At 39.0% G+C, this 63,665-nt stretch overlaps 1 pseudogene; it reads left to right on the forward strand.

The window, feature by feature from the left end:
* Positions 1–32,010: 32,010 nt before the first annotated feature.
* On the forward strand, positions 32,011–52,220 carry LOC141575973 (actin-related protein 3B-like; annotated as a pseudogene).
* The last annotated feature ends 11,445 nt before the right edge of the window (positions 52,221–63,665 follow it).

The following is a 63,665-nucleotide window of genomic DNA, read 5'->3' on the forward strand; positions in this document are numbered from 1 at the left end:
AGAGAGGAAGGAAATTCATCCCATAAGATATATAACAGAAAAGTCAAAGATAAAGGTTAGCTTCATACTAAAAATAGCAAATAAACAAACTCATATTCCTCACATTTTCTTTTGAAACACAAAACGATAGAAGAAAAAATAAACTCACAGCATCATCCATAGTTTAATATTGAAAATAAAACCTCATGATCAGATATTCCTTTTCAAGATAAAATCCACTTAAAGTAAACAGGACTCAAGAAGAATTTAAACCTGTTTACTTTGCCTAAAAAAAAAAAAAAACCATAAAGATCTATTTTAACCAATTGATAGAAAAAGGAAAATTAATACTCTTAAATAGAAAGATTGATTAAAATGTCTAACAATGAACAAGGCTTAGTGATAATTCAGAGATGATATAAATAATTGTTAACTTTATTACAACTGTAATACCAAATTATAATTAATAAGATAATATCTATAGCATATTGGACCATTAAAACTAAAATTGATTGTGATTATTATGTATTTATTTCTTACATAGTTGTAACAAACACATACACCCCCTTTTTTTGGTTATCTATTCTTCTACTCTGTGGAAATTTCTACAAAAATGTGTCATTTACCATTCCCAAAATTAGGCACATTGAGGTTGTTTCAAACATGTTCTCAAATTCTCACAAGATATATGAGTCTTTGGAATATGGACTGGTTTATTGACTCATTTCTAATGAATATAATGTGTCAGAAGTTACATTGTATAACTTGTGACTGTAAGAAAAAGGAAATGCAACTTCCTTCCACCTGGATCTCTTGTTCTGGAACTTTTGAGCTGACACATTAAAAGCTTGATTACCCTAAGCTTCATACTGAGGTCAGGTGATGAGACAACATGGAGTAAGGAAGAGATGCCATAGGATTCCTGTCTATTCTGCCCCTAAGCTGTCCAACTCCCTCTAACTTCAACCTGCAGACATATGAGTGAGAGAGACTTCAGATTACTTCAGACCCCTGCCTCTGAGATGCCCTGGCAGATGTCAAGTGAAGCAGAAAAGGCTTCCCCACCATTCCCTGTCTGAAACACTGACCCACAGAACCAACAAGCAAAATGAATTTTCACAACAAAAGTTTTGATAATTTGTCAAGAAACAGTCACTGCAAAACACAGAGACCAACATTTCAGTTAGAATGTATCTTCCACAGATTGCAATTGGTTTAAGGATGATTATGTGGTTTAAGCTAAGCAAGACAGAATTGGGATTGCTTGCTTGCCTGATTGCTTGATTAATATGATTTATCTTGATTGATTCTTTTTTCTGGGTGGTAGAAGTAGACATATGTGGAGTTTTCAACGTGGAATTTGGAAAGGAGGATATCTCTGCATGTGAGGTCCTGAAAAATAAGTTCTTTGTTAAACTGGAACTCTGAGCAGCATTCATAATGATGAAGAGCGGGTGTCTCAGAAAGAAGTCAGAAATGAGATGCAGAAAATGATACAGGTTGCTAGTTACATATTTGAAGCCTGGAATCCATTCTCACCTGAAATGAGCATTTTTCCCCTCGGTTGGCCTGCTCCCGATTCTCAGGAGTGTACTCTCTTTTAGTACCTTTTTACTTTATTAATAAAAACCTTGCTTATATCACACTTTCTGTCTCTCATTAATTTTTTTTTTCAGTTCACTAAGAACCATGATAATTCTTATTTCCCTTATCACAGTATCTATCCTTCTCAATGTATGGACTGATAAGTAATTTTTTATGGCTTAAACTAGTTTGAATCAATGTCACTTTTAACCAAACGGTTACTGAATAATGCAGTAGTAAAACATGTTTTATTGTCCTCTTACAAATCTGATTCTCACAGATTTCTTCCAAACAGTATTCAATTTCTATCAGTATTGTTCCTCAGTAATTCTCCAAAGGGGCATAATACCCTCTGAGAGCTGCCCTACATCAAAGAAAATAAAAAAGTCAGTTTAATTTATTTGCTTATAATACAAATTTGGGAAAACTTTTTTCTAAGGAAGTTGCTTTTTAAAAAATTTGGCTCTGTTACAATTGTGATTTATTACAAGTCAAAAAAACCCCAGAAAATGTCAAAACTTTGAGCAATTGACAATGGATATTTGAAAATAGATAATTGAAAAGAGATATTTGACAGTATCTCATTTCCATACTCATAAAGGAAGACAAGAAGGGTTGCAGATGATCTTTCTCATCTATTGATATTATGCTGTCTATCAGATCCTAATAACATATCTGATGTATATAGTTTCAGATGCATTTAAAGCTATTTTTAGGACATTCAAAAATTAATTGTTGTAAGATTATTAAAGGAATAAACTCAAAATGTTTTCTTCTTTAAAATATTAAAATACTGTTTGAGAATTAATATTTTAAGAGACTAGTTATATTCTCCATTTCAAACTTGGGGATTGTAAATAAATAGAAACAACTATGAAACTCAGTTTTAGAAAAAAAATATGGATAACCATACATTTTGTTCTACTATTTTCTTTTCTTTCTTGTTTTAAACCTGAAGCTGCCAATCATGTTTTTCCATGGGACATATATTCTTCTGATTTTATTCCTTTCAAAATCTAGCTTTTCCCTTAGGGAAAAATTTTTATATTTTAAAAAAGGATCTGGAATTTCTCAACAGAGTCAAGGAACCATGCTGTATGAGTCAAGGGTACAAATGGTGTCTTTTTCCCTGCACCACTCCCACCCAATCAATCTGCATGAAACACTGATGCATGGCAAATTCCAGAATAAAAAAATATAGTGTCAAGAGGAATAAAGCATGACAACAAGAGTGACACAAGATTCACTTTTCTGATTGTGTGCACATTCTCCATTTCCCCATTGTATTGTCATTAAGTTCTCACACTATGTAACAGTGCAGAGTGGCCAGAAGTTGGTGAACTATCCTTTCCATCAGAAAGCATACATGCATAAACAAACAAACAAATAAACAAACAATTAAGTACAATTACAAAACACAAACCCCAAAAAATAAGGAAAGAGAAAAGGAGTAGAGGGGAGGGGAAGATCATAAGAGAGAATGCTGTCAAAAACCCACTAGCATAAATATTTAACACACAGGAAACAGAAGCAATGTAGCAGGTGTTACCCAGAAAGAGAACAATTGACTTAAGATACAGGAGAAATTAAGCCTTGGAAGGATAACACAGAAAGATATTCCTGTCAAAGATTTGACAGGATTGTTTAATACATGTTAATTCCTGTTTTATTCTTACAACTGTATCCTACACAGCAAAGAGTGAGAGACCATGGTAACCCTCCTCTTCAAAGTCAGAGAAGCATTGTGTCCTGGGAATTGTGGCTATTCTGGACTTAAACGGACAATGGTGGGAAACTAATTTGAATATTCAAATTTTAGAATTAGAGTATTCCAAAATGTGTAAAAGCAAAAAGAGTATAACTGAAAGACAGCTGCATGGCCCCAAATGATGATTTTCATAGAGTATTTTCCTAAGCTCTGGCTCTATTACTACATGCTTCATTTGTTGCTGTACATCATTTGTTGCTGTGCACCGTCTCAGGGTCTTGCCCAGAGCCTTCTGAGCTAAAGAGAGATAAGCTGTCAGATGTTGAAGTAGTTGATCAAGACAAAAGGCCAGATGAATGTAACAGTCAAGCCTTCTATCACTTGTTGAGATGACACAGTTAGAGGTTAAACAGGAGAAAGTGCCAGCTCCCATGGTGGTTCACTTTCCCCCAGGACATTGCCCAAGACAATGGTCAGGTGGATCAATGAAAATATTTGTCTTACTTTCCAGGGAGCCCCCAAACCAAATGCTCCTGTCACGTTGGATCTGAGGTCTGTGGGGGAGCCAAAGGGTAAGGGCTAGGATAGCACAGAGAAAAATATTTTCAAGGGTCCCTGATAAGGTTATTTGGGCAGAGGTGCCTGAGAGCCTCCTCTGCAGTGAGACACTGATGATGAAGCCTCCAAGAGGAGGGCCTGGGCCAGGAAACGAGGTAAGTGTAAAGACATGCATGACTAGGGGCCCTGGGTTCTGAGACTGCAATTCATTGGCTGGGCACTGAGTCTGGGTGGGCTGAGCAGCTTTCCCCTGTGAATTTCCTCAAGTGAATCCTTTGCAATTGCCTATAGTTGGACTTAAATTAGACATAGGCTTTCGGCCTGGAGCCTGACAAACTCAATTCTGTCTATGTGAATGATAGTAGTGATAGGACATTAGCCAACTAGTTTGGATGCTTTCAAAAAGAGCAGAGACCTAAGATTGATGTGCTGAATAGATCATGTCAGGGAGGGAGTCTGTGTGTAGGGGAGAGCATTGTCTAACATACCAGCCAGTAAAAGTCCCCAAGGGTCAAATGTAAAAATGCCAGTGAGGAGGAAACAGTTCCCTATTGAGTAACTTGGCTGAATAGAATAAATATTTCTCACCACATAAGGAAGAGGTGTTAATATACAAGTGATTTGATTTAAGGAAATTAAAGCAACATAATATTTCTTAACCTGAAAGATATTCAGCAAAAATATACCCATTATACAACTATAAAAATATACCAGTGAGGATTGTATTCAGCAGAATGTTACAACCTCATGTTCACCACAAACACAGGACTTTTTTTTTTTTAATTATTTAACAACATGCCAAGTGATAGATTTTACAAAGGGGACCTAATTTATGTTATCCCAGAAGAGACTTAATGTCTCAAGGATATGTAGGAGATATTCTGAAAAGTGTATCCCAGGTGACAAATACGTGGACCACAAGATACCAAGGACCCTGGGCTGCTGGAGGGTCTGGATGAGGCCTCCCTGGGCCAAGTCTGATGGCAGGAGATAAAATTGGAGAGGCAATAAGATGTTCTTTTCTGATATAAAATTTAAAACTCTCAAAAAAAAAAACACTCATGACATTTTCTTTTATTGTACCATATGTCTCCCCCCTTATAACTGTTAACCTAAGATATGAAATATTTTTTAGTGATATGTACTAATGATTTCCTAGAAAGGCATTATAATATATTCAGTCTAGAAACCCATTAGAATTGCTCTTTTAAGATTTATAGTCATGACTTTTTACTGTATGATTTTTCATGATTTTAGAAATGTGTATAAATTTTCCAAATTGTGAAAATAGCTTGATTTCCAGTTATTCTTTTCCTTCCTATTTTTCTCTGAATGTGAAGCTATCATCTGAACAATGAAGCTGTCTGATCCCTCACAGCCAAAATGAAAGAGACCCTTAGAAAAGTACTCCTTCCCTGAGAAAGCAAGAATATGCAGCTTCACTTATAAGGGAACCCAGAACATCTTAAATTTACCAACCTCACAAAGAATACAGGGATGTGATATTGGAATGAATGGCTAGAAGTAATTATAAAACTTTCATCCTTACAACCCTAACAGGTTTACTCCCATTTAGAAATCTCCAGTGCATGAGAAATCAAATTTGTCAATTTATGAACTTTTAATTCCTTATCATTAAGAGAATATGCTTCACGTTTCATTGTAATTTACTAAGTTCTTTCTGAAACTGCATTTCATGTTCTCCTTACACCTATCTGTGAGATAAAGTGAGCAAATGTTTTAATTCCAATTTTGTACATATGGAAATCAAAACAGAGAGAAAGGAAATAATTTTCTCCAATTTCTTGAAACCAGTCAGTGACCAAATTGGGTTTCAAATCTAAGTCTTCATTTTTCAAACACTTAATGGCCTAAATAAATAATTGGATCTGAAGGGCTGTAAAGTTAACCCAAGCAACAATAGATTTTCTCTAAGAAGCTTAATTTTCATGGGAAAATTATTGCACACATGTGGGTAGATAATATCATCCAATGTAGCTCAAAGAAGCAGAAAGGATAGGTCAAAAGAAAAAACATTTAGAGATGATAAATAATCATCATCCAAGAATACTGTATCTTCTTAGCTATATAAGCAAACATAAAATTGGAGAGTTGAAATTATTTAAGATTAGAAGTAGAATAAGAATCAGATGGCTTTTTTCAGGTCCTCAACATCAATTATATCTTTTTCTTTGTGATTAGTTAAAAGGAAATTATTTCTTCCCATTCAACTTCTGAAAGGAGAGTTAGGCAGTCTTTGCCTGTGACTCATAGTAGCTGGTAAAGATGAGGTGCTCAATAAGCATTTCTCAAAAATATAGTCTTACAGAATGTTTTTAGTGCTCTTCATTTTTAAAATTCTTGTTTATTCTTGTCTCCAAAACAGACAGACAGCATAAAAGTAATAAAAAAAAATGAGTCATTGTTTTGGAATATAATGTATGTTTTAGCTGTGGTGTGTGCAATTAGCAGAACAACGCTCCCCATTCTCTCTTGACTCATGAATCACAGCTGAGCCCAACACATGGTATCACCAAGTGACACACATACAAATCTTCATAAAATATAGTAATACATTTCTCACATAAATTATATTTATTGGATATTCATCAAGTCACAGGTTCTTTCCCTGAGTTTTCACAATGATTCAGGACTTGGGACAGTTTGGTTTTGGCAGCTGTTCTCATAATTGCCTGATTGTCAGTCATTAAATTTGCCCTGTTTTTTTAATAACCTATGGGTTCACGCACACTTGGTGTAACAATGATTAAGCCTACACTTATTCAATTATCACTTTTTTATTGTAAAATATTTCTAAATAATTTTGAAAAGAAATTCACTTAACTCCTGCAACATCTCTTAATGAGGGAATCAGATCACCAGTATTGTCTTTTTTGTTTTATTTTTGTTTGTTTTTGTTTTGCCAATGACCAGCACCAAGAGGTTGCTGGCTTTATTTTATTTTTTAAAATTAAAGTATAGTTGATTTACAATGTTGTGTTAATTTCAGCTGTACAGCATAGTGATTTAGTATATATATATTACTTTTCAGACTCCTCCCATTATTGGTTATTACAAGAGATTGAATATAGTTCCCTGTGCTATACCTTCTGCGTCTGTTGATCCCTGACTCCTAATTTATCCCTCCACTGCCTTTTCCCCTTTTGTAACCATAGTTTGTTTTCTATGTCTGTAAGTCTGGTTTAGTTTTGTAAATATGTCCATTTGTATCATTTTTAGATTCAGCATGTAAGTAATATGATATTTGATTTTCTCTGACTTCAGATAATATGATAATCTCTAGATCCAAAAATAATTAATAAAAACCATTCTTAGTTTCTAATCAATTCTCTCATTTGGTGGACTCAACACTTGTAGATTTTAACTTTAAACTTTTAACTCTTCCCAAGGAACCCTACAAGTTCATAGTATGTAATATTTTGTATCTTAGTTATAGTGAAATTTAGATTCACAATTTCTCTTGCTGGGATGAAGAAAAATGTTTTTGAACTATAATAAATTCACATGACCATCTCATATAAGAATATCAGTGCATTTTCTGGTTCTTAATTCCTTGTCAATGCATAAAACTCGAGAGGAGTGCTATGAATAATATTTCCTAAGGAACAAAAAACATTGTTTTTAAATTTTAAAACATTGAGTGAGAGAGAAAACTTCTGCCAGAAGTGAAAAGTTATGCTATGTACATATTTTCCCATGACATATCAAATTATAGTGACTTAAAATCACATCTACCTGTTATTTTTTTGCAAGGTTTTGACTCAGTTTGGAGGTCTTGCTAATCTGAATTGAGTTGGTCTGACATTGCTGAAGGTTCTTTCTCCTGTATAATAAACTTATGAGTCAGTAGTGAACTGACCAGACTTGGCTGGCTTCAGCTGGGGTGACTTAACCCAGCTTGATGGGGTCTCTTAGCTGCCAGGAAGCTAGTCTCAGCTCATTCTCAGGTTGATGGTGAGGATTCAAGAGAGAGTAGGTCATGTCATGAACAGGACAATCAAAAGTGCACTCTTCTATCTTCAATTAATTTTCAGCTTATATCACAATTGTTAACATTGCTTTGACCAGAGCTTGCAACGTAGAAAAGTCCATTGTCAAAGGGAAGAGCAGAAAATTACAAAGTAAATGACAGGATTTAGAAAAGAATTAATGAGACCATGAATGAAATTAGCCTACCACAAAAGGTGATTCACTTGTTAATAACACTGTTGAAGACCTGTCTTCTAAGACAGGGACTGATTCTCCATTGAAGGGTGAAGACAGTAATAATAATAATAATAATAATAATAATAATAATAATAATAATAATAATAATAATAATAATAATAATAATAATTAGAACAGATATAACAAAGCAGAAACAGACTCACAGATACAGAGAATGGACTGTTGGTTGTCAGGAGAGAGGGGTGTGGGGTGGGGTAAAGCTATTATAGAGGATTATGGAATACAAGCTACTATGCATAAAACAAGATAAAAAAAGACCTAATGGATAGCACAAGGAAAATAGTCACTATTTTATAATAGCTTTGTATGCAGTATAATCTATAAAAATATAAAATTTCCATGCTGTACACCAGAACTAATATATTGTAAGTCAAAAATACTTCAGTTTAAAATAAAAGAACTTAGTGAATGAAATGAGGGTCATTTGGTTTTCTACTATAAAATAATTACCATACAATAATTACTAGCTTCCTGATGGCATTTATAATGACTATAACTTTCAGTTAGAGGCAAACTAGGAACCTCTAAGAAGTCAAAGAAAACACATATTTTGCATGATTGACAAGTCTTTCCTTCCAAAATACACTCATACTTCAATTTAAAAAAAAAAATCTTTATTGAGAGCCTGGAAATACAGTTATGTTCAATTCAGAGTCGTTGCAGTTGAATTGGCAATTGAAATATAAAGAAATCCATGTGCCAATAGAGCTAAATACATGAATTCTATGGAGTGCTACATAATCAAAAACTAAACTTTGCCACATATATGCTTTACTCTAAAAGTCTTTATTGAAATATATAAATGATAAGACAAGTGCATAAAACTTAACTTTTCAGCTTGATGAGATTTCACAAATTGAAAACACTGACATAACCAGCTCTGGGATGCTTTTGAATGTTTTCTCTGTGTTGTCTCTTTCTTTCCCCTTATTATTGGCAAATACTTAGAATAGCAAGTGCATGTAGTGAAAAATTTGTGGCTCAAACTAGACCAGATAGCTGACCATGTTTTTTTTTCCAGATGCATTTTTCTTGAGAGACATTCAAATGTAATATACTTGTTATCAGTGCATTGCCTCTCTGCTGCAAACCACCCTTAAATGACTGCTCTGAAATAATATATTTGGACCCTGTAGATGTTTCTCCTGTGGCAGATGGCATGCTTTGTTAGTAGAGAGTACCAGAGAGACACTAGAGTAAGAAAGGTGTTTCTCTTCCAAGTCTGCTGTGTTTTCCTAGGCAGGCTCCTGCACCATGTCAACTTCCAAGCTCAGCAGAGGGCATAGCTCCTCCAGTCCCTTGACTCCAGAAGTACCTGACTTATAAGCAGCTCAGGATATTCCTGGGGGGTAGATTTCTCCACCAACTCCACAGTGGCTTCTTAGTGGGGATTTTCCAGCAGGGTACCTCCTATTAAAAATTTCTTCCTGTACTCCCTGGGAGGCTTGTGGCCTCGGTGAACTTCTCCACTCTCTCATGAGCCTTAGATATACCCACCCTCTAAAAAGAGGTCTGGGTGTTCTCCACACTTCAGGAAATGAGTCTCTCCCTGTGGTTCATGATCTCATCTCTAGGAGATCTGGTTGTTATTTTATCTGTTATTTCTAGATTTTCTATAGGACCCTTTACATTTTAGTAGATGTTTCCCTGTTATAGTTAATACTTTTAATTAAAATGTCCACATTCAAGGTACCACATGGTTCCTGTCTCTGGATTAGTGCTTGACTGATGTGCTTGCTTTCTTCAGGGTCCCAGAGCTCTTCTGATTCAAGACATGATTCACAGTAGTAAAGTTGGGTGCATTTTGCATAGTATTATTTGTCAGTTTAATCTATGAAATTTAAAGTATCTGTCAATGAATATTAAGCTCAACTTAGTAGAATATTAAAATCAACCTGAGATATTGGAAAGGTAATTATTGAAATTACATTGAAAGAAAGAAGCAAATGTTATTGAAAAGCAAATCAAAAGGGAGTGGGAAGGAATAAACTGGGAGTTTAAGATTTGCTGACACTACTATGTATAAGGTAGATAAACAACAAGCTTATACTGTTTAGCACAGGGAACTATGTTCAATATTTTTCAGTGACCTATAATAAAAAGAATATGAAAAGGGATATATGTATGTATATGTCTAATTGAAATATTATGCTGTACACCAGAAATTGATACATTGTAAACTGACTATACTTACATTAAAAAAACATCAGAAATGTATATTATTTGAGTACAAATACCGAGACATATTTTGTTTTATCATTTGAATATATAATAGCATCAGAATATAATTTTAAATTGTCTTTATTAGTTATTTATATATGTTCATACAGTTAATTAATTGATCCATTGATTTGTACACTATATATGACTGGGTGATCCAACTTCTAGCCAGGAAAAGCATACTTTACATGGGATAACTGACCTTGTTACCTCCCTTCTCTGATTTCTCTTAACGCCTTTGGCGGATCATTCACTCATCTAAATTATACATCATTTTTTTAGGCACGTTGATAACTTTATTCTGGTTCCACCTGGTCTCAAACACCTGGGAGACACCCCATTTCCTAAAGATGATCATGTACTTTTCTCTGACAGAATTTAATGCTTCCCTTCATCTTTGGCCTTTAGCAGTATGAATTTATTTCTAGGTTGTTTTTTAATTCATTATTTGTTGAAAATTCTTGACCATTCATTTTGCAATTTTTTTTTCCTCATTTTTTACTTTCTTTTTCCTTCTGGAACTTCAATTAAATATATTTCAGACTGATTGGCCTACATCTCTTGGATACTCTGTTCTTTTAAATTTAAATTATTAAAATTTTCCAAGAATTTCCTCTTTTGTTTTCATTTGAGTAATGTCTGTTGACCTATATTCAAGTCCACCAAGGCTTTCCTTGAATGTGTCAGGCCTACTGATGAGCCTGTCAAAGACATTCTTCATCCCCTTTGCTGGGCATGTGTTTAAATTTATTCCTAGCCTGCTCTTTGACATTTTCTTATTGTTTCCATTTCTCTGCTGAAATGACCCATCTATTCATGAATGTCTTCAAGTCTTTTCACTGGAGCGTGTGATGTATTAATCATAGTGATTTTATATTCCCTGTCTGATTTTCACTTCTATTATTTGTTTTATCTTTCAACAGTGGATTCTTTTTTCTTTCCATTTCATAGGTCTCATAACTTTTAGTTGAAATCTACATATTCCATGTAGGGGGTCAGAAGCCTAAGTAAATAATGTTTAAGGCTGGAAATAGGCACACCTCCTTTCCTGCTAGGCTTTCATTGAGGAGCTGAGCTGTGTTTCTGTTTTGCTGGTAGTTTCAATTACCTGCCATGCATGGCCAACCTCAGGTTCCTTCAGTGTCACCTTGTGGTTAGGGCGGGAGCTAGACTGATAGACTATCTGAGTTTTATTCTGGAATGTGCTTGGTCCACCTTCAGTTGTAGATGTTCCCTGTGACCCTGCATCTTGGTCCCTGTGTGCTCTTATCCCTCTGCTGGGGGTTGGTCTGCTGTTGCTTGTTTCTTGGTCCTGGTTACTCCAGGTGGTGAGGAACAAAGAGGCTTTCCACATTTTCCTCATTTAGCATCAGTCTTAGGTAGCTCACGTGTCTCTGAGCCAAGTTTCCTTGGTGATCCTGCCCTGCCCTCCATGGTAAAAAGAAATCTTTAATTTTCTGAAACTAGGAGGATGTCTGCCTGTCTCCATTAACCAAACTCTGAGTTTTCAACCGCTTAAAGTGACAGGATTTCCTGCCCTTTATTTTCAGCATCTTAAGACATTATTCCACTGGGGAAAGCATCCAGGTAAGAATTGTTTTCTCCCTCAGCAGTGCCATCCCAGGGCAACAGGAACACACCAACTGAGGGAGGCTTTCTCCACTCTTTCCTGCCCCCAGGCTTTTTCACAAGCAAACAGTGAGGTCCATGGAGAAGGGGCTGCGACCATCTGTGATCCCAGGACTCCATACTCTCCCAACTGGGAGTGCTCAGCTTTGAGCAGTTCATTAAGGAGTTAGTTGATTCTTTTGTATCTGTTTGCATCCCCACCTTGTCTCCTTCTGTTACCCTAAAAGGGGGAAGGAAAAGGCCCCAGTTCTTGACTTACTCAAAAGATAAGAATTCACATGGGATATGAAAGCATTGTGCAGTGAAAGATTTTATTAGGAAAGGTGAAGTACCCCTCCAAGAACAGGAGGCAGGCTGATCCAAGTGCAGACAGCAATGGTCTTTGCTCCTTCCTCTTGTACCCTCACTTAGAGGTGGTCTTTTGATTGATTGATGGCTCTTGCCCCTGGAGTGCTCAGTCATGTTTGTCCCCTTTTGTGAATGCCCTTATCCATGATGAACACAGAAAAACCCATGGAGGGGCCAGAACCTCAATGCTAATTATATTACAATGAGCACTGGGTCATGTCCGGTTAGGTCCTTGTCACTACCATGAAGTTCCATCCCTTTAGTTCTAACTGGTTTCTTGCTGGCACTCACTTAAAAGAAGTAAAGCCCCTTTATGCTGGAGGCAGGCATGAGACCATCATCCAGACCATCCTCTCTCTCCTCCATCTGTCTGCCTGGTGCCCCCACTTATCTAACTACCTAACACTTCCAGTGCTCTGGGACAGGTGAGGGATTGCCAGTGTCTTGTCTGTCTGGAGGCTTATGCCAGCGTTCCTCAAATTTTACCCTGATGGTAGCCGTTCAAAGTCAGCACTCTGATGGGTTCAGCAGCAGTGTGATTTTGCAGATTTCCCAGCTTCTTCTTATGGTTTGATAAGTATGACACTCTTTCCATGTGTCTATCCTTAGATGGAACCAGGTCTCTGTAATACATGTGATTAAATCACTAATTTTTCATGGTTACCAAGATTCCAGGTATTTTTGGTTATTATGTTATTAATATTTCATGATGAAACCAAAATAAAGATGTGTTCTCCTTTGAAATATGCCAAAATATAGCTTAAAATCTAAATGTTTTATTTTTATTCCATTAAATTAAAAAATACAGTTCCTGTCTATTTAAAGCAATAAGAAAGAGATTTGGGATTTTCTACGTATACTTAGGGGAACCTATGTACTTTGAAATATGTGACAATTTTTATTGAATTTTTTATACGTATTGCACACATGAGGGTATCTATAAGCTACATACGACTTAAAGTAAAATAATACTCTGATAACTGTAGAATTAATAATCATTTAAAAATATACGATGGCAAAGACACTTGAAGCCCTTGGAGGTTCCTCCCCACTAAATTCTCCTTTTTCTCTAGAGGTAACTCCTACCATGAGTCCTATGTTAACCAGTTCTTTGCTAGTCTTTGTATTTTTACTGTAAATGTATGTATCTGTAAAACATGCCATTTATTTTTGCCTGTTTGGAATTTTACATAAATTGAGCCATACTGCATACATGTATGACAGAGTCTGGAGTTCCATCTGTGTTAATATCTATGTCTATAAGTGTGGACTTTCAGAACAGGGACTCGAGCCAGACAGCCTTGTTTTGAATATTATATCATTAACTTAACAGCCTTCATAGAGAAGTTCCTTAACTTTCCTGTCCTGTTTCTTTGTGTGTAAAGCATATTGTCATATTAATTAAACAAATTAATGCAGTCGATTCATATAGCTAACTAATACAGCTCAAGGCTATATGACCCTTTAACTTTTAAAGCCCCTCCATTTTGAAGCAGCTCTATTTAAGAAATAGAAGACAAATTATAAATAACTATCAGTTACAAAATAAAATATTAATTACAATAAGAAAAAAATCACAATTATAAATATATTTCTAAATGTAACAAAAATAACTGACCATATAAACACATTCTAGGACTGTTTTCAGGTCCCTGGAAAGGCTTGTACAAATGAGGTGCTCGGAAACAAATTCCATCAGCTTCATGGCAAGTCTGACTCCGCATATGTAAAACACTTTGAATAATAGTTCTGTAAAAGTGACTGATATTTTTATGTATTTTTATTATGCATGTTAATAGAAATTTTTTACAGTATTGTTTCCTTAAGTGAAATAAAATTAATCTAACTAATTACATGTACCATCAAATAATATTGTCACATAGAATTTTCATAGTTTTGGTTTTAGTTTTCTTTTGTTGTTGTTCTCAAAGTTTATTGTTGCAGGGATTAAAAAGAAATTGAAACTAATGCTGTTATTCACTCGTGCAGTTAAATACCTTCAGGCACATATGAGACACGGAGTAAAAATTTGAAGCTTATCTTTCTGCAGTCAGGGGTGGGGGACGAGGGAGGGAAGCAGGCTCCAGCTCCGGGGGAGGGGGCTGTTTGCGAGTGTATGCGGTGCGCGGTCCAGATCCGGGGATGCCCGCGGGCAGCGGGGTTCCCGAGGGGCGATCACGTCTCCCAGGTGCCCCCCTGGGGCTCTAGATCCCGCGCGCTTGGCACGACCAGCAGCGCGCCAGCCCCTCCCGCTCCAATTCGGACTCGCGGGTGGGCGGCAGAGGACGCACATCTGTCCCGCTGGAGACCTTTTCTCTCTCTGACTTGGACACCAAGCTGGGCCCAGTCAGCCCAAAGCCCCAGCTCCGGGAGCCCGGCTCTGACCGCGGATACTCGCTGGCCCTGCACTGAGGCCCGCGTGCCAGGACCTGAGCCCCTAACCTGCCTGGAGAGGTTCTACCCGGGGCCAGGGCCGGCCACGTGGGCAGTCCCCTCTTCCACACCAGACCTTGACGCTGGATGTCCCCGCTCCGCGTGTCCCGCCGCCCCTGCCCAGGTCCGAATCCCGGCTGGGCGACTTTCTGGGCGTCGCAGCCACGTTAGGGACAGGGGTGCGCATCGATGAACGGTGGCGCCCGCGCCGGGCTTACGTTGGAGCGGGAGCGGCGGAGCGGTCTCGGGCGCAGCCACGCCGCCTGTGCCCGCGGCGCGGGGCGCTCCGGTCTCGTCCTGGAGTTACTTTCTCTCTCGGTCCCAACCCTCCCCGCACCCCTCCCGGCCTGGCCCCAGCTTCGCGCGGCCCCTCCCCTCCCCTTACCGCCTCCTCGCCCTGCTCTCCGGCTGCCCTCCCGCCGCTCCCACCCCCTGTCTTCCCTCCCCTCTCTCCAGCGGCCTTCCCCGATGGCCTGCGAGAAAACCAGCCCCCACCCCAGCCGGTAGCTGGCGCCCCACGGCGGCCAGCCCAGGCGCGAAGGGCAGCGGTCCGGCTCCCAGTCACCCAGCGCGGCGCGCGCGAGCGGGAGCGCGCGGCCACTCCTGGCTGGGGGCTCAGCTGCGCCGCCTGGTGATAGCTTTTCTACCAGATAACGCATTTGCTTCACTTTTTGTTTGCTACCAATTTGAAATAAGAATTTTAATTCCTGTACATTTCGTTTTCTGCTGTGTTTCTTTGAATTGATACATGAAATTTTTTTACTTTAGGAAAGAAAGTTGTTAAGAGTAATGTATCTATCAAATTCAATTTATATATTTAATTTATATTTCACTGTGCTATTTATTGATGAAAGATTAAATATCTAAGTAAATAGGCCAGTAAGAAATTGCCATAATTTTTAGAAAATCACATAAATTTTTAGATAGTAGTATTTCTGTGACCTTCAATAATTAGAAGCTTGCCTAAATTACTTTTATTGCTATCTTATAAACATATATTGTGTGCACATAAAAAGCTAGGAAAATAGTTTTCATAATATTACAAAGTAAAAAGCATACTGACATAATCAAACTTAGAAAGGAAATGACTTTAATGTCACTGTATATCAAAGCAATGTATGTTACATAGAAAACCGCATTTAAAGTGCACTAATATGTGGAGACCATGTAATTTAGAACCGTGAGTACAAACCTAATATGAAATGGGAAAATAAACTTAAATTTACAATTGACCACATTGTAACAGACAGAATTTATCTTTTAGATCGTGACAAACGCCTATGGTTAAATACAGGTCTGAAATTCAGCTGCTGGAGTCCGGTGTAATCACACCTGATGTTCACTGCCTTGTACATTCTGACTGAAAAGTGCTCATCACCTACAGGTTGTCAAACCTTGTGATTATTATTCTCACACAATATATTACAGTCAATTAGCACTAGCCATACAATTTTCAAAATTTTAGAAATGTACTACAAATTTTCTTTCCCCCCCACCAGTTCCCTTCTGTGCTGTCTTGAAAATAAAGTTAGCAATCAACTCAGTATAATACATTATTTTAGGTATTTCCTATTGACTTTCCAGATATTAGCATCCTGAGGCAACTGTTTAATAGTGTTGAGGCCTATAAAGATTTAATTACTAAGAAAATATTTATGGAGTGTCTATTAGCAGCAAGACTATAGAGACGTAACAAGGGTTCTGAATAAGTCAAGATTTTGTCCCTGAATATGTGTCCATTCTAAGGCTGTAGCTCTCCTTGGTGACTGAGAATCACAATCACACATTTGATTTCATCTGTTTAAGATTGGGAGAATGCTGAGAAAATCAAAGAGTAAAAGATCAGAAATGCTGAATCAGGATGGAGGTAAAGAGTAGAACTGATGTATCTGTGTTAAAGAAAAACTCAACAGGTGATTTTGATGTTTGGCTAAAGTAGTGGAGAATTGGGAAAGAGGAAGATGGGTTAGTAATTGTAAAATCACAAGAGCAGGTCAGTTCTGGAGTCTGACTGGTTGGATGCCAATCTTAGACAATTGCTTTGACGGATGTCTTATTCTGCTGGGCTGCTGTGACAAAATCCTACAACATTAGTGACATAAACAACAAAAATGTCTTTCTTACAGTTCTGAGGCTAAGTCCAAGATCAAGGTATGAGCACATTAATGTCGCGGGTGAGGGCCTCACCTTATGGCTCATAGCCAGTCTTCTCCTGTGTTCTCAAATGATGGAATGGGTGAGAGATCTCTGTGGGGTCTCTTTTCTAAGGGCACAGACCCATTCTTGGGGGCTTCACCCACACAACCTAATCACCTCCCACAGGCACCAGGATTTCAACAGATGAACTGTGGGGTGGGGCACCCAAATATTCAGCCCATAGCGGTCGATGACCCCCAAACTTAATTTAACATCAGTATATAACATTTTTCTTGTATATAACATGGGGCTAATAGTAGTACATTTTAAAAAGATAGTTTAAAGGATGAAATTTAATTATTTATTTAAATTCTTAATCACAGTGCCTGACATATTGAAGTGATCAATAAATATTTATCGAGTTTTACTTTAAGTGTAGTGAAAAGATCCATGCTTTATTCAAAGTGGGGAGGCAATATTAAAATATGACTTATTCAGAAATGCTGTCTGGAATGGTGATTGTAAAGTTGAGTCTGGAAGATTCTGCTTCCACTTAGAAGAAAGAGGAAAAACATGGAAAGATATGTAAGTTAGAAGTGATCACACAATATTCTGATTGAGACAATATCTAAATTAAAGGGATTTCCTGTTGCAGAATGACACAGATAGCAAATTAAGATACTTTAAAAAACATTCTCAAGGTTATATTCTTGGATAATTTTCATTTCACTGGGTGAAGGGATCTTGATTATAGCAGATATTGAAGGGCTGTGCTTTCTAGGTAGCCATATAGGAAAACGGTGGAAAACTTGTTTATTTCAGGTCTTAAGGGTTATTTTTAAAAGATTATTTGAAAATAGACTTTAAAAACACATTATTCAGTTTGGCATAAAAGAATATATAAATGTAGTTACAAATATCAGGTATACTTTGTATTTGAATGATCGTTTCCAGTTATTCTCATCCAGCGAAGGGGTTCATCTTTGTTCTGATGTGGTCCCCCTGAGCTGTTCTGCTTGTGACAAAGCTTTCTCATGCTTGCATCCCTGTGTGCTTGTCTATCTTACACACACTGGATATCTTACTGTTACACTTCAGGTCATCGAGAATTCTTTTTGGCTCATGAGACTTTTCAAAATATTTTTAACTTGAATCATCCTGAATTGATATCTGCAGAAGTTTGACCTCTTCCCTATGATACCCGGCCATGTGTGCACTAGCTGCCTTGGTGTTAACTAGAGGGATGGCTCTGGCCTTTCTGTTTGGAATCTCTGTTCTACTGCCTAAGTGCTCGCCCAGGAACCCTGTTTTTCATGATAGCCTGCGGTGGTGTTGGGGGTGTTATCACACATTAGTGCTACATGGCGATGTCTTTGTTAGGGTCAAAGCCCCAGATCCTCTCCCATTGTCCAGGTCATGAGGCTTTTCCTGTAAGTCCACAAAAGCTCCCCCTGGGAGCTGCAGAAACATGATATGCATAATCTTCTATAATATGACATTGAGGAATTTTATTTTGTTTGATAGTTATTAAGAATATATTCTTCTTGATCTAAATAATACGGCAGCCAGAACACACAGGATGTTTCCCTTTCTATTCAGCCCCTCCTCCTCTTCACCCTCTCCTTGACTTTCTTGATGGAGAGAATATTTTCATCATTTCAGACCTAGATTCAACAGCCCCATAATAATTTTTTTTCTTGATTGCCATCAATCTGTGTCTATCAGTTGGAGGGAAGCCATTTTTAACAGAAATGCACATGTTGTGAATACAGGTAAATTCAGAAACACTATAGAGTAGATTTTTGGAGCCATGCTTTGTGGATATTGCTAAGTCCCTGGATGCTACCATATTTTAAAGATACAGGGATAAAAAATAACAGATGAGGGAAAGTTTTGTTAAACAAATGATGCTGACACAATTAGTTACAGTTTAGAAAAAGAAGTAAAGATGGATACTTACTTCCTTAAAACAAATTTTGAAAGGAAATTTTAAAGGGTTTGATGGAATTGTTACAACAATAAGGGAATGAGGGAAATGTATTTGGAAATGTATTAAATTAGAATTAAAAAGGGTTTTCTAATCATAAAGTTGACATAAAGAATGAAAAAAAAAATCCCAATCAAAAATGTTCTACACAAAAATTAAAAGATGAGGAATACATTAAAAGTAAAATTGAAGAACCAACATGAAAAATAGTGAACTCAAAACTTAAAAACTGGAAAAGATAATAAACAATTCTTAGAGGGTACATCCTAATCATTACCGCATATATGAACAAAAACCTTTAAATAACACCTATAGTAAGAGATACTGAAAATGTGCAAATCACAGCTTAAGAAGACAGGTGCACCATCCTCTCCTGGTCATCCTCATTCTCTGCTGCTGAGACAGTGAAGACACCACCTTTGACTCTAGTTTACAGGCTGTTGTTTCCTGACCTCAGGAGATCTGTCAACTTTTCTCCCCTTTACCCATTCATTTCCACTGTATTTCTAGCCTCTCATCTTCAGACCTATCAGGATATTTGACCTCCTTTGATTTGGGCATTTTTCTCTCTGCTTGCTTCTTTGTTCTCCTTTCCTGTCTTTATTCCTATTTCAGTTCATGATTGACAAGGTCAGCAGTGTGTGTAGGGGCTTAAAAGCCCGGCCTCTGGAGGAAACTTACTGGTGTCTGAGCCTAGCTCTGCTAACTAGGGGCCAAGTGAAACTAAGAAGATGACTTGACCTCTCAGTATCCCCCGCTCTAAAATGGGAGGATTGTAGTAGTCTCTTGTCATTGGTTTGTTATAAGATCAAATATGTCAATATGTATGGATTACTTAGATTAAGTATCTGGCATATAATAGCTGCTATGTAAGTAGGATTCAAATGCACTGATGATCTGTTTTTTCATTTTGCATACATAGTTTGGGTTATATTTCAAGCTTACAGTGTTTTGTAATTCAGTGTTTCTTCTTTAGAGAAACATATTGATCATTCTTTCTAGATTTCTAATTTTTTAAAATTCATAAAGATTCCATTAGCCAAAGTGATATATGGCTTTATTTTAATAAACTTAATTTTTCATTTTTATGTACTCCATACATAATTTATTTTTAATAACAACTTTATTGAAATATAATTCTCATATGATAAAATTAACCCCCATAAATGTGCAATTTAGTGGTTCCTAGTATATTCCCAACATTATTCAGTCATGAAAGCTATTAAACTTTAGAATAATAGGATTCCATAGCTATTAGTGGTTATTTCTAGCACCCCACCCCCTCAGCTCCTGGTAAGACTAACATATTTTCTGTCTCAATAGATTAGGCCATTCTGGACATTTTCATATAAACTGACCCCTACAATTGGAGGCTGTTTTCATTATCATAATGTTTTCAAGATTCATTTATATTGTAGTATATATCAGTACTCTATTCCTTTTAATTGGTAAAAAAAATTCTATTGTATATAGGTATTCAATTTTGCTTTTGCCCATTCATCAACTGATAGCTTTTTGAGTTGTTTTCACTTTTGGTTACTATAAACATTCGTGTATAGTGTGTGTGTAGACATATGTTTTTATTCTTTTGGATATATGCCTAGGAATGCAATTGTTACACACAGAATAACTCTTTGTTTAAATTTTGAGGAACTGTCAAACTGTTATTTAGAGTGGGTACACCATTTAATATTCACACCAGCAAAGCTGAAGGTTCCAACTTTTCCACATCCTTCCAAAAGTTGTTATTGTCCTTTTTTTTTTCATTTTAGCCATCCTAGCAGGTGTGAAGTTGTATCTCATAGTGATTTTTATTTTCATTTCCCTAATGACTAATGAGGCTGGACATTTTTTACTGTACTTATTTTTTATGTGCTCTCTGTAAATTTTTTTTGAACAATATCTATTAAAATCATCCAAGATGTACTGCAGATAATGGTTATCGTGTCTCTTTTCATGCCAATACTTTTTTTTTTTTTTTTTTTTTTGCCTGGCGGCACTTGCTAGAACTTGGGAGTAGCAGGCCCTTTTGTATTTCTGACTTAAAAAATAATGATTTTAGTGTTTCACTGGTGATTACTATAGGTTTTTGTAGAAATGCTTTTTCAGGTTAATACAGTGCCTTTGCATTCCTAGTTTACCAAGAGGTTTTTTTCAAAAAAAATTTATTATGAATAGATGTTGACAATTAAGGCTTTTTGTATATCGGCAAAGATGATTATATGGCTTTTATAATTAAGCTCCTAACATGGTGAATTACATTGACACATTTTCAAACATTGAACAGTCTTTTATTTCATTCTTGAGGTAAACCCTAATTGGTTATGAAATATCAAGTACATGCTAAATTGTATTTGCATATATTTGGGATTTTAATATCAATATTCAGAAGTGAGATAATTTTCCTTTCTTGTACTAGTTTAATCCAGTTTGTATATCAGAATTTTACTGGCCTTGTAAAATGAATTTGTTAGCTTTCTTTTTCTATTCTTTGAAACAGTTTATATAAGTTAGGAATTATTTATTCTGTAAAAGTTTAGTAAAATATATGACATTCTTTTGGGAAACATATTGGATATTTTTATTTTAAAAATTACTATTGTCAACTGCTGTAGCAGGTGTTCTTAAGATCCAGAATTTATATCTAAATCTTTAGATGAAACCTTCCTTAGATATATGGTCCCTAATAATCTTCCTTAGATTGCCCTCAGATGACTTTTTAGCACTTGGAGAATAGAATGTCTTTTCTGGTTACACACATTCTATTTTTTATAAAAAAATCTTCAAAAATTTTACATTGTTCTTTATTGAGTTTAATCTCATTAGTTTTGATTCATCATTACAGCTAACTGAGGTGTTTTAATTTTTAATTTGTTTAAATCATTTAAAAACTATTTTTTTGTCTTTAAAATATTTTATTTTGAAACAACTTTAGAGCCACAGGGAGTTGTAAAGAGAGCTTAGAAAGTTCTATTTACCCTTCTTTCTGTTTCCTCCAAAGGTTACATCTTACACAATTATAGTACAACATCATAACCAGAGGTTTGACATTGGTACAATGTAAGTGCAGTTCTGCGTTATTTCATCCCGTGTGTGGATTCCTGTAATCACCACTACAGTCAAGATACAGAACTGTCTCATAATCGCAAAGATCTTTCCTATGCTATTTCTTTATAATTACACACTCCCCCTCCCCTCCACTATTCCTGACCTCTGACAACCACTCATCTGTTTCCATCTCTATAATTTTGTTATTTTGAGGATTCTTGGTATATACTAGATATGAGTCCTTTGTCAGATGTGTGTAATTTCTCCCATCACATAGCTTGCCTTTTCGTCTTCTTCCCAGGGTCATTTGCTGAGCAACAGTTTTAACTTTTGATGAATTTTCTTCTTGATTCATTGATTTTTATCTATTTTTTGTTTTACATTTCATTAATTTCCTCTCTTTATGTCTTTTCATTTGCTTGCTTTGGGTTTATTTTTATCTTCTTCTAGGTTATTAAGGTGAGAACTTTGATTATTGATTTGAGATTTTTTCTCTTTTCTAAAATTTTTCCTTTTGGCACTGCTTTAGTTATGTTCCACACATTTTAATATTTTGTATTTTCCACTTTCATCCTGTTCATATAGTTTTTAGTTTCCCTGAGCCTTCCTCTTTGATCCATAGATTATATAGAACCATGTTGTTTAGTTTCCAAGTGTTTGGGGGAATTTTCTCGTTACCCATCTGTTGCTGATTTCTGGGTTAATTGCATTGTAGTCAGAAAGCATTGTCTGTATGGTTTCAGTTCTTTTAAAGTTATTGACGTTTGTATTACGATCAGTATTAAGTTTACTTTGGTCCCCTGTGCACTTGAAAACAATGTGCGTTCTGCTCCTGCTGGGCGGAGTACTCTCTTTGTGTTGGTTAGACCCTGCAGGTTGATAGTATTGTTGAGTCCTGTATCCTTACTGAGTTCCCCTCTACTTGTACCATCAGTTGCTGAGAGAGGGATTGAAGTCTGCAGCTGTAACTGTGCACTCTTCTACTTCTCCTTTTGGTTTTTGCTTCATGTATTGTGCAGCACTCTTCTTTGGTACATACACATTTAGAATTGCTATGTCTTCTTGATGGATTGACTTTTGATCATTATTTAATATCCCTCTCTGTTAGTGGTAATTTTCTTTGCCATAAATTTTACTTTTTCTGATAGCAATGTGTCCACTCATACTTTCTTTGATTAATGTTTATGTGGAATATCTTTTTTCATCTTCCTAATTTTAACCTACATATAGGCATACCTTGGAGATGTGGTGGTTTTGGTTCCAGACCACTGTAATAAAGCAAATATCACAAGAAAGCCAGTCACATGAAATTTTGGTTTCCCAGCCCATTTAAAAGTTATGTTTATACTGTGCTGTAGTCTGTTAAGTGCAATAGCATTATGTCTAAAACAGCAATATATGTACCTTAATTTAAAAATATTTTATTGCTAAAAAATGCTAACCATCACCTGAGCCTTCAGTGAGTCGTGGTAGTTACATCAAAGACCTCTGATCACAGATCTCCATAAAAAAAAATAATAATAATGAAACAGTTTGAAGTGGTGTGAGAATTACCAAAGGGTGACACAGAGACACGAAGTGAGCAAATGCTGTTGGAAAAGTGGTGCTGATAGACTTGCTTGATTCTGAATTGCCACAAACCTTCAATTTGTAAAACTCAATAAACTGAAGTGTAGTAAAACAAGTATGTTTGTATACTGTTAAACTGAAGAGTTTCTTATAGACAACATAGAGCTCAGTCATTTTTTTTAATTGAGTACTCTTTAACTGGTGTGTTTAGACCACTTAGATTTATTGTGGTTATTGATTAGTCCTTTTTCTGTTTGTTCTGCTTTTCACTTCTCTGTTTTGCTTTACCTGACTTCTTGTGGATTACCTGAAAATGTTTTAGAACTTAATTTTGACTTATCTGTAGTGTTTTTGAGTGCTTCTCTTTGTGTATCTTTTTTTTATATTGAAGTTGAGTCAGTTTACAATGTTGTGTCAGTTTCTGGTGTACAGCATAGTAGTTCAGTCATACAGATATATTCATTTTCATATTCTTTTTCATTATAGGTTACTACAAGATATTGAATATAGTTCCCTGTGCTACAGCTCTTTGTGTATCTTTTTAAGTGGTTACTGTAACTATTACATTATATACACATAACTTTTCTTAGTCTGTTGGTGTCAACACTTACCAGTTTGTTATGATAGTCTTGTATGTTTCCTCTTCACACACTGAGAAGCGCATCAGCATTTTAATTTTTGCTTCAACTACCAAACAAAATTTAGCAAGCACAGGAGGAGAAATAAACTGTAATTGTCCATATTTGTACTCTTTTTATTGTTCTTCCTTCCTTCCTGATGTTCCAGAATTCCTTCTTCAATCATTTTCTCTTTGTTTTATCCATTCTTTTAGAGTATATATGTTGGTTGACAAATTGTATTAGTTTTGTTCATCTGAGAATGTCTTATTTTGCTATTTAAAAACATTTTATTATTGACACAACATTGTAAGCTGACTATACTTCAGTTAAAAATACATACTTAATGTAAAAACATTTCCTTTTATTGAAGTACAGTCCATATATAATGTTGTTACTTTCTGGTGTACCACAGAGTGTTTCAACTTTATATATATAGGTCATTATGAGATACTGAATTCCCATTCTGTACTGGAGGACCTTGTTCTTTATCTATTTTATAGATAATAGTTAGTTGATTTGCTCTTCATTTTTGAAGGATATTTTTGCTGAATACAGAATTCTGAGTGGGCAGTTCTCTCAACACTTGAAAAATATGTAACTTCCTTTTGGGCTCCCTGATTTCTGATGAGAAATTTGCTGGAGGCATTCAGAATTTTTTCTTTGGTCTTTAGTTTTTAGGTGTTTAACTATAATATGTCAGAGTGGATTTCCTTGGGTTAAGAACTGTTTGGAGTTTGTTCAGTCTTAAATATTTAGGTTTGTTTATATTTATTTATTTATTTATTTATTTATGACAAATTTGGCAAAATTTTAGCCATTGTTTCTTTGAATACTTTTCTAGCCCTACTGCTTTATCCTCTCTGGGACTCAGAATGCATAAATGTCATATTCATTGATATTGCGCCCATCTGTCCCTGACACCCTGTTCATTTTTCAGTCTATTTTCTCTTTGTTTTTCAGATTGGGTAAATTCTATTGTCCTGTCTTCAAGTTCAGTGATTCCTCTGTTCTTTTCTGATGTTGAGTCCATGTATTGAGATTTTTATTTCAGGTATTATGTTATTTGGCTCTAAAATTTCCATGTAGCCTTTTACCTTTGCTGTGATTTTGTGTTTCTTTGCTGACTTTTTTGTTTGTTTTTCATTTGTTTCAGGTGTGTTTGTAGTTGCTCACTGAAGCATTCTGTGATGGCTTTTAAAGTCTTGTTTGGTAATTGTTACCTGTGTCATGCCAGTGTTCTTATCTGTCTATCATCTTTTCTCATTTCAGTTGAGATGTTCCTGGTTCTTGCTATGTTGAGAGAATTTTTGTTATTCAATGCTGGACATTTTGGGTATTATATTATGATGTTCCAGATCTTATTTAAATATTATGTTTTAGTAAGTCATTTCTGTTATTGCTCCAGCAGGGAGAAGGGGATAATGCCAGTTAGGAATTGAAGCTCAGATTTTAATCTTGGCCTTTGCTGACACTCATTTGGGGAGGGGCTCCATTTTACTGCTAATTGTGGACCAGAGTTCGGGCTTCTCCCCAAGGCCTCTGCACATACCATCTGGCTGGGATGGCAAGGGGTGCCCTGGTGTCATTGGTGGAATTCCTGATGTTCCACTGGGCCTCCTGTCATAACCCCAACATGGAGGCAGTGGAGGGGGATGGAGGTGCTGGTTCCGCATGTGGTGTCTACACTGCAGGTGGGGGCTTGTTTTCCTGTAATGTTTGGCTGGAGTCAGGCAGTTACTGTGTAAGTTTTCTGTGTTTCCACTGTCCCTTCTTCTCCTTTGGCTGGAGAGAGCAGGCTTTCTGGGGACCTTTTTCACTTGCTCCCATTGGTGTTTCTGGGTTGTTGGCTTCCCTGGCACCTAGTATGGGATGCATGAGACAAAAAGAAAACTCAGGAAGTCACCACTGTGTAGTTCCTCAGGTCCAGATCCCTGGCCAGTCTGCCACATTCTCTTCACCTCTCAGCATGTTTTTGTTTCTTTCAAATATAAAGCCTAGGGAGTCTAGCCATGCTTAGTGGGAAGAGCAGGGAAAAGTATGTTTATCCATCTTTCCAGAAGCAGAAGTCCAAATTTAATTAACTTTGAATGGGTAATACATTCATGTGACATACAAGTTGAGTGATATAAAAAGAAGTTACAGTGAAATTAACTTTCCCCCATCCAATTCCCCTGATGGCAACAGTGCTTATGGTTACTTGTGCTTCCGGTTACTTGTGCTTCCTTCTGAGGTAACTTTACAGATACCAGCAGACGTACACAGATGCATTGTTACCCAGGTGGTGGCATACTGCATACACCGTATCACATCCTGTTTTTTTCTTATAACACTCCATTTTAGTGAACCTTCTGGATTCATACAAGAAGAACTTCTTTACCATTTTTCATGGCCTCATGCTGTTCCAGTGCATGGAGATGCCATGTGTATGTAACCACTTGCACTGTTTAGGTGTTGGTCCTGTTACCTGATATATTTATTTTCCCTTCCATCTTAGTGTCTTCTGCACATTTCTTGTGTTTTCTGTGTACGCCTGAGTCAGGGTCCTGTGTAAGCTGAAGTGTGTTGGAGACAGCTGCTGGTGACTGAAGTCTTCATTCTATGATAAGTCATATGTATCCTCCATAAGTATTTGGAGATACTCATTACAGCTGCTTTCCTAGACTTGGTTCCCCATCATGTTCACAAGGGCTCTTTGGTCCACAGCTTGCTTTTCATAGGTGTCAACAAAAGATTTTGAGTATAAGCTCTATACACCCTTATTCACTTTCATGGGTTTAGGTGCTGCCACATAATAGTTAACAGAATGTATGTGCTTTGTTGTTGTTATTTCTAAGGGGCACGAAAACACAGGCCTACTATGATTTGGGGTCAGAGTACTTGTATCTACCTTTTGGGAAAGATAAGATTTACTTTGTTATCATTTAAATTTTTGAGCGTGGTAGTTTCATTCTCACTAAATTAGCACTTTTTCTTTAGGGTGGTGATTTTTTCTTTTGAGTAGAAATATTGCCCTCAAATTCTTGGTGAACTTGAGTAAAGTCATGAACTGAAGAACCTTTTTGCCTTTGTCTCTTGATAGTCTTTCATGTTCTCTTGGCAGTTTAATTCTAAATCCATGCATAATTAAGTTTGATCTTGCACAGAGGATGGAGTCTGGAACTTGCACTGATAGACTGGAACTTGCACTGATAGACTGTGTGAGGATTTTTTTTTAATTTCAAATTTTTAATTTGATATTTCCAAATATATAAAACATCAAGATTCTTACACCAGTTATCTCAAATGAAACCATGCAAAGCAATTTTAAAGTGTATACAACAATCATTCCCCTCTTCAGTTTTGCTACTTTATACAATTATGTGATAGACAGAAAATTGAATGGTATGTGCCTAGTTAGAAAATTTCACCTGTTTACAAAAAAAAAAAAGGAAGAAATTAAGAAAGCTCAAAATTGAACATGTAGGATACTTGCTACTTTGTGTCTGCAAGTCAATTTACAAACTTTTTTTTTTAATTTAATAGGCACATGGGACTGAAAATTTTAGCTGCCCAGTTTTATCCAACTACCTGACAGAAAGCAGCACAAATGAAAGTTCCAACACTGTAAACTTTGAAGGACTGAGAGAGTAGACACTATTTATTATCTGAAGTAGATTCAATTGTTAAGCCTGCAAATGTAAGCTTTTTTCTCTTAACAGAAATAAATATCCTCAGGGCCTTTCCTCTAGCTTCGGTGGGCTGAATTCAAGAATAGTGAAGAACCCCTCATGTGAAATTTAAAGTTTGACAACTCTGAAGTATTCTGATGCAAATTATACAAAATTTTGCTAGTTGCATAGACCAAAGACAGGTGGTTTGCTAAATGGCACTGAAGAAAATCCTGACCCAAGTGGCACTACTTGGTCCAAATGTTACTGACCAAAGAAAATGATACAACAATATTTATAGGCTCACCTTTAAGAAATGGTTGACATTAATACTATACATATTTTACACATCAAATACATAGTCCAAGAGTTTATAAAAGAAATTGATGCATTATTACCTTTAAGAATATCAATGTACAACATGCCCAGGCCCCCCAGTACTTGTGGCATTTCAGGTGGACAGTGTTATGTACAAAAACAATTCAATTTCTCTGCTGTGTTAAGTATATAATTTAAAGAAACTTCAGAGATTACTGAGGAAAAAACAGTCCACTGAAGATTGATAACAAGTGTCAATCTGTGGGATTTTTAAGTATTTCCTTTAAAAAAAAAAAAAAAACCCAGAAAACATAACCTCTGTACAAAGAAAAATATAAAAATTCTGGAAGATCATGTCTGATCACACTACATAATTTAGAATGAAATGTCAGTGGTTTAAAGTTTTTCTGTCTTATTCCTTTGGCAGCCTTAATTTGTGAACTAATACTCGTATTTAGCTCAGCTGCTTTTATGGCACAAGAGCCCAGTTTCAAAATGGTGGCACTGATTTTCCTTATAACAGCACTATTTTCAGCAGCAATTATATTTTTAAAGGTTAACAATTTGTACAACAAATGTCTAACTATGCTTCTTCCTACTTTATACTCAACAGTTATGATCTTTACAAAAAGCTAATATCTACATAGAGAACCACCTTTTACTTGCCCCATCTCATCTCTGACTTGGTTGAGGAAGTACAGGCATTTCAGATTAGGTATTTATGTGTTTTGGATGGGACTCTTGGATTTATGTGAATATAAAAATAAGACAAAATAATTCTTAGTCAGGTACATTCCAGTGTCCCAGTAATTAGTTACATGATAAATAGTACCTACCTGCTGACCACCTATAAAAGATGAGACATTCCGAGGCACCCTAAAAACCTAGGTCTGTAACAGGTGAACAAGAAGGCCATTTTACTCAATTCTGATGCAGTCACCACTGACTGCTATTTAAGGTGTTTACTGGTAACCAGCAAGTTTAACTGAAGAGATGTCACTAAATTCAAACTGAAAATATATATTTAAAAGCAGCAATTTACATTGAGGGAAATATGGTTCTTGTGTGTTCTGTGTAAAGAGAGATTATGAATAAAGGGAATTGGCAACTGAGCACCCTAATTCAATTCCATGAATACAGGTTCCATGATAAGATATCTACTACATGCATTTTGCTTACAGTAACTGCCTAAAACTCACCAGCTACATAGAGTTAAACTCTGTATTAAAGGACTATTGAGTTACAGGGGAATTGGCCATATCAGGTAGCTAGTGACATAGTACCAGTTGTGAAAATTGAGATAAATGAGTTGACAAATGGATTCATTGAATATGTTAATATTGTGAATGAGAAGACAATTCACCAGGATAACATACCCACATGTATGTTGATCTGACAAAAACCACAGACTGACATCAAATGGATAAAAAAATACTGGGGAAAAAGTGAAAATGCCAACCAAAATAACAAGGTGGGTGGGCTGGGTGGGAGAGCACATTTAAGGCATCTAAAAAAAAAAATTCCACATGGCTTTGGCTTATTAAAATATTTTACACTATCTTTCTTTTTTTTTTTTAAGAAGATTTGAAAATGCCTAAAAGACATGCAGATTGTTAAAAAAGAAAAAAAATCCCGCATGGCAAATTCAGTTTGTAAGCGTCATTCAGATATTTGCCAAGGAAAATAAAGAAGCCTCTGCCCATGAGATTGCACATGGTGGAAGAGGTCCTTCCAACCCTGTCTATCTTATGCTGGATGGCAGCCCAGAGGTTCTCTGTGCAGCAGCTACAAACAAGGTGTTACTCTCTGGAAGGGAAGGGACTGTGGCATTTCCACTGGTTGGCGAGCAACCCAGCTTTAATTTTTCCAGATACTCTGCATGTACAGGCTTATGACACTGGAGAAATTGATGGCATCCTTTGCTTTGAACCACTCTGTCTTCCTTCCTGTATTAACAGAATCTTCCCAGTCTTCTAATATTTCAGTGACAATAAGGACATAGACATATGCCCTGTGCTTTCTGTCTTGGTTCTCAAATATGCCCAGGAGTCAGCCTGACTTTCCTTTGACTCCAGCCTCTTGGTAAGCCTCCCTCACGGCAGCACCAGCAGGCTCCTCCTGGGGCTCCAGTCCTCCTCCTGGGCCAGTCCACTGGTCCGGGACCGACGCCTGCCCACCTGCAGCACCTCGTCCTCCTGCTCGCTCCGGAAGCACAGGGACGCCGCCCGCTTCTTGAAGCCCTCGCGGTCCTAGGTCCGCGGCCTAGGGGGGCTTGGACCTCATCGCAGAGGCGGGCTCTCGCTGCCGCGGCCCCTGCGGAGGCCGCCACCCCGCCGGGGCGCGGGGGCGAGGGCGAGTCGGGGCCCAGGGCGACGCGGCCGATCAGTCCCGGAGCCGGGGGCCGCTCCGACGCGGGGCGGGGCGCGAGCGCCGGTCCCTGCAGCCTGGGCGCCGTGGAGGGAGCGCGGCCTCCGCCCGGGCGTCTGTGGCTTTCCCCGGAGCCCGCCGCCCGCTCGCCCCGGTTCCCGCCGCTGCCGCCGCCGCCCAGGGCGGAGCGGGGCGCGAGGTGCGGGGAGACGGCTGCAGGGGCTCCCGCCGGCCCGGCAGCAGCGCCGCGGCCGCGCGAGGCGTTTGGTGTCGGCTGCGGGCCGTCCCGTCAGGGCCCTCTGACGTGCTGCGTGTGCACAGGTGGCTGCGCGGTGCCCGTCAGTGCTCCGCCCGTGGCGGGGTCTGTGTTCGGGGACGGGTGTGTTTGTGGCTGCAGTTGCCGCAGTTCGTCCCGGCCCTCCAGACCTCCCCAGCCCCACTCTCGGCCTCGTGGTCCTGGCATGCCCGCTGCTTCTGCCCCGGATGCTTCCTCTGGGCTCCGCCCCCAGCACGTCCACGTCACGCCTGCTGCCTTAGTCCTGCAGAAATCCTGCGCTTTGGGTTTGTGCCACCTTCTGTAAGTTGAAAGCTTCTGGACCAAGTGCGGCAGTGAGATGGAGTCAGAAGAGGAGGTGAGCAAAGTGATTTCTGTCCTGTACCTCTTTTTTTTTTTCCTACCTTTTCAAGCTATTATTTCAAGATGCCTTTCTGAGGGCAAGGATTAAAATTCACTCCCTTAGCTTTGTTGTTATTCTTCATTCCTAATAAGTTGGGAACTACAAATAATCTACATTTAAAAATAGTTGTATATGTTTACTCATTTGTTTTGGAATAAATTTGGTGAAGATGAGTTTATGGGAAAGCAAAGTGTGACCAGGGGTTAGGAATTTAAATGGAAAATTGAATCTTCATGAAGCTTTCCACATTTCATTAGATGTTAAATTCTACAGTGAAGTTTCATATGATTATTAACTATAAGTATATTCTTAAATATCGTGGTTAAACTGTTATTAAAATAATATATCATAAAGCCATTAATATTTTTACATAATACAGTTGTTTGATTATTGAATTTTTCTTGTCAGATATTAGTCAGCAACCTCAGTTTTTTCTTTTAGTGATTTTGTAACAAGAATAAAAATATATTTTAAATCTGTGTGACACAGTTTTATTAAAATGACTTGAGAGTGTATGAGCATTTTTCAGTTTACTTTCTTCTTTCACATTATATTTTTAATTTTGTGTCCTTCTACGTTGTATTCTAAAATTTGGAACCGATTGATATGTGCTTTTCACTTCACTATCATAAGGGATGTTTTTTCAGATGAAACTGAAAAATTTAGTAATTCATCTTTTGTCAGTATTAAAAGCAGACCAGCTAGGCTCCTTTGTGCCGCACTAAAAATAATACCAGAACATAAGAAAGGTTTCTGTATTACTTTATGTGCTCTGTGATAGCGTCTTTTCTGTGAACACACTCAACTCCAAATAAGACCCTGACATTGAAAATTTACTTGTACATACACAGGGGTTATATTATGCTTCCTTGACCCTTGAAATGAGTATGGATGCAGACGGAAATCTTTGTGTTGTTCTCCCTAAGGTATTGCCATCAGAGAGTCAGCAAAGGTGGTTGACCAAGCCCAAAGGAGGGTGCTGAGGGGAGTTGATGACCTGGACTTTTTCATAGGGGATGAAGCCATAGATAAACCCACATATGCCACAAAGGTAAACTCCCCACCAGGATTTGCTTCTGTAAGTGTATCACCAAGAACAGAGAGTAGGATGAATCATGCAAAATGGTAGATTTCATAGCAATTGTAATTGTGAGCTGTGTATTTGATTCTTGTGTTGGAAAAGAGGTTTTGTTGTTGTTGGTTTTGAATGGGGTATTTTTCAAAATTGAAGTATAGTTGATTTACAGTGTTGTGTTAGTTGAACAAGGTATTTTTCATGTGGGGAATCAGGTGAATTTACAAAACCCCAGAATGCAGGATTGACTCTGGGAATGCTGGGCTTCGTGTGAGAGCAAGACCTGCTTCTGTGGAAAATTGCAGGTTGACTCACTGACCTGTCAGATGTAGAAGAGCTGTAGATTGATTAATTAAAAAGAAGCACTAAAATTGTTTAACTAGGTATTTGTTCTAAAAACCTCCAAACTCCAAATGGAATGGTATGGCGGATTAGCTGTACTTTTGCATCTGTTACTCCACTGTTATGATGATACTTTGTACTTAGAGATGTGAAGTAGAATATAAATGATAATATAACTTAATATTTCTGGTAAAGTGCCTGTTATTTCTTTACATAAATTAACATTCACCCAGTGCAAAGGACCTGTTTTCTCTAATAACTCAGTCTCTTCTGGGCCAGTGTTTTTAAAACTGTTGCTCTTACTGACATGGACTGAAACTTGACATAGTTTGATTTCTCTTGCTTTAGTGGCCAAAAAGACATGGAATAATTGAAGACTGGGATCTAATGGAGAGGTTCATGGAATAAGTTATTTTTAACTTTCCCTGAGCTGAACCTGAGGGCCATCACTTTTTGATGGTGAGTAACTGGGACTGAGAGAAGAGCCCTGTGGATTCTGGGTTGCTTAGATTTTAAACCCAGGATCTTCTTCCCTGGGGAGTTTTTAATTCCCACTAAAGCTCTTTGTATGAGTTGGAGTGCTTTTTGGGCAAATAACAGAAGGCTCAACCAAAATGTCCAAAATCAAAGAGGGCTTATTATCCCACAAAACAGGATGCCAGTGTCAGGCCACTCAGGGCTGGTTACTTGAGCAGCTCAGAGATGGAGGTGAGAACCCAGCCTAATTTACCTGTTTGGCCTCTTGTGCTGGTTCCCCTCAGGCCCCAGGGTGGCTGCCCGAGTTCCTGTACTGACTCTTGGTGTATTTACTTTCAGAGTTTTAGAATTAAGACTCCCTTCCTCAGAAACCTTCCTTGCAGATTTGCCCTGTCTGTCCATGCCCAGTGTGGGCCCTAGAGGGGAACAAAATTACTTTGGTACATTTTGATGAGTCAAGATTCTCTCCTGTTGCTGGTGAGGGGATCACATCTCATCACCTGGCCCCAAGAGGTAAGTACCTAAACCGGCCTCCAGCAGCAAGGAATGAGGAGGAAGGAATGGGTTTGGGTAGGAAACCACCTGTGTAGTTAGGTATCCTCCTGAAATAACTGGATGGCTCTGACCTTTGCTTCTTACAGCAGAGGGAGCTGAGTCAAGGTGCTGTTTTGCCAAGGTTAAATCTCACTCTAACACTGAGCTGAGTTATGGGCCCTGATATTGTGGATGTAATTGATCTTGTTCAGATGAAATAAAACAATACAGAGAAATGAAGAGAAGTGTCTCTTGGTTGTGGATCCTGTTTTCATTGTTTTATGTTCTTTTTAAGTTAAAATTAATTACATGTATAAAACACTTACTTTAAGGAGAGCAATTGCATGTAACATAAGCTGCACATTAAAACCTACATAATTTAGCTTTGCATTTTTTCCATGCTAGTACATTGTCAAATGGTCCCTGATCCAATCATATAATTCTTTCTAATGTTAAATATGAAATATTCTTTAGAATTATCTGGCTTAAAATATGTTAAGTACAAGGCTGTTATGGTAGTTAGCGGAATCTATATATTTCGTGTCTATTAAATCAAGTCCTTGAAAGTGCTCTAAGCTTTTTCCTGCCTGTATCTTCACAACTAGGAATTGCCACGTCCAAGTACTGTGTTTTACAGGCCACTGTGTATTTTCTCTCCTGTGTATCTACGATGGTTTATGTAAAATACATGGAGCCAGGAAACTGACAGTATGTCTGAGTGGCTTTGTCTTTACAGCCAAAACATATTACAGACTCCCACCTGCCATGCTTGGCATGTTCCCTTCTCTTGTACATCACATAACTACCTGTTGACAGGACTCCAGGCATGGGCCTGGGGCCCAGCTTTCTCTCCCTGCCTGCCCCATCCCTCTCTGCTCAGAGGGAGTCTGAGTCTTAGGCCTGTGGAGCAAATGCAATCACCAGGACACAGCCCACAGGAAATTTTTCCTACCAGGAATTTTCTGCTCTAGCTGGCATATACACCGCAGTACAATAAAACCAATTGCTGGGAACGAACTGGAGGTGTTTGGTATGAATATGGAAAAGCTTAAGTCCTTTGCCAAAAATGAGTATCTGAAGTGAATGTTCAAAAAAATCAAGTTTATTACATTAAACATAAGAAAATATTGTGTTACATGTATTGTACTTTGAAGTTAGCAGGTGGGTTTGCTGCATGATGTGACAGAGGAAGTTATGAGAAGGGTGGTTTTATCTCAGGCTTATGTCCTTCCTCATCAGTTAATGGGATAATTGAAGGGGAGTGAAGCAGGTACAGGGATTTGTGGCCATGTCCAGAAATTCATTGAAGACATTTACTGAACCACTACATCAGCTAATGGCTTCTTGGTGTAAAAGAGTCTAAAAGTTTTAAATTAAAGTTCCCTCAGTAGCCTATGAAATTGTCCCTTCTGACTGCCATGACAGACATCTGCACATCCATGGTGGGAATGAGCTCAGTACGGCTCATGCTTTTCAAGAAGTTTCAGAGACTCAACTCATGTTGGTCACGTGGACTAAACAGATAGCAAATGGGAACCACACTCTTTTCTCTAATACTGAATTGCCCAGAGTTCAAGACAGAATCATATATTCTAAAGAACTGCAGTGCTCTTGAAGGGAAATTGAATTGTAACTGTAGAGGAGATTTGCAAACCTTTTTGAATATGAATCAGGGGAGGAAGAGCAAGCAGCAGTGCTGCCCAAGGATGCTGGGAACCAGGAGCTCTGCCATCCACCTGACAGCAGGAAAGATGTGTGTCCCAGCTCAGGGATGGAGGATCACCCTTCCTTCATCCTTTTGTTCCAGTCAAGTCCTCAGTAGCCTGTGTGCTGCCCACCCACATTGGCAAGGGCAGGTCTCCTTACTCAGTCTGCTGCATGCTAAGCTCTTCCAGAGACACCCTCTCAGACACACCCCAGAAAGAATGGTTTACCAGCTCTCGGGGTACCCCTTAGCCCAGTCAAGCTGACACATAATATTCACCATGACATGTGGCTTGTCCTGGCTTACAGCAGTAACTCCCTTCCTGGTTCATGAGGGTGGCTCAGACCTGCTCTGTCCTGTACACTAGCACTGGCCGGTGTGGAGCTGGACATCCTTGGCGCTGCTGAGTCTGTTACTGCTGGCCCATGTTCTTCCCATTTTCAGTATATTGTCATCTCCACTCCTACTTGCCCTTCCTTGAGGATTTATGTTTTTAAAAATGTTTCTTTACTGAAGTTATGGAGAGCTTTGGGACTGGAGCAATATTAGTTGCATGTGTTCAGCTTGCTTTCTTTATCCAGAAATATGGATTGATTTTTATAGTACCGACTAATTATTCATTTTTGAATTAATACTTGATGATATTTTACCATTATTATGAATAAAAATGCTTATGTAACTTGCATTCATGTGAAGTTTTAATCATATGCTTCAGTATTTAAAAAATAAGAAAAATTTGATATCTCCAATTTAGATCTCGTTATATATAAATAATGGTTTTTGGAAGGTTTTATTTAAATTAGTCCTCTAAAGGAACAATTACTGGTGGTAAACATAGGAGAAAAGGAGGATTGAGGAAAACATAGTTTTATGATTATGGTTCTGAGAACCCAGAGAATGTGTCTTTAATAACGCTGAATTTGATCCAGGAACCAGGAGAACCTAATTTTATTGTAAACATTCTCTTAATGGAAGTGTATAGATTTTAATGTTAGTTCTTCACAGATGGTGAATTGTTTGGCAGCAAGTACTAAAGTGCAAAAATCAGTGATTTAAGCAAGTTAAAGGTTTTATTTTTCTTAAAGTCACTTGTAGTAGGGAGGGCAGTGCTGGTATGTCAGCTTCCTGGTGTCATTAGGGATCTGTGTGCTCTAGTATATTTAGCATACGGCTTCCATTCTAAGATTGCCTTAGATCACAAGTTAGCTGCTGCAGGTCTAGTCATCACCTCCATATTCCAGGAAAGAAGGGGTTAAGAGCAGAAGTGGGCCTACTACATGAGTCTACCTTCAACCTTGTAAGGAGCTTTCCCAGAAGACACATCCAAAAACTTTTGCTTCTTATTGGCCAGAACTTACTTAGCCATCCCTGTACACCAGGAAGTCTAGGAAATGCTGTTTTCTGGGCCTGTGATTGATCAGTGGTCTGTCATTAAGGCAGAAGGCAGAATAGATTCTGGGTAGGGAAATTGCAGTGCCTGCCATAATGATGTGACTACAGGTATGAAGACAGTGACAGATCAATAATTCAGCTGTCTTCACAACTGTGGTTGGATATGGAAAGTGTTTTCCATGTTACAGAGCCAACAGGCTAGGGAAAAGCCACACCAGGATGTGCTGTGGCTTCTGCCCTGGGGTGAAGTCTTTCTTCTGTTAGCTTCTCCGCCTGTGGAGAAATAAACCAGGAAGTTGTATTGGGAGTTTCTGTGGCCTTCGCACACAGGCTGTAACTCAGGGTTTCACAACTCTTGTAATGAATTTTTTTTTCTTATTATAGAACTATAAGTGCGATTTAGAAAATTTGGAAGATGCTTGTGGGGCTTTTCACACTCCTATCCCATTATCATAAATATTAACATTTAGTATAGCTATACTTAATCTTTTCACTCATGTTTTTATATGATTTTGCATTCAATATTGTGTCCTCCATCCCTCTCCCCCATTTTCTTGCACGGTTTTCATAATCCTCGCTTTAATGGTCATGCAATCATGTATCCAGTGGTTGTTTCCTGTCTGTTTAGCAGCCCCACTATTTTTAGATGTTTACTTTTGTTTCCAGTTTCTTGGTTTTGTAAGACATAACATAAAGTAATCTTTGCACATTTTTTCTATATTTAGAGCATTTTTATATTAAGAATATAAAAATTTTATATATATGTAGTTTGGAGGTCCAGATGTGTTAATAATTTTGCATTTCTGGTATACCATTTCACACTGAAATCTTCAGTGTACAAGAAGCCACATTATTTGAACTCTTAGGATTGATTAATATCACTTTTGATTATTTGACTTTTTAATTTGCAGTTTGAATAACTTTGATCTTAAACAGTTTTTCATGTATTTATTAGTTGTATTTTCTCCTTTGTGAATTGCCTATTCATGTCCTGGGTTTTGTACATATCAGTGTTTTATTGCTTTTATTGTTGCTATGATTTCTTTGAACTTTTTTCTACTTAAATTTTTCTTTTGTGATAAAATGCACATACCATAAAATTTACCATTTTAACCATTTCTGAATTTACAGTTTGGTGAGTTGAGTACATTGACATTGTTGTGCAACCATCACCACCATCCATCTCAGGAACTTCTTCATCTTCCAAACTGAAACTCTGTCCACATTAAAGAATAACTCTCTTTCCCCCTCCCCCAGCCCTAGCCCCCACCATCCCCCTTCTGTCTCTATGACTGTAACTATTCTGGGTCCTCATATAAGTGGAATCATCCAGTATTAGTCCTTTCATGACTGGCTTATTTCACTTTGTATAAGGTCTTCAGGGTTCAGCCACATTGTAGCATGTGTCAGAATTTCCTTCCTTTTTTAGGGCTGAATAATATTCTGTTGTATGTATGGCCACAATCTGTTTATGGTTGAACTCTTTCATATAACAGATAAGAATTTTTTGTCATAAGCAAATACTTTTTCCCACTTGATTTTTTGTAGGTTATGTTTTTGAACATCTATAATTGTAAATTTTTATGTAAGTAAACCTACTTTCCTTTGATGTTTATATATATTTTTTTCATTCATCTGGGATTTATTTGGAACATCACTTGACACTGAAATTAAACCCAGGAAGAATCCAGAGCCAGGGTTAATCTACTTCTTGTTGGAATGCCTTCTATAGGCTCACATTTTTTTTAAACCAGGCAGGAAGGAAACATTGCATGACTGTGCTCCCACTTTGCATACCTTTCTAGCCTTCCTCTCTTCATCCTATTCCCCCCTCTAATCAGTTTAAATGTTATGTTTATAAAATTAACTTATTAAGGTGTTTGGATTCCTCTTCAAGGTAAGAGAAGACTCTAGGTCTCTGGAGTTAATACATTCAATTTCTTCTGGCCTGAGATATATTCTTGATATTACAGTTGATTGTTGATATATTCAGCACTTGCTAAAGGCCCAGCCCTCTCCCCACCAAATATTTGCATGAATTAACTCACTTATTTAATCCCACAGACAATTGTGAGGTAGGTAGTTATTAGGCCTGTTTTTCAGGTTGATAGGAGGTGCCATAAGGAGATATATTGTAACCTAAATATTGGAATCCACAGCTATTCTTCATGTGCTTTAAATGAAAGAAAACTAAAAAAAAAAAAATCTGATATAGTAATCACTAACACAGTGCTAAATGTGTACTGGGAACATTAAGGTATTAACTAATTTGATCTCAGCCCCTTGAGGTACGCACATTAAAATAAGTAATGTGTTGTTGAATGACATTTAGATCACTTACTTACAATCTGCTTTTGATGACTTTATTATTTCTTGTCTATGTCTTAAGATTGCTTTCTCTCTCCCATTCAGGGAGTGTATTGATTCTAATTAGAGTAATTAAAACTTACTTGGGGCATGATGTTTGAGCTTTGTATCAGACAGGAGAATAAACTAAAGCCCCCAGCTAGTTGATAGCCAGATTTGATTATTTGCTTGAAGAGTTAACATACACACAGCACAGAATTCAAAAGGTGAGTAGGATTTCCAGTGCAAGAGTGTCTCCTTCCCACTTCTGTGTTGCCTTCCAGATCCCCTTCCTGGAGGAAACCAAGTTTACTGGTGCTTAACCAGGAATAATTATGTGCAGGCACATGGATTATACATAAACTTGTTTCATAAAATGGTAACAAAATTGACATACTATGGTTCATTTTGATTTTTACTTTAAAAATTTTAGAAATTATAATTTGAAATACATGAAATTTACCCACTTAACACAGTTTTAAATGTATCATTTGGTAACGTTACCTACATTGATATTGTGGTGTAACAGAACTCTAGAACTTTTCCATCTTGCAAGATCGAAACTTTGTGCCCATAAACAGCTCCTCATTTCTCTCCCTCATACACCTTGCTTTTTAAAAAAATGTTTTAGATACAGAAGTATATTTAAGAATGTGTATGTATGTAGAGGCTTATTTTCATGTAGCAAATTTATAGTAGATATTGTTTCATATCTGCAGACACACTGCCCATCCTTTTTAATTGCTGCAAAGTGTTACATTTTATGGATGTGACCTAATCTGTGTAATCAGTTCCTAGTTATGTGCAGTTATGTTGTTTCTGATCTTGGAAGCTGTGACAACTGTGCACCTCTCTGAGGCACCTTGTTTTAGATATCCCTTGGCTTGACAATGGAATTTGATTTTGTCTCATAGTCTTAGTTCAGAGACTTTCTTTTCAGTAGGTGAGTTTCTCACTGGTACATGCTGATGATTTTAGTGATAATAATGCACTTTCACTGAGTACGTTCCCCATGCCAGGTGCTGCCATGAGCACTTTGTTTAGACTCCTGTGAAGTCAGTGCTAATTATGCATGGAGAGAGGAAATCACTTTCCAAACTTGGTAAAATCAAAGGTGGGGTGTAGCTGGGCTGATTGGAGTTGGAGCTCTCCCGTTGCCCGTGCTGAAATGGCCTGGGCTGTGTGGCAGGCATGTGTGGACCCAGCTGCTTTTCTGGTGCTGTGCTTTCTGGTTTTAGTGTGTTTTATTTATATATGGATATTTTAAAACTCAGGCTTGGCTTTCTCTTTGGTTTCTATTGGGTGCATATTCGTTCTGATAATTGGTAAAACATATTTTAACATAACTGTACTTTTGTATAAGATATTTACCTGTATTTGTTTAGGGATGATTACTTCCTACTGTGCTTAGTGACCACGTTGGTACATGGCCACATTTCTTACCTCCTCCTCCTTTCTTCTATCACCTGCTTTTGATTGTTTATGTTAGTGAACTTACTCTGATATTTATGTTTGTGACTTTGTGTTTACTGGTGTCTCTGCTGCTCTACCAAGAAAACAATATCTTTTGATTCCATGACACAAAGGCATCAGTGTCTTTATATTTTCCTCCTTTCCATCTGTGCCTGTCAACTTGATACTACTCCTGTTGTTTTAATTTATAATATTTACATTCTGTTCTATAGCTATAGATTCTCCCAGAAAAGAAAAGCATTTATCCCTACATCTTAAATGGACTACTTGCTCACTGTAAGTCTTTGGCTGTACTTTATGCATTCTTATTATTTGGCTAAAGCTTATTGTCTGATGGTTAATTCATGAAGGGTTCATAGAAACCAAATTCTCTCAAGTTGTTGTATGTTTAAAGATATTTTGTTTTTGCAACAGACTTGATTGGCAGTGTGGCCAGATATAGAATTCTGGGGTCATATTTTCCTGCCAGAAAAGTCTGTAAATGTGGCCCTGTGTGTCCCAGTGTCCTGCATGCGGCTGTGCCAATGGCCAAGACAGGCTGCCCTTTTCCTGCTTTAAGAGTATGTTGCTCTGCTCAATAAGCCTAACAAAACACCATAGGCTGAGTGGCTTCAACAACAGACAGTTGTTTTCTCACAGCTCTGGGGGCTTTAGGTCTGAGATCAAGGTGCCATCATGGTTGGTTTATGGTCAGATCTCTCTTCCTGGCTTGCAGATGGCCTCCTTCTCACCAGGTCCTTGTGTGGCTCTTCCTCTGTGTGTGAGTGAGAGATAGCTCCCTGATCCCTCTGCCTTTTCCTGCAGAGATGTTAGTGCTGTCCTGTGACCTCACTGATCCTGGATTACCCCTCTAGGGGCTTCATCTCCAAACACAGTCACCTGAGGGTTGCAGCTTCAGCATAAGAGTTTTGGGACACACAGCTCAGTATATAACAAAGGGTAATGTGGATTTTTATTTATTTATTTTTTTGCCAAAAGGCCTAGATTTTTTTTTCCTTTCTTTGTTGTTTTTTTTCTCCTTTTTTCTCTCTTTTTTTCCCTAGCTTAAATATGTGATGTAAATCCATATTTATTAACGTGGAAAAATGTTCAACATATTGCTGAATGACAAAAAGCAGGTTTATTTATTTTTATCTTTCTGTAATCCTGTTAATTTCCTCCTATTAGATAATAGTTATTATTTTAAATAGACATTTCAAAAAATTCAGATATCTATGTCATGATTTTCATCTGCTTTATTTTTATATTTTTCTGGTTACATGTTTTTTATCTGCCATTTGTTTTTTCCTATTTTCTCTCTCCCCTCTCTTTTTCTATGAGTGTTTTTATTTGATGTTTGGCTAGTCTTTTTGTGTTCTTTCCTCATCTTTGAGTGAGGGGATCTCTTTCTGAACTGGCTGTGTGTCGGGTTTAGGCTGGGTGGTGGGCAGTGTCTGGCTGAAGCAGCTTCTGTCCCAGGCTTGTCTTTCTCACAGCAGATGGTGGAGGTGTAACTTCTCACCTTGCCGCCTATGCTCTGAGGGGAGGGGCCTGGGGAGCGAGGCTCCTGCAGCTGTACTGCTCAGACTGCTCTGACTCCAAGCAATGGCTCTCTGCTTTTGCTCTTCTCTGGAGAACTGGATATTGCCTGGTATCTGAAGTCACTGGTGTTCCCTTTCCATGTCCTCACTCATCTGGTCTCAGTGGGGCTGTTATTGCCCTTGGCAGCTCACTGCACGTCTCTTCAGATTCACGGTGTTTGGGCATTCTGTTATCCGAGGAGGAGTTTCCTTTTCTGTAGCTTGTTCTTGTTTTGGGGGGGATTAGTAAGAGCAGAAGTGTTTAGAGAGGCTTTGCTCTCTCAAAGATTTTAAACCTCACAGCCAAAATACGTTTAATCAATCACTCTGGGTGTTCTCTGTCTGTCAAATTAAGGAGTTGTGCAGCATCTTAATGAACATGCTTTTAGATTAACTTTTTGCAGTTCTGGTGTAATTACATGAAATTTGGGTGAACACTAAATATAGTGAATATTTCCTTAGAGACAGAACCTCCCCTGAATACACCAGAAAATAGAGAATATCTTGCAGAAATTATGTTCAAATTATTTAATGTACCAGGACTCTACATTGCAGTTCAGGTAAGGACAAGTGACTTTCATGATTCCCAAGTGACCTTAGTTGTCTAATGTGGAAGAAATGGTGATTCTAGAGGCCTCTGTAAGATTGTGTGGTGTGGTTTCCTTTCCCATGCACTCAAGTGCACACGAACTCATCCCATTCAGGTCTGAGCTCAAACACTGTACAGAGCAATTTCTGTGATTTATGTTTTTACTGCTGGTGTAGAGTTTGTCCAGCTTTTGTCTGTTTACATTCATTAAAATCTAAGGTATCCTCAGGAAGACAAGATCAAGATGTAGGTGTGGTTCTTTGGCTTCTTTTACTTCTGATCATAAAAAAGAAAATATACTATAGAATCTGTTAAAACAAAACAAAATGAAACACAACAAATGCCTTTCAAGGGTTGCCCTTTGTGGATCTGAGCTCCTGTGGTTCCATGAGTTTGCAGAACTTCCCCTGAAGCTGCTTGTTCTTCGTGGGGGGTTTTGTTGTTTTTAGGTGTAATGTATCTGCCACTCTATATAAGGGAATTGACTGAAATTTGGGGGAATAAATGATAAAATTGTTTTCCAAAATGCTTCCTGCATATTCTATTCCCTTACTTGTAGGAAAAAAGAGGAGGAGTTGCATAGATGTTTAACTTGGAAGATTCCACATGCTGTGTCCTCTGTGTGGTGGTTCTCAGTAGACAGTGATGTCTTAAAGGCTCTGAAAATGCCTACATTAGAAAACTCTGTTTATTCCACCACTTCCAAATTTAACCAGAAATATTCCCCCACCCCTAAGCTCTTTCTGTTCCATGGACTAGGAGACACTTCAGGAAACACTGGCCCAGTGGTTCTCAAAGTGATCTATGCAGCAAGGTCTCCTCAAAAGTGTTTTTTTCAAAATACACATTCTCAGAATTTATATCAGACCACGGGTTTCCAGCCTCAAAATTTTGGATCGGGCAGTCCTCAGGGGAGGGGAGGGTACTGAGCTGTGTGTTGTGGGATGTCTAGCAGCATCTCTGGTCTTGACCCACCAGGGGAAGCACCACCACCAGCCTCCCCTCCCTCAAGTGTGACAGCGAGAAATGGCACCAGATATTGCCAGGTGCTCCTTGGGGGCAAAATTGCACCTGGTTGAGAACCACTATCCTGGTTCTGCCAGATGAGAATTTCTGGGTGCCAGGCCCAGTATTTTGTCTTTCTAAAGTCCCCACAAGTAGTCTTATTGCAATCCATCTGTGGACCCACACTGGGAACCAGTGGATTAGAAATTAAAACCTACTGATTCCACAATAAAATTCCTTTCTCTCTGGCTTTTCTTTGCAAAGCTTTGATTTATCTTACTGAGAAGTTGACTCCTCCAGATTAAGTGCACAGAATTTACATGTTAGTTGTCCACTTTGGAATTTGGATTTGGGAGGAAGATGGAAGGTAGGGAAGGGAAAGTTCATTCAGACTCAGTAAGAAAGAAAGGGCTTATTGCTCAAACCTGAAGATAGGCTTGTGGAACACTTGAGAAAGTCCCCATGCTGATGGTCTCTGTGGTATTTGTGAAGGCAGTGCTGGCCTTAGCTGTGTAGTGGACATCATGACAAGTTGGTGAACACACATTAACAGGAATCATCATTGACAGCAGGGATGGGGTCACTCACGCTATCCCAATGGTCAGCAGGGCACCGAGTTCTGCTCTGTCTGTGGGCCTAACCTGATTTGAGGTGAAGGAAGCAGTGAAAGAAAAAAACCCTTCTGTTAATTAAAGCACCACTTTTGAAGACATACCTGTACTTAGCAAAGGTAACAAGAGCCTTTAAACACAGTTGTGTGAGAAAGTGGAAGATGCCTAGTGTCTGTGGCACTGGCAGTTGGAAATTTGCAGTAGCAGATTTGTGCAGTCTGGTGTCAGCAGTCGTCTGATGTCCCTGGGCTCTGCTTGGCCCCGGTGTCACTTTGCCAGGAGGGTTTTCCTGACTTTCATTCTGAACTGTAATCTGGATATCAGTGGGTGCGGCACATGAACATTTGGAGGATGATTTTGTGTTCTGTGACAATCCTCTGGAGAGGATTTGTTTCTTGCTTTTTAAAAATTTTTTAAGAGCCAAGAAGGAGAGATTGTTCACCTTGACTTGCAGGATGCTCTGCAATGTCACTTTTTGGTTTTAATTTTCAAAATATAACAGAAGTGATTTCTAATTCAGGCTTCAAGAGACTATATATATATATATGTATATATATATATATACATATATATATATACATATATATTTGGTACAATGGACTAGTTAAATGAATTATTTAAAGTTTTTTTTAATTAATTGAAGCTATCTGGAGGGGGTTACATTGGGAATTCAGACCTGCCTTTCCTCCTCCACGTCCCTTCTTGGAGGCAACCCCTGATACTAATGTTTGTTATTTTGTGTATTACAAATATCTCTTGTGCAAATATAGGTTTGTGTGTGTATGTGCTAAGCTCCTTTTAAAAATGCAATAAATGAATCACTATGCTATACACTGGAAACTAACAGAATTTTGTAAATCAACTAAGACAAATTTAAAAAATGCAAACTAGTTTTCTTTTAAAAAACAATTCATTTATTTCATTTAAAAAATAGTCACTCTTTTATTTCAGGACGTTGCAGAGATGATGTACTAATATGCTGGTGCTTTAATACCTCAAAGTTCAGAAATCACTGCAGGGGGAGGCTGATGTGTCTACAGTCAGGAGGAAAAGCCAAATCTTTCCCCTCTGTCATTGCACCCTGCCAGTGTCCCCTTTGCCCGGGGGTGAGGAGAGGCAGGAGGCCTGCAGAGCATGCTCTGTGCTCGCAGCCCCTTCATCCAGTCTCGGAACACTGCCCCCTCCTGGGTGTGAGGTGTTTAGGTGCCACTTGCTGTGTGGTCCTGCCTGGCTCCTCTCTGAGGTCATGTCCTCAGAGGTCAGTGCAGGCCAAGGTCAGGGCCTGTGCCTGTGGGTCTGCTTCCTGGCCTCCCCTGTGCATCTGAAACAAGTTTCACACTACGTGCAGGCCCACAGAGAAAGTTGTTGTTCAAATTTTTATCTGTTTCTTAATGCAGTTTTTTCCCCCCTATTTATAAAAATTACATTTACTGTACAAAATTTAGGTAAAATGGAGAAATGTAAAGAAGAAAATAGAATGACCCACAAACCTGCCCAGAGGACTGTGCCACACTTTTTTGGTGTAGTCTACTGAGCTCTTTTTCTTAGACACACGATACACATTTTAAGCACAGTGGGATACCCTCCATCTGATTTCATGTTCTAATTGTACAATGTGCTCCTGAGGTTGTATTTTGCATATTGACTTATCCCTGATGTATCTTTATGGTTAAATACTCTGTGGAAAGATATTTAGTAACTACCTGTCAGCCCATCATGTGGGTGTAGCACAACTCACTTACTTGTTTTCCTACCATTGGCTGTGGGTTGTTTTAATATATTTAATCTGTGATGAAGCTGATACTCAACATGGGTTGAATTAATTTTAGAAAATGTTATATGTAATGTATTGAGTATAGAAATTGTGAATAGTTTCTGTTTGCGAGAGCTACTGTTCTTATGATTTTTTTTATTTTAATAATGTGTACATATCCTTTATCTTGATCTTAAATATTTTACAATTGGCTTGGGCTCCTGAGAAAGGCTACACACTCTCTCACTTCTAGAAGTTGGGCACCTCAGAAGACATAAGAGGAATTCAGTCACCTGTTCTTGCAACTTCAGTGGTAACTGTGCTTGTACATAGTTGAACTGATCCATCTGTCAGATGGATGAGGATTTGCTCCAGCCTTCTGTCTCCATGAGTGTGTGACAAGCAGCCAGTGCCATCAGGGAGCTCAGAGTGCCTCCTCCTCCTGGTGCAGGTGGGGACATTGTCCACTCTGCACAGCTACTCCCACCAGCATGAGCTGGACCTTCCCAGCCTGTGGCCTGCATGTTGAGTGGCACCCCAGGGGGCTGGTGAGGCCCTGGGACCACACAGCAGCTCCTGGCCCTCTCCTGCTGGTGATGGCTGACAGCCTGGTCACTGGTCTGGGAGGGCAGCTGGGTGAGCGGATCCAAACTCCCCCCAGCATGGATCTCACATAGCATAGGGTTGAGGGGAACCTGCCAGACTGTTCCTTCCTACCAAGTGCAGCTCTTACTAGAGTGAGCAGATCGGTTATTGAGTCTTTAATGCATGCCTAAACCATGCTGTGTACTTGACCCGCTGCCTGTCACTGGGTCTCTTCTGTGCACCCACTCGCCGCATATGATGGGTGAAGGTGCCAAGGCTGAAACATATGTGTTAACAGATGTGGCCATGGTTACTCTGCCCACACATGTGGAACCAGGGTCTGAGTCCAGGTTGTCACACTCTAAGTCCTGCATGCTAACCAGGTGGTTGACTTTTAAATGCAAGCCAATTTGTAGTTGGTTTAAAAATTAATACTTAAACAGCAAAAAAAAAAAAATGTGACAATGAATATATATATGTTCATGTATAACTGAAAAATTGTGCTCTACACTGGAATTTGACACAACATTGTAAAATGCCTATAACTCAATAAAAATGTTTAAAAAATTAATAGTTAAAACTTTTTCCTTTTTGTTAGAGGAACAATAAAATGACCCATTGTTTGGACAGACAGCAGCATTTTGGAAATTAACAGCCTTCTGTGGTTTTCTCTTCACATTCCTAATGGAAAGGCCACTTTGTTTGCTTACAGAGCATCTCAGGTTCTCCTAATGGAATTGCATACATGGTCACTTTATTCCCCCTCCCCAGTCCTGAGCTTTGCACGGAGTGGAGATTCAGTAAATGCTTGCATTGCCAGGGCAGGTGGGGACAGGAGTCTAACTTAGAGTCCAGGGAGGGCTTTCCTCCTGGAGTTACTCACATGGTGTTTTGCCTCTCTGTCTCCCCAGGTGGAAGGTTAGGTAATTGGAAGCTGCATCAAACACATCCCTATTGCAGGTAGAGATATGTATTTCATTCAACAGCTGTCAAGGGAGAGAGAGGTGGGAATCCCTCCTGAGAAACCACTGGAGACTGCAAAGGCCATTAAGGTAAAAACAAATGGGAAATGGGCCAGTTTGGTGGTGAGAGAGAAATAGTGTTTGCACACTTCCCCTTGTGGCCACCACCCCTGTTCCCACCGTGCCTTCCCTCCCCTCCCCATGAATGTGGGTCTCCATCTGTTTACCACTTGAATTAAGGGGCTGAAAGCTTAGCCTCTTCTCTGAACATGGATGCTTGTGGAGTTTTCCAGCTGTAAATGAGAGCAGCTTGATAACTGGTATTGAGCATCCTGCCTAGTACGATGTCATTTAATTGGAGCCTGATTAGACAGAACCTTCAATTAGCCAATGGTGTCTTGCACCTCTCCCTCCAGGCTTCATTTCCCGAGTAAGGAGCAGACAGCAGCAGCAGTGACTGTGAGGAATCCTGTGCAGTCAGCCAGAATTCAAACTCATTTCCAGCTCTTGCTGTGTGTGGTTCTGTACCCTGAGAATTACCATTCAGAGTGATGCTGTTCTAGGGTGAATCATTGAACAGAGTCCACCTGTGTTTTCTAGACTCCATTACCATGCTGGAGGAGTTACAGGAAGCTCTAAAATTAAATCAGTAAGATTCGGAGGAAAATGGCTCATTGGTCCTTATTTAAAATGCCCACTTGACTGATCCATCAGTTTGGTCTTTGTGTCACTCTGTAGGTAGCAGTTGACAGACCCCTTTCAAAGCAATTTTCTCTTCAGGTTGCAAAATCAGGACAAATTACTGTTTTGTTTTTGTTTTGTTTTAGTCAAAATGAAGAGATTCTTAGTAATACAAGGATAATTATTATATAAAGAGCAAAGATTTTGTCTTTGGAGAAAAATTTAAGCATGGAAGTGACATGTGACCTTGAACACAGTTTCTGAGCTGCAGGGGGGTTTAAGGGAGGTTAGCCTCCCCCCTTCCCTCCCACTTTTGCACCCAGTAACAAGCTGATTGAAGGAAAGCTAGTGCCTGGGGGGAGTCCCACATTTTGCATGACACTCTTGGTGGATGGAGAGGTAGTTTTAGGACAGGGTGCACAGGTGCAAGTCAGGGCCCCTGTGAGTAGGGTGGCTGGGTGCCCAGGTGTGCCCAGGACTAGAGTTTCCAGGGATGGGGCACTTCACAGCTTGGGTGTGTGGTCCTGGGCAGCCCATGGGAGTCAATCCTTTCCCCCTGGGGGAAGGTTTACAGAAGTAGCATAAGACTTTCTTTTTATGTTAAAATATTTCCTAGAACTTCCCCTAGTCCTTTCCTTGTGTTTCTTCAAGGAAATAAATTTGGATATTTGACCCAAGTTCCCTCACCTCACCACTCCTGTTACCAATATGTCTCACAGCCTCTGGCTCCTGACTGTCGGGGTGGCCATGCAGGTGAGCAGGGCCCTGAGTATGCTGACTGTGACAGCGGCTGCTCTCCTAGTCCTCGTGGTGGGCTTTACCTTCCTCACTGGCTCTCTGGGGTCCATCTCTGACCCTGAACCAGGTTTGGCCCATTTGGGCAGTGACAATGTATCACTCAGCCATGAAGGTAGGCAGTGGAAGAGCTCCTTGTGTTCCCTGCAGGTCAGCCACCCCAACCCTGCTGTCAGTTAGTTCTTGCCCCACTTCTCTCTTGGGAGTGGGTCAGAGTTACCCTGTGTCTTGTTGCCCCTGTGGGCAGGAGTGGGCCTGTGGATGTGTGGATCCTGTTGGTGGGGGCAGTGTTGGTCCAGGTCTTGGGGCTGACACACTGCACACCATCAACTTTGTGGAGGCACTTCCTGCCTTCAGTTAAGCCTCTGAGATGCTGCGAGACATTGACCTGGTGTCTTAGGACAACTTACTGTTTCTGCCCTCAGCCTGGTAGATTTGAAGTTGTATGGAGTGACTCACTCACTCAGTTATCAGTGAGCACAGGGGTGTGTAGCAAGTCTGGCCCATCAGTCTTACAGTTGTGCAGAGTATACCAAGGATGGTATTAGGTTTCATTTCAGGGATTCTAAGAAATTTTGAACTTAGTATCATGAAAATCCCTTCAGAGATCCTCCTGAGCACCAGCTTTGGGCCTGACACAGTGCAGGCATTGAACAAAGCCCACCTGGCCCACAGGAAGCTGACTTTCAGAATCCGGTACCCAGGGGCCAACTGCTGTTCTTGTGAGGTTAGCTCTAAGGACAGATGATCAACCCAGAGACCCCCAGTCAGGCATCACCACCTGAGGAAACATTTTGCACAGCACAGGCTGGGGCTGGCACTGAGCGGGTTCTCATGCCCCAATGTGTGGCAGCTCCATTCTGCCAAAGTCGGGCTTTTCTTGGTTCATGGTCCCAGAACCTTACAAAATGCTGTGCCATTTACTTATTTATCACTGTCACTGGTTACTCTGACTCACAGCCAGTGTATGGGCCAGTGGACAGGGATCTGTGTGTTTTATTCATTTGTGCATCCCACACGCCTAGGCACTCACTCTCTGTCATGGAGCCACTAAGTGTGCTGTGTCAGACCGTACAGCAGGTTAACCACCTGCCAATCAGATGTGGTGAGCACGGGGCCAAATCTGCTGCCTTCAGATCTGAGTTGGGCTGCGATGCGGGTCTGCTGGTCCCAGTGGGTGGCAGTGAGTGCCTGGGCAGGTGCCACGTGGGGGCATACAAGGAGTAAGAAGAGAGGAGATGGAGACTAGGGACTTGGTAGGCACCGTCAGACATCATCTCAGATAGTAGGCAGCAACATGTGACACAGTGAGGCTGGGACTAACATCAGAGCTGGAAAGAAAGCAGAGTACGTGGCCAGAGCATAGCTGTTAGACATCACTGAGCCCAGTAAGTGTCCCTTGGAGCTGTGGCCATGGGCAGGACTGATGTCGGGGGTTTGTGGTGCTGGAGTTACTGGGTGTTTGCCGGAGGGCAGACAGGGTGGTGGCTAATGCCTGGTGATATCTCTGTGTGTCTGTGTGTGTGTCTGCAGGAGAAGTACTGTCACATTTGCCCCAATATAGTCAAGGAGTTTGCCAAGTATGACGTGGATCCACGGAAGTGGATCAAACAGCACACAGGGAACAATGCCATCAGCCAGAAGAAGTTCATTATCGATGTTGGCTAGGAAAGGTTCCCAGGCCCTGAAATTTTCTTTCACCCAGAGGTAAGACATTTGCTTTCTGAGTGTGCAGAGAATGACGTGTGTGAAGCAATGCTGCCACCTCGTGTGTGAAAGAGTGGCTCTCCGTGGGGCTCCCGAGTGAGGTGGCCACCTTTCAGGGAGGACCTTGGGAGTGTAGGCTGCAGCTTCAGTGGCTGCTCTGGCTCCTGCATGGTCCACGCACTTGACTGGGTGTTTCATCGTGCTCCTCTTTGGGTCTGGCTATCTGTTAAACAGTTAATGGTTGGTTAAACCAAGAGCGGTTAGGAAGAAGCTTTAAGAGCAATAGAAGAAAATGGATTTGAAATTCATCTCATACTAATATGAAAACTAGTTAATCTCGAGGACTGATTGGAATTTGCCTCTGTATAAGAGTACGATAGCGTACATATAACCTTCCCATCACTCATGACGATCTTTCCTCATTCCAACTTTTAACCCAGGACAGCTGGTCCTGCTGTGTTCCCTGCTGCAAGTTAAAGCTTCTGTCTGAGGACAGCCTCGGAAAGAAGAATTAGAGATATCATCAGTTTAATGAGTAGTCACAAAGAATGATTACTGCTTTTGCAAAAACAGTAACTAAGAGGCAATATTTTAAGGTTTAAGTAAATTGGATTTTACTTGTATTTTGGTATAATTTTCTGCCTCATTCAGTTTACATTTAATAGGTAAATACAAACCACTGCCTGTTCTTCGACGTGTATGACTGTTTGTTCAGGGAAATGGCACACAATGTATGTCTGACTGTACCTGATATCACGGCACTCATTCGCTCGTGATAGTCTTCAGTTAAAATAGACATAAACCAACAATGTCCAGTGAACAGCTGCATGGCGCCTTCTTCTTCCCTCAAGCAACACTTTTCATGATTTTTAAAGCATATTTCAGAATTTTGTAACTGAATTACTTATACTTTAGCTTATTTCACTTATGGAATTGAATGTAAGATTTTTTACTCAATAACATGATTGTTACCATATTGATTGTTTCACTTAGAAGCCACCAACATTCCCCCTTCCCAGTCTTCTAGCTCAGATTTACAGTGTGAGTCACTGACTAGGTTTTTTCTTATATCCTGGCTAACTTTTTCATGACATTAGTGTCTATACATCACATGCTGATTATCTACTCACAATATTTTTCATTACATGTCACATACACTGAGCACTTGCTTTTTACAATCTCATATAAAGTGTGAGTCACTGTGTATTCTAATGCAGGGCTGGTCTGTCTTTGTTAGTGTTTGATTTTTTCCCTCTCTAAACCCACACATTTCATCTCTTGAGGGGGCATGTCACCATCACTCCATGCACAGAGTCACTTGGATTAATTTGACGCATTCATTCCAATGTGACAGTTTTAAAGGCATAGTGAATTCTGTATTTGTTAAAGTTACTTTTTTAAAAAGTTGTTGAGAGAAATGCGTAACGTTTCTTTTATATCGGTATAAAATTCAGTTTGCCAACCCAGATTTTATGGAATCCATCTCAGATGTTGTTGACAAAGTAATACAGAACTGTCCCATCGATGTCCAACATCTCCTGTGTAAGGTATAAGCTGCTTGGGTAACATGCTTGGACTTCATTCTGGAATTAAAGGCCCAGCATTCTGAGAATAATAGACACTTACCATCAGTCTGCAGACAGTCCTATTTGACTTCTGTTTTATAGGATTTGTTAAGGGCCAGATTCCTGATAAAATATTTTTCTTGGAGTGAGGATGACTTAAATGCTTGGCAATATGACTCAGTTAACCACAAGTATTTGATTTAAATATTTTAGTATCTCTTATTCTTATCTTCCCAGCTGTATTTTTAAATAGGACAATTTTAACCCTCCATGTTGACTGAAAAATCAAGGGGGTCCTTCCCCTCTTGCTTTCTGTGAGTTCGCTGGTCTTGCTTCATGAGTATTTAGATTAGTGCCAGATGTGTTGTTGTCAGAGAGAAGGAGGAATCTGAAATGAACAATCAGAAAATGCTCATGTAATGTTTCTCCAAAATTCTTTGAGTGCAGAGAATTTTGAAACTTGAAAGGAGAAAAAGGCAGTTCATGTAACTGTAGGATGAAGGAAGTGTTGCTGAAAGCCAGAGGGGAGGGGCAGAAAGTGGCAGTCAGCTGGCCCTGCTTCCCTGCCTGCTCACCTCTGTCTGCACATCCTGCTCTTCCCCCAAGACCACGTCTCCCCTTCACAGATGCAGGGGCCTGCACCTTAGGGAGGAGAGGACCAGGCTCAGTAGGGAGGGCTTAATGCAGTTTATTTCATCTGGACAGTAGAATACTATTCAGCCTTTAAAAAGAATGAGGTAAAGCAATGTAAATTCAAATGAAAAGATGTCTACAGTATATATTGTCAAATGAAAAAGCAAGTTGTAAAATTTACACATAGTATTATTTCATTTTATTTAAAATATACTTTATGTATATATATATAAGAAAAGGTTTTGAATGATATGTGTTAAACTCCTTAAAGGAAATAAAATATATCTTGGCAAGAGATGGATAACTCTTACTTTCTACTCTTTGTGTTTTAAAATTATTAGAAATTTTATGGTTAATAAATGTTATTTTTATTATTGGAAAACATTTTCTATATAGACAAATTTGATGGATAAAAGCAAATAATAATTATTTGGTTTTTATTGGTATATAACCTTAATTAAACACATCTCACCTCCAGTAAATGTGTAAGGAAGGGAAAGCAAAGGCAGATGAGAGTATTAAGTTTAGTGCAGTATGTGTCTTGTTCTCCCTACTTCTTAAATCTCACATAACATCAGCTGTGTCTTCCTGTCCATGAAAGCAAGGAACAAGTGTGCACTATTTAGTCCTCATTTCATCATGGTGGAGATGGAACTTCTGCCAGCAGTAAGGATTGCTCATGCTGGGGTTGAGTTTTCTCATTTGATCATTTAGTTTGCTTTCAATAGATTTACAGGATTCTTGAAGTAGAGCTGGCCTTCTAGCCTGAGTACCTTATTTAACAAATGAAGACACTGAGCCCTACAGATAGGAAAAGGAGGCAAAACTGGAGGGACCAGGGTCACATGGGGAAAACTGGTCTTTGACGTTTTTCTAATTGAGGTAGGGTTGATGTACAATATTATATGTTTCAGGTTGCAGTTTTTAAAGGTTATACTCCATTTATAGTTATTATAAGATATCAGCTATATTCCCTGTGCTGTACAACATATCCTTGTAGCTTATTTATTTTATACATAGTAGTTTGTACCTCTTAATCCCCTACTCCAGTCTTGCCCTCCCCTCTTCCCTGTCTCCATGGATACCCACTTGTTTGTTCTCTGTACCTGTGAGTCTGGTTTTTTTTTTTTTTTTGTTGTTGTTGTTGTTACGTTCACTAGTTTTCTTTTTCAGAGTTCATATATAAGTGATATTCTACAGTATTTGTTTTTTCTGTCTGACTTATTTCACTCAGCATAATACTCCTCAAGTCCATCTATATTGTTGCAGATGGCAACATTCATTCTTTTTTATGGCTCAGTAATATTCCATTTTATATATACCACAACTTCTTTATCCAGTCATCTGTTGATGGACACTTAGTTTGCTTCCATATCTTGGCAATTGTAAATAAGGTTACCATGAACATTGGGGTGCATATATCTTTTTAGGTTAATGTTTTCATTTTCTTTGGATGAATACCCAGAAGCAGAATTGCTAGATCATATATTAGTTCTATTTTTAGTTTTTTGAGAAGCCACCGTCCTGCTTTCCATAGTGGTTGTAATAGTTTGCATTTCTATTGTTCCTACTGTTCCTAGTTTGGGTGTATAAACTATACTGACTAAACCCAGAGTGAACTAGTTGCTCACAGTGTCTCTCAATGTGACTACACTTTGAATCAAGTGGGAAGCTTTTCAAATCTGGTTGCCTGGGCCAATTGTATCAGAATCTCTGGGTGTGGGTGTGTGATGTTGGGGGACTCAGCTCCTGGGGAGACTGATGCCCATGGACAGCCAGGGCTGAAAACTGGCTTCAAGCAGCACATGCTGCCTGCAATGACTTGACCTCCTGGATAAATCATGGGCCTCCAGGAGTCAGCTCTCACACACTAGTCTCTGTATAAACTATACACCAACAGTATATATGGGTTCTCTTTTCTCCACATTGTTGTTAAATGTTTGTGTTTTTGTGGTCTTTTTGATGATAGCCATCCTGATAGACATGAGGTAATATCTCACTGTGGTTTTAATTTGCATTTCTCTGATGATTAACAATGTTGAATGTCTTTTCACTGCCTGTTTCCTCAGCTCAGTGGCAGGAACTATAGGTCGATTTTCTTTTGATGAAGCAAGTAGGAGGAGGCTTGCTTTAGGTCCTGCTGACAACACCTGAGATCTTCTTGGTCACTGAGTGAACACCTAACTCAGGCTCATTGACAAGAAAAAGGTGGTGGAGAATATAAAATGTGGCTTTGAAAATTCATACATTTTAGAAAACCAAAACTTTTTTTAAGAAGTAGTCATAATCTAACTTTTATTTCAGTCTGATCTGTAGATAAGGGTGTTCACATGCTTCCTTTTTTTAATTTATTTTTTGTTCAGTTTCCAATTGTGATGGAGGTTGTGTCTGGGAATGGTTCTTCTTTTTCATTTTATTATATCTCTCGATCTTTATGGGTTAAAGATTGTCAGTTATCTATTGTAAACTTGAAGGGCTTTTTGTAAGTGGAAGATTTCCTATGTTGGCTGTGCACATTTCCATGATATTGCTGTGAGATCTGTTTTTGGTATGGTGTGATGCCATGTCATTCTTGTGTGTGCATTGCCTGTTATTTCTATGATTGCTGATGTGGTTTCTGTTGTGGTAAACACAATCTACTTTTGTTGTTTAGCAGAGCCTCATTTTGGTTAGGTTTTTATCACAGATTGGAGAGTGGCTAGGGCTCCTCCTTGTATTGGAATTGAGACTTCCAAACCATTTCTGGGGTGCAGGCTGTGGTATGTGGTGTTGGAATGTCTCCAATACACACTCATGACAGTTCCTTTGTCCTTTCTATTGCCATGGGAATGTCCAAATTCTACACAGAAACACCAGTGGAAACAGATCCAAAGATCTCATGCATTAGGGCTTGCTGCCATGATCCTTCAGTCCCCCAGCTGGGTCCTCAGTGCAGTACCAGGTCAGTGCCATCCCTATTGTCACATTTGCATGTGGTAGACAAGGCTGATGGAAAGGCTTCAACTTCCCCTTCTGTGCACCCAGATCTCTGCTCTTGGCTCTCTCTTCCTTGTGGCATGGGACCACCAAGACAACCACAGAGCGTATCCACACCGTCTGCCTTGGACCCAATAAAAATCACAGTTTTGCCTATGAAATGTGCAGATTCTTTGGCCATGGATTCTGATTTCAACTCCAACTTCCCCTGGGTCCTGCAAACCAAAATTAGGATGGTTCTGATAGAGCCCTGCTTCTCCTCTATTGCAAAAATGCCAAATTGGGCCCTGGATCTTCACAGATAGTGAATATGTCCATGAGATACCTAGATAATCCACACTATGTGCATCATCAATGTTGCTTTTTGAATTCAGGTCCCAGGCAGTTCTGTTCTGTAGACACTACCAATCACAGAAAACAACACACCCCAACCCCATGAGACTCAGTCTATGCCATCAGCCTCAGCCCTCTCCCTCAGCTTCAGCAGACATTCCTAGCTCAGCATCAGCAGCTCAAGTCAAGGTCTGGGGATTGATTGCAGGGATATTTTGTGCTGGTTTCTTTCAGTTCTGTCAGCCAAGCATCTGCTGTGCACTCCTCTCACCATCATTGGATCTCCTTTAATCCCAACTGATCTCTCTGTGTGTGTCCCAGTAAAAGTGTTTTCCCCTTTTTGGCTCCCTCACCAAAAGTCAGGTCCTGCACTGATTTCCTTTTCTACTTTTCTTTTTCCTCCTTCCCAATTTTGTGAGGACCCTTTCTGTCTTTTGAAGTAAGAGATGTTCAACCAACGTCCAGCAGGTGTCCTGAGCAAAGGGGTGGGTAAATGGAGGTTTATCTTGCTGTGTACATGGATGATAGTGAGTTAAGAATGCACTTGTAAGGTAATCAATAAAAGATGTCAAACATAAGAGTGTTATATGGGAATTAAGTTTTATAGGAGAAGAGGAATGAAATGAGTTCCACAAAGGAAACAACTATGTAAAATTCCTGGATTTTCTAGAAGAGTTTGTTTATAATGTGTTTTTTATATGGATGACACGGTAGATACAAAATCACTTTGGTATTTAATTTAGCTCCCATTGTGTACGTTAAAAAGAGTGGTTTTTTTAAATCAATATTTATAATATCAGAAGCACAATCTTTTATAATGATTTAAAGTCAAGATAAAAATTTTAGTTATTTTTAAATGGATGAGGAAAGGACACAGTGTTTCAAAATCCTTTTAGAGGGTAGTGGATGAAAAAACATTCAGGCACTTTGTTCTAAACTGCCTGGAAGCTGAGAACCTGTGCTGACCATTTAACATTTTGACCCAATAAAATGATAAAGCTGGAGTCATTTCAGAAATGTCAAAAAGCTATTTCAAGAATCCCCTGCAAATGGCCAAATCCAGAACTCTGAACACAGTAAATGTTCAGTTAACACTAGCTCATTGACAAAATATTTTGGCCATTCAACTGATATCTATTAACAGCATAAATACAATATCCCTTCTTCCTACCTCTAACCTTCAAGGAGATCTTTCAATTTTTCAAATATCAGTCAAAAGTATGCTATTGAACAAAGCCCTCTACTAGATAATAAGTACACTGAATTTGGTTGTTTCATTCTTTTCCGGATATTGTTTACATGCCAATTATAATGCCTGGCCCAGGAAGCTCAGGAGATGAATCAAATAACTTGACCATGAAGGAGCACTGAGGAGGAGGCAGAGATGATCTCTGGCATGGGTATTATAATACATGTAATACAAGGCTCAGAGGCAGTGTAGAGAAAGAAATGAGGAGCTCTTGGAAGTGGTGGGCAGAGGACAAGAGTCTGGAATGGTCTTTCAGAATAGATACATTTGAATTGACTCTTGAAAGATGGGCAGGTGTTTGACAAGGCAAGGTGAACACCACAAATAGTGGGTAGTGAAGCCATCTGGCAACCTAGTACCTTCCTCTCTGCACTGCAAACAGTTTGAGATGGCTAGTGCATGGCATGTGACTGTGCACATTGTGTCCATGGTGTGTGCACTGATGATTTAGAAATGACAGAGGGGCAAGAGGTGAAGCTGAAGAGTTGCAGAAGCACACAGAGAAAGACTGTCTTACATGGCTTTCCCAGGCATTTGGACATGATCCTGTGGCAAAGCAAGTCATTACATGATTATTAAACTAAGCAGTATTGGTGTGGAATTTGTCTTCCACAACAATTATTTTCCTGCAGTGTGGATGACAAATTTGGGAGGTGGAAGAGGGGAAAGAATACAAACTGAACTACTGGTTAGAAGACAATCAGCAGTGGTCCTGGAAAGACTTAAGGCAATAAAAAGGCTGTGAAGGAAGGGCGCTGAAGGGAGGGGCCTTAAGGATATGGCCTCTGGACAAACTGATTACTATTGTTTAAAGAGTAGTTTACTGGGAAACAAAGCAAAGAGAAGCACAAAATGTGTTCTAAGTTTTTTGGGTTATGCAGTTGGATCAATGGTATTGATATTTGCTATATATATATATAAATCAAAAAATTAATCACAAGTTTCTGGGAGAAAAAGTATCTTCAGCACCATAACTCCAGGTCCTCATTTTTTCTATGAGGCAGGAAGCACAGGTGATGTTATCCCCATTTTATGTCCAAAGGGGTAAACTTTGTGCCTACTATCACATGCAGCAGGTTGGGAAGTTAACTCTCTACCAGGCTTAAGAACATGTAAACAAGGGAGACAAGATCCATGCTTTCACAGAACTTATATTCTTGTGTCTGTGTTGTGGGGAACAGAATATGAACAAGTCAGCAAGCAATGAACCCAGGTCTGAAGGACTATGATGGTGGCAGGCAGTGGTACTTTATCTAGATATTAGGGAAAGTATCCCTGAGGTCACACTGGAGTTGACCTTCCATTGGGAAGGAAGCAGTCATTCAGATTCTTAGGGGAAGAATGTTCTAGGCAAAGAACAGCAATTGAGAAATCCCTGAGGTCGAAACAACTTTGCTGCACCCCGAGGGAGGAATTCCAAATACAGAGCAAGTGAAGAGCTGGGGAAATTTCTAGTTCCAATGGCATTCCTGGGAAGGTGAAAGTGAAAGGTGTGTGACCCCTTAGGGTAAATACCTAGCACAAATACTCTTGGGAGGGCTGGGGAACCTACCCACCGTGCACAACACTATGCCTCTAGAAACTGCATCATGACTCACAAATGCTTTTGGAAGACAAGTCCTTGCTCAGTTGCCTATTTTGGTACCTCATTTAACTAAAACTCATTTAGGTTTGCCTAGAGAGATGAACTTAAAAATCTTTAGATGAATGGAATTCATCTTAAATTTATCAGCTCAGAACAAGAAACCACCTACAGTCCAATGGCAGGCAACTCTGCCCCCAAGGCTCAGTCGTGCCCTAACATGTTACATGGGAGCAGAGCCTCCCAGCCAACTTCCAAAACCCTAAAAGAGACCAGAGAGGCAACATTTCCTGCAAAGGATGCCCCATTAGCTCAGCTTGACAGGACAAGGAGAAATGGTACCCCACTGCCAAGGTGCCAAGCTGGGTTCTTGTCTATGTGAACCTGGAATGCCTTGGAGAGATGGGACATTGGGCTGCCTGCTGGCTCTGAGATGGGCCATCCCAAGCACAGTCCTGCCTGCTTTCTGCAACACACTGCTCACACCTCTCATCCTGTGGTCATCCTCCACTGCTACTTTGTGGGCTACCTATTCTTCTGCCAACAGTGTTTCTTATGCCACCCCATTCAGCCAAATGGCTTCAAATTCAAATTCTCACTACGGGTAATGCAGATCAACACTCTGACACTCTCTGAAAAGATTCTACTTTACAGCCAATTTTCTCAGATGCCTCTGCTTGGTGTATCTAAAAAAAAAAGTATGTGAATTTAATATTTATCAATATAGCATGAATAAATTATGAAATAATTAAATTATTCCTAAATTATGTAGCTCCTTTCAGAGTATCACATTGAGAAGTTATATATCATGGGCACTTATTTTAAAGACGGCCCCAAACCATGAAATGCATTCTTTGGAGTGGTGCTGGAGACTGTGGCATGTTCTGGTCCGTGCCGAGGGCAGGCTCACCTTGTGTCTGAGCTCATTTCAAACCATATGCCCGTAACATCTCTTTACTTCAACTCACTGGCCAATTTTTTGTTCCTAAAGTCACCATTCAACCTCGGATCATAAGATGTTTGCACATACTTTCACAGCACCTGTATGTCTCCTTCCTAACAACTTTAATAATGGCAATTTTTCATTTATTTTCAGTGATAGATTCACTTGTCTCCCTCAGTAACTACAACTTCCACAGCAGCAGGGACCATGTGCATTTCTGCTTACCAATATGTCCCCAGAAACTAGCACATCTTCTGGCACACAGTAGGGGCTTAACAACTAGCTACTGGGGGAAAAATACTATGTAATAGACTCATTGGTGGAAATGTTTCTGCTTCTAAGAGTGGATCTGCTAAAAATCATTCAAATCAAGGCTAAATAAGGTTAAGGCTCAGCTATGCTGTTTTTTCCTTAAAAAAAAAATACAAGAAAGACTTTGCTGCTATTTGGGTTTAAACTGATTTTGGAGACAATTATCAAAAGGTTTGACTAACAATTTAATAACACTCATTTGGATATGTATGGAGATGACCAATTTTAAAACTTTTTTTTAATGGAATAAGAGTTCATTTTCAAAAAGGTTCACCCAGATTCGGCCAAATTTAAAAAGATAAGAAAAACTACCACTTACTTTGTCAGGCGCTCTCTCTCTATTATTTTCATTTAATCCTCATATCTGAATCTTACCCCAGGTCACAGATGAGGAAATGGAGGAAGCAAGAGGCTGGGGTTAGACACTGACTAAGTGGCAGAGCCAGGATTCACATCTAGGTCTATTTGATCCCAAGAGCTATGTCTTAAATCTAAGCCAAACTTTAAGCTAAAAAATAAATGCTGACATTGAATAATAATGTATTTATTGCTCCCTCTCATGAAAAGGTACAAGACTACAGCTTAGTACCATCAACTGGGGCAAGTATTTAAAATAGAATTTGGATGCCAATGATGGGGTAGCAGGGAAATGAGAAAATTCACAAAAAAGGAATAAGGAGGGATATTAACTAACATTAACCGAAAGCTTGTTTTATGCTATATACTGTATTAGATGCTTTCATAGTAACATTTATTTTAATCCTAAGACTCCTGTGAGATGGGTAATAACAGTCAAGAAAAAAGTGGTATAGAATAACTGGTATTTGGCTACTCCAATGCTCCTTTCCTCCTTTCTTTCTAAGGATGTGAACCACCCACATTTCAGCTGAGTATTGTCTGGAATAAGGACAACATTCCCCAGTCTTTATTCCAGCTTAGTGAGGTCACAATACTAAATTCTGGTCAATGAAATGTAACAGGAAGTGTATGACAGCCTCTGGGAAATTTCCTTAAGAGACCACAGATTCTTGCCTTCCTCTGTCTCCTTCCCTTCCTTCTTTCCTCCTTTCTACATTGCATGTGATGGATAAAGCTCCATCTAGGACCATGAGATTGAGGGCCTTACCTGATGTTTAGTGAACCTAAAAGGTGGAACCAGCCTAAGTCTCAGGAGATTTGTGAAATCATAATACCAGTTCTGGATTGTCTCTCTAGAAATTTTTTTTAATGTGAAAGAGAAACAAACATCACTTTGTTTATGCCACTGTTCTTTGCAGTCTCTGTAACTGGCAGCTGATTTTAACTAATCCAGAAACTTATCCAAAGTGATCATATAAGGTTCAAACCCAGGCACACCAGTCTGCAAAGTCCACACTCTTAGGCAGAAGCCTGAAGAACTCCTGCTTATAATCTGCAAAAGATTGGTGGTGGGGGAAGAGTGTGTGTGTCTCTAAAACTGCTGACAAGAATTTGACAGAAGAAAAGAAGGAAGGTTTGAATATGCTCACAATTCTGCATACCTAAGAGACAATCAAAGGGAATATGCTACTGGACAGTAAAGAATGTAGTCTCCATCAGAGGTGGACAGAGAAAGATCTGTCACCTGCATGGATCTGGAAAGAGAAAGGAAACAGAAGCTGTGTCTCCGATTGATGCTGCTGACTGAGGAGTAGGCACTGTGGAACAGAGCCCTAGAAATGGCCACAGTATGAAATAGATAAGGAAGAATTACAAGGAACCCTGACATCAGAGAAGCAGGAGATAAGATGCACAGTCTGGAAAGGGACAAGTCAAGTCACATGACCCATATCAAAGACAGCATAAAGCCCAAAAAGGCAGAAAGAAAGTTTCAGGTTGAAACTCTGACAACTCATTTTAATTCATTTCCTTTACACAGATTCACAAGAGCATTGAAGAAGTGAATTTAAATTGTGTTGCAATTGAGTGGAATCCTAAATGAGGGGAAGTCATAGAAGAGGGAGTTTATTATTAACCTTTGTTCAGTTTCTAAATGAACAGCACTGATAAGAACTTAGCAGGGAAATCCAGTGATTGGATTTAGGCCTAATTTTATTTAAGATCAATGTTAATAGTCCAGAAAGGGAAAGATAAGTTGTATGTCTGCCAAAGACATTACTTTAAACAGCAGAGGGGGAAAACACAACTAAATCATAATAAATGTATACAGGAAATTTATAAAATATAGATGGGAAATAAAATAGAAGCGGGCAATAGTAAAAAAAAAAAAGGAAAAGCTGCAATGTGAAAGTAGACATGACAGAAATGACAATGCATTCTACAGCTAGTTAAATAAATTCTATGCTATAATTGGACCTCCCAAATTTCTTTTGAGTGGTCACAGATCAGAATTGTTTGCAGAGCATCCTGTACTCCCCAAGTCAGGAAAGCAGAGAAGAACATGCTTTATAGAAGACAATAAAAATCATGCTGCTGAGGGAGGGGCTAGCTCAGTGTCAGAGTGAGCACTTAGCATGCATGAGGTCCTGGGTTCAATCCTTAGTGTAAATTTTCCCTGATAATATCAGTGTACACTAGATGGAGGCTGGAAATGAGAAACAAACAAAAAAAATTGGAACTTCAATTTGAGAGACATTAAATACATTTCAGAGATTAGACTAAACAGGCTATTTTTGTATTAGCAGTAAAAAATCAAAAAGGAATATAAAAATACTCAAGTACCATCAAGAGAATTTTTAAATAAAAACAACCTTGTTTATAAATTTGAAAAACTGGCTTAAGCAAGAATCTTCTACATATTAAAATATTCCCACCCTTCAACCCCAGAAAACAAAACAAAAAAATCACAAATTTCAAGCCACTGCAGGAAAATACCCACACAGCCTAAAAAAATTTGGAAGGATAATGGAATATTATTCAACACTGAAAAGAAATAAGCTATCAAGCCATAAAAAGTCATGAGGGAAACTTAAATGCATAATATTAAGTGTAAGAAGCCAATACAAAAAGGCTGCAGACTGATTCCAATGATATGACACTTTGGAAAAGGCAAAACTATGAAGACAGTAAACATATGAGTGGTTGCCAAAGGTAAGGTGGGAAGGAGGCATGTATAGGTGGAGCACAGTGGATTTTGATGGAGCACAGGATTTTTAGGTCAGTGATTATATGGTATATTATCACACTCTGATGATACTATAATGGTGGATGCATCATAGAATGTACAAAACACCAAATGAACCCTAATGTAAGCTGCTTACGGTCTGTGGGTGGGAATGATGTGTCAATGTACGTTCATCGATTGTATCAAATGTACTACTCTGGTGGGGATGCTGATAATGGGGAAGAGTGTACATGAGCTGAGGGTGGGGCACATGGAGACTGTGCACTTACTCTCAATTTTGCTGTGAGCCTAACACTGCTCTA

Source organism: Camelus bactrianus, chromosome 35 (genome assembly GCF_048773025.1).
Source record: "Camelus bactrianus isolate YW-2024 breed Bactrian camel chromosome 35, ASM4877302v1, whole genome shotgun sequence".
Taxonomy (NCBI): Eukaryota; Metazoa; Chordata; class Mammalia; order Artiodactyla; family Camelidae; genus Camelus; species Camelus bactrianus.